A 72,089-nucleotide genomic window follows, 5' to 3' on the forward strand; every position below is an offset into this window, starting at 1 on the left:
GACTCTCAGGTGCTCCTGGAGGTCCTTAAGAAGCTGAAGAAGAGGAGCGACTCTAACTTGACTCATTAATCACTCATTATTATTATTATTATTATAAAAAGTATTATTATTATAAATATTATTTGTATTATTATTATTATCCATACCATCCATTTTCTGCCGCTTGTCCCGCTCGAGGTCGCGTGGGTGCTAGAGCCTATCTCAGCTGCATTCGGATTGAAGGCAGGGTACACCCTATTATTATTAATAATATCATTGTTATTATTAGTAATAATATTTGTATTGTTATTATTATTATTATTAATATTGTTATTATCCTGACCACTTTTTGTCCATTTTCACTTTGTAATAAAACCACGTTTATGTCACCGCAGCACGACTTTGATCTGATTCAGGACTTTTTGAAGGGAAAATGTTTTTTAAAACACTTTGATGTCAAGTCACGACCACAAATACTGAATGTAAATGTTCATATATCATGTATATAAATATTAGTACACTATAGTGTTTGATTTCATTTAATGTTCATACATCATGGATAGAAATATTAGTACACTAGTGTTTAATTTTATTTGACGCTCATATATCATGTATATAAATATTAATACACTCATGTTTTTTTTTGTTTTTTTGATGTTTGTATAAGTTTTAAAGCAACATTTGATTTATTTGTAGGGAATTATTTCCCAAGTAATTTGTATGTACTTCATGGTGCTCAACAACACATCTTTCAATAAAACTTATACAAAAACAACTTGTCTTTTATTTTAAGTTCATTTATGCTTGAAAAGGTTTAATCACAGACAAATATTAAAGTTTGCTTAAATATGCGTATTTTTCAACCAATAAATATGCATGTTTTTGACCAATAATATACATAAACTTGACCAATAACATGCATGTGCTCAACCAATAATAGGCCCAACAGAAAATAGTGAATAAATAACACCAAATATATTTTTTTAAAATGCAATAAAGAGAAGCTGCACAATTTGAAGCGCCAAGTGTCAAAGGAAGAATGTACTGTACATTTATTTTTTTTGTAAAGATTTGATTGAGGAAAATATTATGTCATTTCTTTTAAAGATGCATATTTTGGAATCAATAATATGCAGATGTTTGACCACTAATATGCAGGTTTTTTTTTTTTTTTACCAATAATATGCAGATTTTTAAAAGATTTTATACAAACAGATTAAACATTTAATTTGTTTGTAAAGATTTGATTAGAGGAAAATATGATGTAATTTCTTTTAAATATGCATATTTTGTAATCAATAATATGCAGATGTTTGACCAATAATATGCAGGTTTGTTTTTTTTTACCAATAATATGCAGATTTTTAAAAGATTTTATACAAACAGATTAAACATTTTATTTGTTTGTAAAGATTTGATTAGAGGAAAATATTATGTAATTTCTTTTAAATGTGCATTTTTGGAATCAATAATATGCAGATGTTTGACAAATAATATGCAAGTTTTTTTTTTTTACCAATAATATGCAGATTTTTAAAAGTTTTTATACAAACAAATTAAACATTTTTTCTAAATATTTGATTAGTGGAAAATATTATGTAATTTCTTTTAAAGATGCATATTTTGTAATCAATAATATGCAGGTTTTTTTTTTTTTACCAATAATATGCAGATTTTTAAAAGTTTTTATACAAACAAATTAAACATTTAATTTTTTTCTAAAGATTTGATTAGAGGAAAATATTATGTAATTTATTTTAAATATGCATATTTTGTAATCAATAATATGCAGATGTTTGACCAATAATATGCAGGTTTTTTTTTACCCATAATATGCAGATTTTTAAAAGATTTCATACAAACAAATTAAACATTTAATTTGTTTCTAAAGATTTGATTAGAGAAAAATAAATATTATGTAATTTCTTTTAAATATGCATATTTTGTAATCAATAATATGCAGATGTTTGACCAATAATATGCAGATTTTTTAAAACCAATAATATGCAGATTTAAACGGCGTGGCAAAGTTGGGAGAGTGGCCGTGCCAGCAATCTGAGGGTTACTGGTTCAATCCCCACCTTCTACCATCCTAGTCACGTCCGTTGTGTCCTTGGGCAAGACAGTTCACCCTTGCTCCTGATGGGTCCTGGTTAGCGCCTTGCATGGCAGCTCCCACCATCAGTGTGTGAATGTGTGTGTGAATGGGTGAAAGTGGAAATACTGTCAAAGAGCTTTGGGCTCCTTAAAAAGGGGGTAGAAAAGCGCTATACAAGTACAACCATTTACCCTTTTTTTTAACCATTTTTAAACATGCATAATTTTGACCAATAATATGTAGATATTTTTTAGCCAATTATATGCATGTTTTGACCAATTATATGCATATTTTTGACTAATAATGTGCATATATTTGACCAATAATAGGCCAAACAGAAAACAGCAAATAAATAATAAAAAATATATATTTTTAAATGCAATAAAGTGAAGCCGCAAAATTTGAAGCACCACATGTCGAAGGAATAATGTACTGTACTATAAATTTATGCTTGAAAAAGATTTAATTAGAGGCAAATATACATATATTTTTAAATATGCGTATTTTTTAAAAAACAATAATATGCATATTTTTGACCAATAATAGGCCCAACAGAAAACAGCAAATAAATAATAACAAATATACATTTTAAAATGCAACAAAGTAAAGCCGCAAAATTTGAAGGGTCCCGTGTCAAAGAATATTGTACTATACATCAAATTTATGCTTGAAAAGGTTTAATTAGATTCAAATATGTTTTTTTTAAATATGAATATTTTTTAAAACAATAATATGCATATTTTTGACCAATAATATGCAGACTTTTTAAACAGTTTTACTAATATTTAGATATGTATATGTTTTACCAATAAAGTGCAGATATTTTTCAAACCATTTATGTGCATACTTAAATATGCATATTTTTGACCAATAATATGCAGATATTTTTAAACCAATTATATGCATGCTTTTAACCAATAATATGAATATTTAAATATGCAAATACTTGAACATTAATATGCATGTTTCTGACCAATAATATAAATATGCACTTTTTTAATTAATAATATGCAACATTTATTTTTACATTTAAATATGCAGATTTTTGACCAATAATATACACATTTTTAACCAATTATATGCATATATAAATATGTGTATTTCTGACCAATAATATGCAGATTTTAACCACTAATATGCATACTTAAATATGCATTTTTAAACAATAATATGCATTATTTTCAACCATTTATATTTATGTTAAAATATGCGTTTTTTAACTACCAATATACAGATTTTTATGAATATTTATGAACATGAATATTTAAATATGAATATTCTTGAACAATAATATGCATGTTTCTGACCAATAATATAAGGTGTTTTAACCAATCATATGCATATATATATATATATATATATATATATATATATATATATATATATATATATATATATATATATATAAAAGCATTTAAGTCTCACCTTAAAACTAATTTGTATACTCTAGCCTTTAAATAGACTCCCTTTTTAGACCAGTTGATCTGCCGTTTCTTTTCTTTTTCTTCTATGTCCCACTCTCCCTTGTGGATGGGGTCCGGTCCGATCCGGTGGCCATGTACTGCTCGCCTGTGTATCGGCTGGGGACATCTCTGCGCTGCTGATCCGCCTCCGCTTGGGATGGTTTCCTGCTGGCTCCGCTGTGAACGGGACTCTCGCTGCTGTGTTGGATCCGCTTTGGACTGGACTCTCGCGACTGTGTTGGATCCATTGTGGATTGAACTTTCACAGTATCATGTTAGACCCGCTCGACATCCATTGCCTTCCTCCTCTCTAAGGTTCTCATAGTCATCATTGTCACCGACGTCCCACTGGGTGTGAGTTTTCCTTGCCCTTATGTGGGCCTACCGAGGATGTCGTGGTGGTCTGTGCAGCCCTTTGAGACACTAGTGATTTAGGGCTATATAAGTAAACATTGATTGATTGATTGATTGATATATATATATATATATATATATATATATATATATATATATATATATATATATATATATATATATATATTATACCAATAATAGGCCCAACAGAAAACAGCAAATAAATAACAAATATATATTTTTAAATTCAATAAAGTGAGGCTGCAAAATTTAAAGCGCCACATGTCGAAGGGATAATGTACTGTACATTAAATGTATGCTTGAAAAGGTTTAACTAGAGCCAAATATTATTAAAAAAAATAAAATATGCATTTTTACTAACAATATGCATATATTTTTAAACATTTAAATTTACATTTAAATATGCAGATTTTTGACCAATGGTATACACATTTTTAACCAATTATATGCGTATATAAATATGTGTATTTCTGACCAAAAATGTGCAGATTTTTTAACCACTAATATGCTAATTTTAATATGCAAATGTTTGACCAATAATATGCATTTTTTCAATCATTTATATTTATGTTGAAATATGCATATTTTTTGACTACTCATATAGAGATTTTTATGACCAATTATAAGAAACATTTAAATATGCATATTTTGGACCAAAAATATGCAGATATTTTTTAAACCAATTATATACATGTTTTTTTTAACCAATAATATGAATATTTAAATATGCATATTCTTGAACAATAATATGCATGTTTCTTACCAATAATATAAATATGCACTTTTTAATTAATTATATGCATATATTTTTAAACATTTATTTTTACATTTAAATATGCAGATTTTTGCCCAATAGTATACACATTTTTCAACCAATTATATGCATATATAAATATGTGTATTTCTGACCAATAATATGCAGATTTTAACCACTAATATGCATACTTAAATATGCATTTAACCAATAATATGCATTTTTCAACCATTCATATTTATGTTAAAATATGCCTATTTTTGACCACCAATATACAGATTTTTAACGAATATTTATGAACATGAATATTTAAATATGCATATTCTTGAACAATAATATGCATGTTTCTGACCAATAATATAAGGTGTTTTAACCAATCATATGTATGTATATATATATATATATATATATATATATATATATATATATATATATATATATATATATATATATTTTATACCAATAATAGGCCCAACAGAAAACAGCAAATAAATAACAAATATATATTTTTAAATTCAATAAAGTGAGGCTGCAAAATTTAATGCGCCACATGGCGAAGAGATAATGTACTGTACATTAAATTTATGCTTCAAAAGGTTTAACTAGAGCAAAATATTATTTAAAAAAATAAAATATGCATTTTTTTAATTAATAATATGCATACATTTTTAAACATTTATTTTTACATTTAAATATGCAGATTTTGACCAATGGTATACACATTTTTAACCAATTATATGCGTATATAAATATGTGTATTTCTGACCAAAAATGTGCAGATTTTTTTAACCACTAATATGCTAGTTTTAATATGCAAATGTTTGACCAATAATATGCATTTTTTTCAATCATTTATATTTATGTTAAAATATGCATATTTTTTGACTATTCATATAGAGATTTTTATGACCAATTATAAGAAACATTTAAATATGCATATTTTGGACCAATAATATGCAGATATTTTTAAAACCAATTATATACATGTTTTTTTAACCAATAATATGAATATTTAATATGCATATTCTTGAACAATAATATGCATGTTTCTTACCAATAATATAAATATGCAGTTTTTAATGAATAATATGCATATATTTTTAAACATTTAATTTTACATTTAAATATGCAGATTTTTGCCCAATAGTATACACATTTTTTAACCAATTATATGCATATATAAATATGTGTATTTCTGACCAATAATATGCAGATTTTAACCACTAATATGCATACTTAAATATGCATTTAACCAATAATATGCATTTTTCAACCATTCATATTTATGTTAAAATATGCATATTTTTGACCACCAATATACAGATTTTTTTTTACGAATATTTATGAACATGAATATTTAAATATGCATATTCTTGAACAATAATATGCATGTTTCTGACCAATAATATAAGGTGTTTTAACCAATCATATGTATATATATATATATATATATATATATATATATATATATATATATATATATATATATATATATATATATATATATATATTATACCAATAATAGGCCCAACAGAAAACAGCAAATAAATAACAAATATATATTTTTAAATTCAATAAAGTGAGGCTGCAAAATTTAAAGCGCCACATGTCGAAGGGATAATGTACTGTACATTAAATTTATGCTTCAAAAGGTTTAACTAGAGCAAAATATTATTTAAAAAAAATAAAATATGCATTTTTTAAATTAATAATATGCATACATTTTTAAACATTCATTTTTACATTTAAATATGCAGATTTTTGACCAATAGTATACACATTTTTAACCAATTATATGCATATATAAATATGTGTATTTCTGACCAAAAATATGCAGATTTTTTAAACCACTAATAGGCAAATTTTAACATGCAAATGTTTGACCAAAAATATCCATTTTTTTCAGCCATTTATATTTATGTTAAAATATGCATTTTTTTGACTACTAATATACAGATTTTTATGACCAATTATAAGAAATATTTAAATATGCATTTTTAGACCAATAATATGCATTTTTTAACCAATTATATGCATATCTAAACATGCCTTTTTTTAAACCAATAAATATGCAAATTTTCTTTGCAGCAATTATATTCATATTCAAATATCCATTTTTTTGACCAATAATATGCTTATTTAAATATGCATATTCTTGCCCAATAATATGCATCTTTAATGATGACGTCATCAAGCGATGACCCCCCCGCCTGCTTACATAATAACCCTTGACACACAAATAAAACGAAAACATGTGTTGACTTTTCTGCCACGAGATGGCGGCTTCGTCCACATGTGTGCCAAGAACTGTTCTTATATTATGCATTCATGCACATATTATGTTCATTTATGTACATTGTAGTATGCAGTGGTATACTTCTATGAAGGAAGATGTGCGTGTGGAAAAGTAGGGGTGGGCGATACAGCACATTTCGGAATCGACACCGATAATTGACCTTTCTTCCAAATGAGTACACTTAGTCAGGACGACGTAAAATATTCGTATTGATGCAGCAAAATAAGTTGAATGCAGCAAAATAAGGGACATAAGAAGCACAAACTACACAACTAGATTTAGTGACCCCGCCCTTGGTATTGACTGTGTCGATGTTTGTATCGCTCCTGGGCCACCGGAAACTCCCCGGATGGAAGAGTAAACACGACTGTGACGTCACATCGAGCTTCACCTGCAGCGGCTTGTCGGCGGCGGGAAGAGGAGGACGCTAAAAGACAGGAAAATAACACCGAAATGAGGATAAAAGACACAAAAAGAGGAGATTAAAAAAAAAGACAAGAGGACGAGCTTTGTTTCCGGCCAAGATATGTGTCTTCACATCAATGGAGTGGTGAGTTGGTTCATATCTGACAGCAAGTTATGTAAGATATGTATTATTTCATGTCACGCCATGTTGGGGAAGGAAGAACATACTTCAGTGACTTTCTTACATTTCTCATCTTTTATTCGCTCTTAATTCACACACGTTTTTTTTTCTGCGACAAAATTCATCTATTTATTCTTCAACTTCAACTTATTCTTATTCTTCTCCATATTTTGGCGTGCTCTACCTTCCACAGTTTTCACCCGATTCAAACCGTTCCAACTTCAAACTGTTCCGCCGATTCGGGAATCGATATTCCTACATTTCCCAGAATTCCAAGTTTTTTGGGGGACATTTTTCCCCATTCAAAATGAACTGGCCATTTTTCAACCTATCCACCTTCAACACATTCCACCATTCTGTAAAATTAAATTTTTTATAAATTAAATAATTATTCCAACTTCCAAAAAAAAATCCAGGATTTTCCAGAATTCCTGATTTTCCAAAGCCTTACTTCCACCCTTTTTTCTGGCGACTACTCCTTCCACATTTTTCAACGCATTTCAACCATCAAAACATTCCTCTTAATCAGGACAAAAACCAAAGTCGTTTTTTGAACTCGAAAAATTCCCGGTTTTCCCTTAATTCCCGGAATTTCGTAATACCGTTTCTCAATGTAACATGATAATTCTTCGACATTTTTCAACCAATTTGAATGAAATCAACACCAACCATTTAAACTCATTTAGGCCATTCAATTTTTTTTCTCCATTTTCCAAAAATTCCCGCTTTTCCCGAAATTCCCAATTTTCCTAAAATTCCCATTGAAATCAATGGAACATTCTTCCAAGTTCCATAATTCCCACATTTTTCATCAGTCCAACTTCAACTTATTCCTCTTCTTCTCCATATTTTGGCGCGCTCTACCTTCCACAGTTTTCACCCGATTCAAACCGTTCCAATTTCAAACTGTTCCGCCGAGTCGGGAATCGAAATTCCTACATTTCCCAGAATTCCAGGTTTTTTGGGGACATTTTTCCCCATTCAAAATGAATTGGCCCTTTTCAACCTATTCAAACCTTTCTACCTTCAACACATTTCACCACTCTGTAAAATTTAAATTTCTGTAAATTACATAATTTCTCCAAATTAAAAAAAAATTCCAGGATTTTCCAGAATTCCTGATTTTCCAAAGCCTTATTTCCACCCTTTTTTCTGGCGACTACTCCTTCCACATTTTCAACGCATTTCAACCATCAAAACATTCTTCTTATCCATCCATCCATCCATTTTCTACCGCTTATTCCCTTTCGGGGTTGCGGGGGGCGCTGGCGCCTCTTAATCAGTACAAAAAACTTTTTTGACCCGCAAAAGTTCCCGGTTTTCTCCGCAATTCCAGGAATTTCGTAATACCGTCCCTCAATCCAACATGATAATTCTTCGACATTTTTCGACCAATTTCAATGAAATCAACACCAACCATTTCAACTCATTTAGACCATTCAATTTTTTTTCTACATTTTCCCAAAATTCCCGCTTTTCCTGAAATTCCCAATTTTTCTAAAATTCCCATTGAAATCAATGGAACATTCTTCTAAATTCCATAATTCCCGCATTTTTCATCTGGTTCAAACCGTTCCAACTTCAAAATATTCAGCTTGTTCAGGAATTGTGTGCTGTATTTCAATAATTGTAAAAAAAAAATGTTTTCCTGGATTTCCCATAATTCCTTTTTTTTCTTTTCTTCTTTTTGCATATTCCCCATTTTAAATAAATTGGCCATTTTTGAAACTTCCACAATTCCCACATTTTTCAACTGATTCAAACCATTCCACCTTCTTTCAAACCATTTCACTTATCCCCACATTCAAAGTGCCATTTTTATACATTCAACAAATTTCCAGGAATTCTCGTTTTTTGGTAACTAGCTATTTCCACACATAAGTTCCACTATTTTTAAATTTTTCAAACCATTTTAACCATTTCCAATTCTGTAATACCATTGCTCAATTCAACGTGTTACTACTTCAACATTTTTCGACCGATTTGAAAAATTTCAACACCGACTGTTTGAACTCATTCAGACCATTCAAGTTTTTTTTTTTTTTTTTACCATTTTTAAGAAATTCCTACTTTTTCCGAAGTTCCGTTTTTTTTCCTGATATTCCCATTGATATCAATGGGACATTTTTAAAGTTCCACAATCCCCACATTTTTCATCCGATTCGAACCGGTCCCACTTCAATAAATTCAGCCTGTACTGGAATTGTGTGCTCTACTTCAACAATTCTAATCTTTACTAAAGCTTTAGGAGACCCGTCCTTACAATTGCGCTGATACCAGCATCTCGAAGTTGTCTGAAAGCCAAACGGAAAGAAACAACTTATGAAATACGAAAACAACCCCCACCCTGTCCAGAAAGGAATACAACCTCTTTGTTCAAATACAGATAAGGTAAAAAGGGAATACACCATACTCCCACATTCCAATGTCTTCAAGGTAAGGCACATAACTTACTTGCGGACATAGGATACAAGCACAAAGAGTACATGATCCACAGATAAATATATAAATATGAATCATAAATAAATGTATATGAAACACAAATAAATATATAAATATGGATCATAAATAAATATATGTGAACCACAAATACATGTATAAATATGAATCATAAATAAATATATATGAACCACAAATAAATTAAAAAATATGAATCACTAATAAATATATAAATATGAATAATTAATCAATATATATTAATCAAAAATAAATATATAAATATGAATCATAAATAAATATGTACGAACCACAAATAAATATAGAAATATGAATCATAAATAAATATATAACAATCACAAATAAATATATAAATAAGAATCATAAATAAATATATATAAATCACATATAAATGTATAAATATAAATCATAAATAAATATATATGAACCACAAATAAATGTCTAAATATGAATCACAAATAAATATATAAATATAAATCATAAATAAAAAAATATGAACCACAAATAAATATATAAATATGAATCATAAATAAATGTATATGAAACACAAATAAACATATAAATATGGATCATAAATAAATATATGTGAACCACAAATACATGTATAAATATGAATCATAAATAAATATATACGAACCACAAATAAATTAAAAAATATGAATCACTAATAAATATATAAATATGAATAATTAATCAATATATATTAATCAAAAATAAATATATAAATATGAATCATAAATAAATATGTATGAACCACAAATAAATATAGAAATATGAATCATAAATAAATATATAACAATCACAAATAAATATATAAATAAGAATCATAAATAAATATATATAAATCACATATAAATGTATAAATATAAATCATAAATAAATATATATGAACCACAAATAAATGTCTAAATATGAATCACAAATAAATATATAAATATAAATCATAAATAAAAAAATATGAACCACAAATAAATATATAAATATGAATCATAAATAAATATATATGAACCACAAATAAATGTAAAAATATGAATTACTAATAAATATATAAATATGAATAATTAATAAATGTATATTAATCAAAAATAAATATATAAATATGAATAATAAATAAATATGTACGAACCACAAATAAATATAGAAATATGAATCATAAATAAATATATAACAATCACAAATAAATATATAAATAAGAATCATAAATAAATATATATAAATCACATATAAATATATAAATATGAATCATAAATAAATATATATGAACCACAAATAAATGTCTAAATATGAATCACAAATAAATATATAAATATAAATCATAAATAAAAAAATATGAACCACGAATAAATATATAAATATGAATCATAAATAAATATATACGAACCACAAATAAATGTATAAATATGAATCACAAATAAATATATAAATATGAATCATAAATAAATATATATGAATCACAAATAAATACATACATATGAATCATAAATAAATATGTATGAACCACAAATAACTATATATAAATATGAATCATAAATATATATAAATCACAAATAAACATATAAATATGAATCATAAATGAATATATATGAACCACAAATAAATGTATAAATAGGAATAAAAAATAAATATATTAAAATGAACAATAACTAAATATATATGAACCAAGAATAAATATATAAATATGAATCATAAATAAATATATATGAACCACAAATAAATGTATAAATATGAATCATAAATAAATATATATAAACCACAAATAAATGTATAAATATGAATCACAAATAAATATATAAATATGAAACATAAATAAATATATATATATGATTCATAAATAGCACAAAGAAGTTCTTCAGTTTCCAGTAGGCATGAGAGAAGGAACAATCTTCATGCTTCAATGAGCTGCTTTACACTCAATTCTTGTGTGTGTGTGTGTGTGTGTGTGTGTGTGTGTGTGTGTGTGTGTGTGTGTGTGTGTGCGTGTGTGTGTGTGCGCCGAGACAAACATCACCGTCTGCTTTTGAAATGAATGCACTTTCATTTTTCTGACAGCCGGCCGAGATTTGAAGGGAGCGACACAGTGCCTTTGAGCAAGGCGTGGAAGACCAAAGTAATAGAAGACATGTCGGCGCTGTCAGGTGTTGACCTGCACTGACTCCGCCTCCTTTCCTCCACCGCAACCGACAACAACTCTATGAAAGAACAGCTGGCCCAGGTGACGCAGGTGATGTGGAACGATAAGGTCAGCCCACCTGATACTGGACAGGATGATATCGGCATTGATATCAGCAATGTCACAGGTACAATGCTTTTATTTAGTCGTTCTGATACTGAACAGGATGATATCGGCAATGATATCAGCAGTGTCACAGGCAATGTTCCCTCTAATTTATCATGTGTGTGACCAAACGCACAAACTCCCTGAGCATTCAGTGGAGCACATGTGAGTAACATCAGACTCGCACACTGTGGCCACACCAGCGTCACACCTGTCCCAAAGCTGACATCATAATAATTTAAATGTTTTATTGAAATAATTTTCTGAAATAAGTGATTTTGCCCTCTTACAATGACAATAACAAAAACACATGTTTTTCATGAACTATGTGCTAGTATTGTATGTCTGGCTGCAGGTCCTGCTTTTAAAAGAAATGTTATCCCTTTCAGAGATTACATTTAGTTCCTGTAACTTTCTGTCTGTAAAATACATCTTTTTATTAGCATTTATGAAATCTAGTGACAATATTTCATGAACAATATCCTTAGATTAACATTCTTAAAGGGGAACATCATCACAATTTCAAAAGGGTTAAAAACAATAAATATCAGTTCCCAGTAGTTTGTTGTATTTTTGGAAGTTTTTTTCAAAATTTTACTGGTCTCGGAATATCCCTAAATAAAGCTTTAAAGTGCCTTATTTTAGCTGTCTTCAAAACCACTATCCATTTTCCTGTGACGTCACACAGTGCTGCCAATGTAAACAAACAATGGGAATAGCCCAGCAAGATATAGCGACATTAGCTCGGATTCAGACTCGGATTTCAGCGGCTTAAGCGATTCAACAGATTACGCATGTATTGAAACAGATGGTTGGAGTATGAAAGTATTGAAGAAGAAACTGAAGCTATTGAGCGAATAGCTATTGACGCTATTCATAGCCATAGCATGGCCGAATAGCTGCGTTAGCATCGCCGGTAAAATGTGCGGACCAAACGATCAGGACTTTCGCATCTTGTGACACTGGAGCAACATAAATCCGTCGATTGGTAAGTGTTTTTTTCGCATTAAATGTGGGTGGAAGGAAACGTAATATAGTTGCAAATGCATCTGCAGGTTATCCATACATCTCTGTGCCATGTCTGCTTTAGCACCGCCGGTAAATAGCATGTTAGCATCGATTAGCGTAGCATGGATTAGCTGGCAGTCAACATCAATAAAACTCACTTTTGTGATTTCGTTGACTATCGTTGCAAATGCATCTGCAGGTTATCCATACGTCTCTGTGCCATGTCTGCTTTAGCACCGCCGGTAAATAGCATGTTAGCGTCGATTAGCGTAGCATGTTAGCATCGATTAGCTGGCAGTCACGCCGCAACCAAATATGTCTGATTAGCACATAAGTCAACATCAACAAAACTCACCTTTGTGATTTCGTTGACTTTATCATTGACAATGCATCTGCAGGTTATCCATACATCTCTGTGCCATTTCTGTCATCGCCGGTAAAATGTGGAGACACTCCTTTACATTCAATGGGGGTCTGGCGGCAGACACTTTCGCATCTTCGGGCCAGTGGTGCAGCTTGAATCCCTCCCTGTTAGTGTTGTTACACCCTCCGACAACACACCGACGAGGCATGATGTCTCTAAGGTTCCAAAAAATAGTTGAAAAAACTGAAAATAACAGATCTGAGACCCCAATGTTTACAATGTGTTGAAAATGAAAATGGCGGCTGTATTACCTCGGCGACGTCACGTTCTGACGTCATCGCCTCCAGAGCGATAAACAGAAAGGCGTTTAATACGCCAAAATTCACCCATTTAGAGTTCGGAAATCGGTTAAAAAAATATATGGTCTTTTTTGTACACCATCAAGGTATATATTGACGCTTACATAGGTCTGGTGATAATGTTCGCCTTTAATAAATGGCAGTAAAATAGGCACACATCCAATTGAGGAGTCAGAGTATTACAACCCGGCATTTACACATTGTGTGGCGTTGGGGTTGTCCGACTTTTTGTGTGGCCATAAACGCAACACTGGCAATGTCCCATGAGTGCTTGTGTTGGTGCTGGTGAGAGAGCGAGCGGCTAGTGTTGAAACAACGGATGACACAGTTGGTTTAAGCCTGGTTTGTATGGTAGAAAATTACTAGTTTTTATAGATAAAAGTTGTTTTTACTCCTATTTTTGGTTTGGTTACAAACAGTTTGCTCAATAAAGTGATTGATGGAATTCCTGTCCGTAAAGTGTCTCGACAGACGATAATTGAACTGTGTTGACAAAGATTGCTTTATTCATCGGGGCCACTCTTGTTGTCACTTGTCACTCATAGACTTGCATTGCAAAATCGTACAGAATAAATTGTAATGTGTTTATTTTGTTTAAAGTTCAGATGGGGTTTTTGATTTTCTGCGCGGCATTAATTTGCTGTGTGCAGAAGACGCGTGAGCAGTGCGCACCTTAGAGGTTACGTTGGTCACAGGTACAATACATCAATGTAGTAATCCTGATACTGGACAGGATGATATCGGCAACAATATCAGCAGTGTCACAGGTACAATGCTTCTATTTAGTCATTCTGATGCTGAACAAGATGATATCGACAATGACATCAGCAGAATCACAGGCACAACGCTTTTAATTAGTCATCCTGATACTGGACAGGATGAGACACGGGTCTCCCCATGTCTAGCATTAAAAGATTACAGTTGGTACAAAATGCGGCTGCTAGACTTTTGACAAGAACAAGAAAGTTTGATCACATTACGCCTGTACTGGCTCACCTGCACTGGCTTCCTGTGCACTTAAGATGTGACTTTAAGGTTTTACTACTTACGTATAAAATACTACACGGTCTAGCTCCATCCTATCTTGCCGATTGTATTGTACCATATGTCCCGGCAAGAAATCTGCGTTCAAAGGACTCCGGCTTATTAGTGATTCCCTAAGCCCAAAAAAAGTCTGCGGGCTATGGAGCGTTTTCCGTTCGGGCTCCAGTACTCTGGAATGCCCTCCCGGTAACAGTTTGAGATGTTACCTCAGTAGAAGCATTTAAGTCTCACCTTAAAACTCATTTGTATACTCTAGCCTTAAAATAGACCTCCTTTTTAGACCAGTTGATCTGCCGCTTCTATTCTTTTTCTCCTCTGTCTCCCCCTCCCTTGTGGAGGGGGTCCGGTCCGATGGCCATGGATGAAGTACTGGCTGTCCAGAGTCGGGACCCAGGATGGACCGCTCGCCTGTGTATCGGTTGTGGACATCTCTACGCTGCTGATCCGACTCCGCTTGGGATGGTTTCCTGTGGACGGGACTCTCGCTGCTGTCTTGGATCTGCTTTGAACTGAACTCTCGCGGCTGTGTTGGATCCACTATGGATTGAACTTTCACAGTATCATGTTAGACCCGCTCGAAATCCATTGCTTTCAGTCCCCTAGAGGGGGGCCCACATCTGAGGTCCTCTCCAAGGTTCTCATATCATCATTGTCACTGGTGTCCCACTGGGTGTGAGTTCTCCTTGCCCTTATGTGGGTTCTTCCGAGGATGTCGTAGTCGTAGTGGTTTGTACAGTCCTTTGAGACATTTGTGATTTAGGGCTATATAAATAAACATTGATTGATTGATTGATTGATTGATTGATATCGGCAATGATATCAGCAGCGTCTCAGGTACAATACATCTATTTAGTCATCCTGATACTGGACAGGATGATGTCGGCAATGATATCAGCCGCGTCACAGGTACAATACATCTATTTAGTCATCCTGATACTGGACAGGGTGATATCAGCAATGATATCAGCAGTTTTCACAGGTACGATGCTTCTATTGAATAATACTGACACTGGACAGGATTATATCAGCAATGATAGCAGCACTGTCTCAGGTACAATGCTGCTATTTAAGAGTCCTAATACTGGACAGGGTGATATCGGTAAATATAGCAGTAGTTTCACGGGTACAATATATCTATTTAGTAATCCTGATACTGGACAGGATGATATCGGCAGTGTCACAGGTACAATACATCTATTTAGTCAGCCTGATACTGGACAGGTTGATATCAGCGATGATATCCGCAGTGTCACAGGTACAATGCTTCTCTTTAGTCATCCTGATACTGGACAGGTTGATATCAGCAATGATATCAGCAGTTTTCACAGGTAAGATGCTTCTATTTAGTAATCCTGACACTGGACAGGATCATATCAGCACTGTCTCAGGTACAGTGCTGCTATTTAGTAATCCTGATGCTGGACAGGATGATATTGGCAATGATATCAGCAGTGTCACAGGTACAATACACATATGTATTTATTTCCTGATAATTAGCTGCCTTTAAAGACTGATACTGATAATCAATTATTTTTAATGTGGTTTGCGGACACGTTTCTTTGCAGCAGGTGTCTTGGTAGGCTTTCAGAACACCCTGGTAGTGATGCTAAGGTTCGATGTGTTGAAGTGTGATGATTTTTCTGAGAGTCAAATATGTTAATCCAGTTAGCACTTCTCTGTGGCACACTTTTGCTGCGACACACCTTCATCATCTTCATCAGCAGGTGGGTTCTCCTGACAGTCCAGCAGCAGCTGAGGCTCACCTTCTTTGTCTCCAGGAAGTGTGTCCGCCTGTGCAGCGTCCAGCCTCAGTCCCCAGCTGCTGGCCTCCCTGCAGGCCCTCGGAGACAACGCTGACCTCACACTGCTGCCACACTCGCTGCACCAGGTGTGTGGGTGTGGGTGGATTCTTGTATTTGTATCCTTGAGACATCAACAAGGAAAAGTACCTTCCATATGAGGAGGTGTGAACAAGTTACGACGAAAATCATGGTCCCAATACGGAAAACCATTGCATCTAATAGAGAATGTCTCATCTGCACCCCTGGTGGTGAAATCTATCAAAATAAGGGTGGTGCCAAAGATGAGGGATTTTAAAAGTGCTCCCCCGCTGGCCAACATATAAAATAACAAGTGTGTGTAAGAAAGTGAAATTCGCCCCCTTTGGCCAAAATTAATTAAAATATTTAAAAAAATATGTAGAGACATACTGTAATAACTAAATAATGAAGATTAAAGGCCTACTGAAATGAGATTTTCATATTTAAACGAGGATAGCAGGTCCATTCTATGTGTCATACTTGATCATTTCGCGATATTGCCATATTTTTGCTGAAAGGATTTAGTAGAAAACATCCACGATAAAGTTCGCAACTTTTGGTGCTGATAAAAAAGCCTTGCCTTTACCGGAAGTTGTACACGATGACGTCACAAGTGTTAGGGCTCCTCACATTGTTTTTAATGGGAGCCTCCAGCAGCAAGAGCTATTCGGACCGAGAAAATGACAATTTCCCCATTAATTTGAGCGTGGATGAAATATTTGTGTTTGAGGATATTGATAGCGAAGGACTAGAAAAAAACAAAAACAAAATCAAGTTTTAAAAAAAAAGGCGATTGCATTGGGACGGATTCAGATGTTTTTAGACACATTTACTAGGATAATAATGGGAAATCCCTTATCTTTCTATTGTGTTGCTAGTGTTTTAGTGAGTTTAATAGTACCTGATAGTCGGAGGGGTGTGTCCATGGGTGTCTTGAGGCCAGTGTCTCAGGGAAGTCGACGGCAGCTGTTTGGACGGCGCAAGCTCAGCTGATCTCCGGTAAGAGGCGACTTTAAACCACAATTTTCTCACCGAAAACTGCTGGTTGACATTTTGGTCGGGATCCATGTTCGCTTGACCGCTCTGATCCATAAACAAGGAATCACCGTGTGTTTGTGTGGCTAAAGGCTAAAGCTTCCCAACAACATCTTTCTACTTTGACTTCTCCATTATTAATTGAACAAATTGCAAAAGATTCAGCAACACAGAAGTCCAAAATACTGTGTAATTATGCGGTTAAAGCAGACGACTTTTAGCCGCGAGGGGGGCAGCGCTAATATTTCCTTACAGTCCGTCACGTCACGTGCACACGTCATCATTCCGCGACGTTTTCCACAATAAACTCCACGGGAAATTTAAAATTGCAATTTAGTAAACTAAACCGGCCGTATTGGCATGTGTTGCAATGTTAAAATTTTGTCATTGATATATAAACTATCAGACTTCGTGGTGGGTAGTAGTGGGTTTCAGTAGGCCTTTAAAAACCAATCACAAACAAAAAAATACAAAAACAAAAATTAAAAGCAGTCTTTTTCTCACAATGTGTAAACTTTTTTTCTTATAATATTGGGAACAAATTCTCATATTCTTTCTGTTTCTGTAATATTGCAATATTTTCTTGTAAAATTATTACTTTTTTATGTCAAATTATTACTTTTTAATGCAAAATGGTGACATTTGTCATATAAAATTCTGACTTTTTATCACAATATTGCCAATTTTTTGGTTGTTCTTGTAAAATAGTGACATTTTTGGAGTAAAATGATGACTTGTCATCAGATTCTGATTATTATATATTGCCAAAGTTTTAAAGTTTTCTTATAAAATTGTGACTTTTGTCGTTTAAAATTATGACTCTTTTCATAAAATTGCCAACATTTTAAGCTGTTCTTCTAAAACTGTGACTGTCTTTGAGGAACATTCCAACTTTTGTCATAATATTGCACAAATGTTCAGTTTTTCCTGTAAAATGTTGACTTGGGTTTAGTATAATTACGACTTTTATTATAGTAATGCCAAAATTATACGTTTTTCTAGTGAAATTGTGACCTTTTTCCTGTGAAATTCCAACTCCTTTTTTCACTACAACCTTGTTTTATAATTGCATAGTGTGTATATATTATTAATGTTGTAAATACACATCTTTATATATCTGGAAAGGGAGGTCCTAAGGAGGTAGGCATTATACGGAGGTCTCAAGAAGGTAACAAATACAAGAATGTGTGTGCGTGTGTGTGTGAGAGTGCATGAGTATGCGTATATGTGTGTGTGTGCAAAGAGGTCTTTTCTCACTCTAAATCCTTTGTGTGTGCGATTACTCACACACACACACACACGCACACACACACACACACACACACACACACACACACACACACACGCACACACACGCACACACACGCACACACACACACACACACACACTCACTAGTTAAAGTAGAAAAACGTCAACATCTTCTGCTCTCCATGGAAGACTCCCTGTCGGGGCGATACTGACAATTTTCATATCGATCTGCTCCCATGCAAATACATGACCTGTATCGCTGATGCTTTTTGTCTGAAATGTCAGGTTTAAATAACTTTGGGAATTTGCCTCTTGTCGGTACACTTTTATTATTATGATAAACCATAAGACAAATGTTTTATGCAAATAAAATGCATAAAGGGGGGGGTGTTGGCGAAGGGTGTAGATATTTTCAAGTATTTCTTATATATATATATATATATATATATATATATATATATATATATATATATATATATATATATATATATATACATATATATATATATATATATAAAATATATATATATGTGTGTGTGTATATATATATATATATATATATATATATAAAATCTGTTTTTGAATGAGTATATCCGTTCGGCCGCCGTGTTCAATGGAGTGTCATGATCTGTGGTTCAGATCATGTTTTGTTTAGTTATGTTCTGTTAGTTTTGGACTCTTTTAGTTCCTGTTTACGCTCCCTTATTTAGTTATAATGACGGATCATTAGTTTCACCTGCCTCATGTGTTCGGATCACGTAGCTATTCTAATCAGAGACTATTATTTAAGCCTGTTTTGCCAGTTAGTCGTCCTGGCGACATTACTCTGTATTTGCTCCTTTCATGGTTAGTTCACGCTGCTCCGTATTGATCGTTTCATGCCATAGTTCATGCTGCTCGTTTTCATGCCACAGTAAGACTTGTTTGTTCCATGCCATAGTCCATGTTAAGTGTTTAGCTTCTATGTTTCCTGCGTTAAGTTTTTTTTAGTTTGTTAGCTTCTCGTGTGAACGGCACGCTTTTCTTGAGAAAATAAATATGTTCCTACCGTCACGCCTAGTCCAGAATAGTCCGTTTGCATCCTGGGAGAACAAACCCCGCAGCAAGCTGCGACCCTCTCGTCATAAGAAGGAGAAGTCTGATCTACAAAATTTGCAGGCCCTTTCCCTTCGAGCTGTCCTGGCTGAACTGAAATTATTTTACCCAATCATTTTGGAACTTGCACGCGTACTTCTTCTTACTCGTCATCGCCATGTCTTTTCTTCGTTCTTCTGCTTTGTCTCTGTTATGTTTGTGGACATTGCTACTTGCTGTAGTTTTGAAGCATGGATGGGGAGGCAGGGGCGGCGGCGATGACCAAAAATAACGCTGAGTTGGAATATAATTACAACACTTTATGTACATATTCATATAATATTTACATATTTATATAATATGTAACTACAAACTCCATTCACAGACAGAGTCTCATTGCTTTTATGAGCGGTCGAGCTAGTCAAAAGCCGGAAAAAAAAAATATATATGTATTTTTTTTTTAATTTGTTGCGGCCGTAATTCTTTCGTGGCGGGCCGCCAAAAATAAATTAATGTGTGGGAAACCCTGTTATGGACCCACTACCTGCGAAAGCTAGCTCTCCAATCAGCTAAACAGACTCAATAAGTGTCATGATCTGTGGTCTGGATTATGTTTTCGTTCTTTTTTGTTAGTTTTGGACTATTTTAGTTCCTGTTTACACTCCCTTGTTTAGTTACCGTGGCGACCCATTAGTTTCACCTGCCGTTGGTGTTCGGACACGTACCTGCTCTAATTATGAGATCATTATTTAAGCCTGTCTTTGCCAGTGAGTTGTCCTGGCGTCATTGCTAGTTTTCATACGATACCGTAGTTCTTGTTGCTCGATTCATGCCGTGTCAACGTAAGTCGTGTTTATTTCCTGCCTCAGTTTCTTGCTTGTTCCAAACCATAGTTTATGCTGTTTGTTTCATGCCACAGATTTTGTATTTGTTTACCTCATGCCCTGCCCAGATTTATTGAGTTAATAAATATGTTCCTACCTGCAAGCCTTGTCCGGAATAGTCCGTTTACATCCCGGGAGAACAAACCTCGCAGTAAGCTGCGACCCCCCCGTCATGTCAATAAGAGGACTGTTCCAGTACCTTGTACCTCCCTACCGTACCTAAACAGAGTGAATAACTCCACAATGAAGTTTTGGTGAATTTACTGAGCAATTTGTGAAACCAAAACAACAGACACTCGTACCGTGTTAGCATATTAGCTAATGCTAATGAAGCTAGCCCGATTACATTACGATAGCACGTACAAATATGCACGAAAACACTCCTACAGACATCACACATGGGACGGTTTAGTACGTAAGAATTGTTTTAGTTACATTGTAAAACTTACAAACGTTGCTTGGAGTGATGAATGAAGAATCAATACGAGTAGAAACGCTATGGACGGCAGGAAGACAAGCACAGCACTCGGATTGAGGGAAAAAAAAAGAAAAGCTCAACCTGAACATTAGAGATGCGCGGTTTGCGGTCACAACTGCGGAGTCGGCGGATAAACTCGAACTCTCACTTCCTGTCGATAACGTCACTTCCCTATCTCTCCCGGAAGTCCCGCCCCCCCAGCCAAAGTCATTGGCTAACACCCCGTAGCCAGCTGCTACATTATACATAGTTAAATGTTATGTTGAAGAGGTTCATTTAGCCTACTGACGTGTATTTATAAGTGGTTGATTTATATAGGCTAGTAGGTAAAGTGTCGTACCTGACAACACTTGATGGTACAATCCATATAACACGTCACAGACAACGTCACGCTAACATCACGTGACACCTCTGATGAAGGCTGCAGAAGCGAGGTAGCCCAAACTTGTCAGGTACAACACTTTTCCTTACTAGCCTATAGAAATCAACCATTTATAAATAGTTAAATGTTGTTACCCACATACGAAAAACGAGCAGCACTCTTTGAAACAGTATGTGGGCATACTTTTATTTTGAAGTGTCTCGTTAGGTCTGTCGACGGATGTAAGGAAGCCAACGAGATATTTGTCATTTGTTGGTATTTTACTTGGTAAAATGTTTGATCCACATGCGGTGCATGTTATTATTTTTACATTTGTAACGTGCTTTATTTATTACAGTTTTCACGGTGTATTTGAAGGGAAAGTAAGCCTTCAAATAAATCAGTTCAAGAAAGCCATTGTGTCTGTGCTATTTGGAGGGAGTTACACTTTCTAACCTCACTAATGCCTTGCATCGTCTATATTAGATATATAACAACGGGCGGGTGGCGGGCGGGTGTGGCTTTGATGAAATGTTGGTTCGGGTGGATGGCGGGTGGATGACGACTTTAATGATGCGGTTGCGGATGATATAACTGCCTCTCCGCGCATCTCTACTGGACATGGAAAAACACCTGCAGAGGGCGAACTTGTCCATAAGATGGCGTCATAGCACAAACTTTTTAGGTGTACGTGCTTGTTTTATGGTTGTATGGCGACCTAACATTTTCTTTGGATCCCTTCCAGATTGCTGAAGCCTGTTCACTCCAAGAGGATTGTATCCTTTCATCAGACCTACTCCTGGAGAGGGACGACCACCCAATACGCTACTTTTGTGGCACCCACCAGATTCTGTCCATTCACCTCCAATCCAATGCTGCCAGATTTTGATACCTTTGTTGTCCGTGACGTTACGTTCGCTGGCATGTAAACAAAACAACAACCCGAGCAGCACTCAAGGTGGACTCAGTCCAACTCTTTCTAATAATGTCACAACTTTCAAATATGGAGTGTGAGTCTTAGGTCACCGAAAGATTCAATTGGATTCCGATTCCATTTAGAATCGATTCTACATTCAAAGTGAGTCTCGCAACATATTATTTGGTGTAATAATTATAACTATAATTTGCAATTTCGGTAAGAATTGCGTGTGAATGCCCGTATGCGAGCAAGATACCCGTGAGTGGAACTGCAATGCTTTAATGTCCAGGATGTGTGGAGTGTGTGGATGTTGGAATGCTTCCAATCGAATGACAAATGTGGGATGTGCAGAAGTTTGTTTATTGCCAATTCATTGTCAATGGGGAGAAAATTCCTGGAAATTCCGGGAAATCTGGAAAAGGGAAAACATGATTTGCCTTCAGTATCTCTGGTGAGTAGTGTGTGGATGGTTGAAAGATTCGAATCGGGTAAAAATGCAGCAAAAATGTGAGACATTTGGGCGTTTCATTTGAATGGTAATTTCCTGGAAATTTCGTGAAAACTGGGAATTTTTGAAAACATTGATATTAGCACAATTGTCCCAGATGATATAAATGGGTTGGTGTTGGAATTATTTGAATCGATTGAGAAATGTTGACGTAGTAACAGTTTGAAGTAAGAATTGGTATTTCAGAATTCCTGGACTTTAGGGAAAACTGGGAATTTTTACAACAAGAAATATGGTAGTTTTGTTGTCCTAACTAAGAGGAAAGTGTGTAATGGTCGAAAATGTTTGAAAAATGTGGAGTTTGGAAACTTTCCAGGAAGAGGTGAAAATAGGGCTTTGGAAAACCCAGAATTCTGGAATGTCCTGGAATTTTTTAAAATTCGAAAATTGCAGTTTGATTTTCGAAAGTGAGCTGAGTGTGTAGATGGTGGAACAGATGCAATCGGTTGAGAATTGTGGAAATTGTGCATGTTTGAAAAATGGCCCATTCATCTAAAATTGGAGAAATGTCCTTGAAACCCGGGAATTTTGGGTAATCTGAGATATTTCTGAATTTTTTTGGGCTGAACACATGATTAAAAAAATGTGAGAAATGTGGGCGTTTAATTTAATGGGAATTTCCTAGAAATGTGGGAACTTTGAACTGAACTCTCGCGGCTGTGTTGGAGCCACTATGGATTGAACTTTCACAGTATCATGTTAGACCCGCTCGACATCCATTGCTTTCGGGGGGGGGGTTGCCCACATCTGAGGTCCTCTCCAAGGTTTCTCATAGTCAGCATTGTCACTGGCGTCCCACTGGATGTGAATTCTCCCTGCCCACTGGGTGTGAGTTTTCCTTGCCCTTTTGTGGGTTCTTCCGAGGATGTTGTAGTCGTAATGATTTGTGCAGTCCTTTGAGACATTTGTGATTTGGGGCTATATAAATAAACATTGATTGATTGATTGATTTTGGGAAAACTGGGAATTTTTTAAAAATATTGATACTAGCACAATTGTCCGAGATGGTATGAATTGGTTGCCGTTGGAGTTCTTTGAATCGGTTGAGACATGTTGACGGAGTAACAGTTCGAAGTGAGAATTGGTATTTCGGAGTTCTTAGATTTTGGATAAAACCGGGAATTTGTACAAAAAAAACCTAAAAAGGAACATTTGATGTCCCAACTAAAAGGAATGTTTTGATGGTGGAATTGGCTGATAAATTTGGACTTTGAAAACTTTGGGACAAGGGGTCAAAGAAGGGAAACTGGGATCTCTGGGAATTCCTGGAATTTGGTATATTAATTGTCCAGGATGAGTGGAAGGTGTTAAAAGTGGAATGTTTCAAATCGGGTGACAAATGTGGGAATTTTTTGAAAAGTGTTCCGATTAATTTTCACCGGCCAAAATGTCCCATTAAACCGGGTATTCTGGGTAATTTGGGGTATTTAAAAGTAATGTATTTTCGTGAGCGCACGATTCCCGGTGCTGCCGAACGTTTTGATACTCCTAAAAACATTTTTTTTAATTGATTCTTAGAAAAAAACAATAATAAAACAAATACAAATGTATTTTTTTATTTTTTGAATAAAAATAAAAAAAAAGAATCCATTTTTAATCAGGATTATTAGGAATCGCAATTTGGATGTGAATCGATTTTTTGGTGCATTGCTACCAACAAAGCAAGAATGCTCTGTAAAAATACAAACACTCAAGCATTTAAAATAAGGCTCCATTCTTTCAGAATGCGCTAGCTTGATGCTAATTTACATTGGGTTTGCCACCGACAGGCTACTATTAGCATTAGTGATTTTACATGGCGATTTCAACACCTCCGAATTTGGTATAAAAAAAAAAAATTGCTGGTAATAATAATAATAGTAATAATAATAATAATTGATTTTATTTGTAAAAAGCACTTTACGTTAAGCAAACAACATCAAAGTGCCACAGTGTAAAAAAAAAAGTAATATTAAATGTAGCGGTAAAGTCCTATACTATTACTGCTACTGGTTGCCGAATATAAATGAAGCTAGTTCAGACGTGTGCAGCCGGCTAATAATTGATGTCCAAAATTGTGTCCATGTTTAACAAAAATATTTAATTTCATAAGGTCACATTTATATAACAGACTTTGTACAAAAACAGAAAATATACGGCAGCAAACAAATACCAGCCTGGCACAGTCAAAAACTGTTGCGCCTCTACTCAGCAACACCTGAGCAACATCCCGACTCCTCCCTAAATAGACAGGCACTTGGCCTTGGAGCCAACCCCTTTAGTGACGTCATCAATTTGACAGACAGAAAGTGTATTTGGCTCTAACAATAATAATAGATAATAAAAATAAATAAAATATTAAACTAGAAAACAGCCCAATAGCTAGAAACCAGCATGCATGTCTATAAAAAGGGTTTTTTTTAAAAGATGGGTTTTTAAGCCTTTTTTAAAAGCATTCACAGTCTGAGGTGCCCTTAGGTGGTCAGGGAGAGCATTCCACATACTGGGAGCAGCGGAACAGAAAGCCTGGTCTCCCATTGTTCGAAGCTTTATCCGTGGAGGTTGGAGGAGGTTAGCCTGTATGGAGCGGAGGTGTCATGTGGAGGATTTGGGGGTGAGCAGTTCCTTGAGGTAGAGGGGGGCATTTCCATGGAGGCACTGGTGAGTTAGTAGGGAGATTTTGAATTCAATCCTGAATGGAACAAGAAGCCAGTGAATGGATTTGAGAGTTGGTGTGATGTGGTCATGTTTCCGCACTCTCATCAGGATCCTCGCAGCACTATTTTGTATGTACTGCAGCTTCTGGATGTTCTTGCTGGGGATCCTGACAAGAAGTGCGTTGCAGTAGTCGAGCTTGGAGGAGACAAAGGCGTGGACGAGCCTCTCGGCTTCAGAGAGAGTGAGTGAGGGGCGGAGTTTTGCATTGTTCCTGAGGTGGTAGAAGGAGGTCTTGCACAGTTGTTTGATTTGAGCCTCAAAGGTCAGGTGAGGGTCCATTTTAACACCCAGATTAGTGACTGAGGATGAGAGGTGAATGTCGTGGCTGGAGAAGGTGATGCTGGTGATGGTGTACGACTGAGTCTGATGTGGGGTGCCGACTAGAATGGCTTCAATTTTGGAGCTGTTTAGTTGAAGAAAATTGTGTTTCATCCACTCCCTTATCTCCTCCAGGCAGTTGGTAAGTGTGGATGATAGCAGGGCTGCAGAGGGGGTTGTGTTTGTTTTCAGGTAGAGTTGAGTGTCATCGGTATAGCAGTGGAATGATATTCCGTGCTGGCTGATGACACGGCCAAGAAGGAGCATGTAGATTGTGAAAAGGGTGGGGTCGAGGACTGATCCTTGAGGGACACCACAGGTGACAAGAGAGTGTGTCTGACTTTGCCTCTCCTAGAGAGACGAACTCTGTTCTATCGGTGAGGTAGGATGTGAACCAGTTTAGGGCAGTGTCAGAGAGTCCGATGGTGGAGGATGCGGTGATCAACAGTGTCGAATGCTGCAGTGAGGTCAAGGAGGATCAATCAATCAATGTTTACTTATATAGCCCTAAATCACTAGTGTCTCAAAGGGCTGCACAAACCACTACGACATCCTCGGTAGGCCCACATAAGGGCAAGGAAAACTCACACCCAGTGGGACGTCGGTGACAATGATGACTATGAGAACCTTGGAGAGGAGGAAAGCAATGGATGTCGAGCGGGTTTAACATGATACTGTGAAAGTTCAATCCATAATGGATCCAACACAGTCGCAAGAGTCCAGTCCAAAGCGGATCCAACACAGCAGCGGGAGTCCCGTTCACAGCGGAGCCAGCAGGAAAACATCCCAAGCGGAGGCGGATCAGCAGCGCAGAGATGTCCCCAGCCGATACACAGGATGAGAAGAGATGGTGAGCCAGCATCAGCAGTCATCAGCAGGTCTTCGGTGACCCTGACCAGAGCTGTCTCCGTGCTGTGGCCAGTGCGGAAACCAGACTGGAATTTTCCATAAATGTTGTTGGTTTTAAGATGATCATGAAGTTGGGCAGCTACTACCTTTTCCAGCACCTTAGAGAGGAATGGAAGATTGGAGATCGGTCGATAGTTGGCCAGTACTTCTGGGTCTAGGCTGGGCTTTTTGAGGAGTGGTTTGATGACTGCAGTTTTCAGGCCAGTGGGGACCTGACCGGCCTGGAGGGATTGGTTAATGATTTTGGTGATCAAAGGACTTATGGCAGGGGTGTGCGTTTTTACCAGGGCTGAGGGAAAGGGGTCCAGGATACAGGTGGAGGGTTTCATCTTCCTCATGATGCCCTCAGCCTCTCTCTGCGTGATGTCTGTGAAGCAGCAAAGAGGCTGAGTGGTCCCAGGCTGAGGGTTGACACTCGGGACTGGGGGAGCAGGGGGGGTGGAGAGAGAGGAGCGGATGTTTTCTACTTTAGTCCTGAAGAAAGAGATGAAATTGTTGCATTGCTTCTGTGCACTGTAAAAAAAAAATCCTATTTTTATGGTCAACTAACTCTAAATTTCTACTGTAATTTTTCAATTTTTAAAAATAGGTTATAAAACTGTAGAATTATTGACATTATCTGCAAATAAACAAACCGCCTGTTATTTTAAGTAATATGCCAGTAATGACAAACTATGTATATTTCTATTTTTTTTACAGAAAAATACCAAATTAATTATACATATCATTTTGATGTCCCACTGGGTGTGAGTTTACCTTGCCCTTATGTGGGCCTACCGAGGATTTCGCAGTGGTTTGTGCAGCCCTTTGAGACACTAGTGATTTAGGGCTATATAAGTAAACATTGATTGATTGATTGATGGATTTTCTGTTTTCTCAAATTACTTTCAAATTCATGTAAAATTACAGTAATTAACTTTCATTAAATATGTAGCTTGTTGTATAAAAATCTATGTCAATACCAACAATCTAACAGTTTTTTATGTAATTTTAAGGTAAATCTTGTTTTTTTTAATATTTATGTGTATTTTTACATTCAAGTTGAAAAATGTATTTAGTCCCTTACATGAAGTGTTTTGTTCCTACCAACAATTTAATGTTTTTCTGTGTAACATGACACACATTGGTGACTGCAAGACATATTTGATCACAGCCAACAGCCACACAGGTCACACTGAGGGTGGCCGTACAAACAACTTTAACACTGTTACAAATATGCGCCACACTGTGGAGCCACATCAAACAAGAATGAAAAACACATTTCGGGAGAACATCTTCACCGTAACACAACATTAACATTCCATGTGTTACAATATACACCTCAACCACTAAACCCCGCCCACCTCAAACGCTGCACGGAGGGGGGCGGTGATGTGGGGGAGGGCAGGGTTGGGTGGTAACGGGGTGTAGCCCGGAAGAGTCAGCGCTGCATGGGATTTTGGGTATTTGTTATGTTGTGTTTATGTTGTGTTACAGTGAGGATGTTCGCCTGAAATGTGTTTGTCATTCTTGTTTGATGTGGCTCCACAATGTGGCGCATATTTAAAACAATGTTAAAGTTGTTTGTATGGCCACCATCAGTGTGACCTGTGCGACTGTTGATCAAGTATGTCTTGCAGTCAATATCATACGTCAGTCAATGCTGTACACATCACGCGCCCAAGTCGGCACGCTGGTGATTTGGTGAATGAGTAAACGCAGAGTGTGGCAAAGTGCTGTCGCAGCACGACTGCGATATAAGCTCGGGCAGAGATTGAGTCAATCCTACGAGAGTGTCACTGAAAGTCTTTCGGTAGGATCGGTAAGAATGTTCTTAGGGCGGGATAGCCATTCATGGACGGCGTGGCGCAGTGGGAGAGTGGCTGTGCGCAACCCGAGGGTCCCTGGTTCAAATCCCACCTAGTACCAACCTCGTCACGTCCGTTGTGTCCTGAGCAAGACACTTCACCCTTGCTCCTGATGGGTGCTGGTTGGCGCCTTGCATGGCAGCTCCCTCCATCAGTGTGTGAATGTGTGTGTGAATGGGTAAATGTGGAAGTAATGTCAAAGCGCTTTGAGTACCTTGAAGGTAGAAAAGCGCTATACAAGTACAACCCATTTATCATTTAACCCATCTTGCACCAAGTTCCTGCATCCAGTGGCCCCCGGGTAAAGTGAATGTGAGACTCATGATCCTAACAATTCAGAGAACATCTGTAAAATAATGGTAATTTTCTGTGGAACTGCCAGCATTGTCACTTCATTAAAAGTGGTTGATCGTAATAATTTGGAAAAACTCTGTACAATAAAGGTATTTTTCTGCAGAACTGTTTGCATCGTCACTTTATCAAAGGTGGTTAATCTTAATAATTCAGTAAAAATCTGTAAAATTACAATATTTCTCCGCAAAAGATTTCATGAAAATTTCTGTAAATATAATGTTTTTGATCATTATTTGGTTTACAATGTTTTACTTTAATTCAATGGTTTTCGTTTGGCAGCCGTAGCTGCCAGTAAATGACCGTTTTTTTTACAGATTTTTTTTTTTAACAGTCTGTGGTGTCCGAGTGTAGGTGAGTTTGGGGTTTGAGGAGATGATTTATGGTGGAGAAAAGTTGCTTGGAGTTTCCAGGGCTATTTTTGATGATATCACTGAGGGACTTTGAATAGGCCTTCTGGTGTTCTCGATACGCTATTTTTTGAACAGTGAGTCCTGACTCCATGAAACGCTGTTCAAGGACACGTCCCGCTCTCTTCATCTTCCGCAGCTCGTCGGTGTACCAGGGGGCTGAGCGCATGAAGGTGACTGTTTGGGTTTTGACAGGAGCATGGAGGTCTAGGAGGCTGGTCAGCGAAGTGCTGTAGAAGTCTACTGACTCAGTGACTGATGGGAAGTTGACCGAGGAGATATGCTGGAGGTCAACAGCCAGGGTGTCCGGGTTAATGTTTTTTATATTCCTGAAACTGATTTGGCGTTTGGGATTTTCAAGGGGGGCCCCATTGAAATGGCCTTGTGGTCAGACACACCCAGGTCATATACTAAGAGGTTGCTGATGGGTACAGAGTTGGTGATGACCAGGTCAAGAGTGTGGCCCCTGCGGTGTGTTGGAACATCAACATGTTGTGTGAAGTTGAGGCAATCTCAAAGGTGCAGGAACTCAGCAGCAGAGTGGCAGGAGGGGGTGTTGACATGAATGTTAATATCTCCAAGTATTATAATATTGGCTGAGGTTGTGCAGAGTGTGGTGAGAAGGTCATATATCTCAGGGGTGAAAGCAGAGTTTGTTTTGGGGGGTCTGTAGATCAGGAGCATGGTTATGGAAAAAGGGGGTTTGCATTTAAATGCAAGGCATTCAAATGAGGAGTACACAGGCAGGGGCATGGGGGACAAACGCCAGCGTCCTCCCCAACTTCACAGGTGTGTAATAATTACAATACTTACAGTACAAACACTTTGTAGGGTGCAACATAACCCTTTACCATGGAGTGTTTTATCACTTTTATGCAGATGACTGCCAAATTTATATGCCGATTTCAAAAGTCCACGGCCCCCTGACACCCCTTCTTAACTGTCTATGCGACGTCAAGGCTTGGTTAGCCCAGAATTTTATAATAATGAATGAGGGAAACACGGAAATTTTAGTTTTTGGTCCCGCACTCACTGACTTGGGACCATTGCAAAATGATGTGCGTCCCAAAGTCACCAGCCTTGGCGTCACTATAGACAGCCATTTTAAACTAGACAAACAAGTCAATGGCGTTTTAAAATCTTGTTTTTATCACCTTCGTCTTTTAGTAAAGGTTAAACCGTTTTTATCTTTTAACCTTTTCGAACAAGTCGTGCATGCTTTTATTTCAAGTCGCCTGGACTACTGCAATGCACTTTATGCTGGCATTAGCCAAAAAGCTCTCTCCCGGTTGCAGTTAGTCCAGAACGCGGCAGCACGACTTTTAACAGGGGCCAGGAAACGCCAGCATATAACGCCAATTCTTCAGAGTTTGCACTGGCTCCCTGTTCATTTTAGAATTGATTTTAAAACATTGCTGTTTGTTTTTAAATCTTTACATGGACTGGCACCTCAATATATCTCGGACCTCATCCAAATGTACATTCCTGCGCGCGCTCTGAGGTCCGAGAGCCAGTTCCAGCTCGTGGTGCCCAAGACCAGACTTAAGACCAGGGGAGACAGGGCCTTCTCTGTGTTCGGCCCTAAGCTCTGGAACACTCTGCCGCTCCATGTTCAAACTGCTTCCACAGTGGAGTGTTTTAAGTCTCGTCTTAAGACCCACTTTTATTCTTTGGCTTTTAACACTACGTGAGTTGTGTGGTCCTCTGTCCTCTGTTGTCCTCTGTGTTTTTATACACTTTGATTTCTATTTTACTGTTTTAATTGATTTTACCCTTTAAAATAGTTTTTAATCATATTTGATTTTATATTGTTTTTTTTTTATATTGGTTTTATATTTATTTATTTTTTGTTTTTATTCAGTCATTGGTGGAGCATAATATTGTTTTTTTAAAAATGTTTTTAACATGGCTGTGCAGCACTTTGGAAACGTTATTGTTGTTTAAATGTGCTATATAAATAAAGTGGATTTATATTGGATTGGATTTACGCTTCATGGACAAAGCTGGACAACATACATAGATATAACAACTGGCACATATTTCATAATCAACTTATTTTTTAAATGTTACATTTAAAAACACCCTTTTATTATTCAACAATTAACATTTACCAACAGACAAAAGCACCGAAAATTGGTACGTTTGAGTACCGGTATGGATTCCCAGGTTCCGGGATTCGGTAGCGTATGGGCTCAAATGTGATCGGCACCCGATGTGCTGTAAGATGGATGCATTTTTTGAGGTTGATTCTGATTTTATTTCAACAAGATGTCCTTAACTGCTGATGTCATCAGACCAGTTGGCCCTCCAGCTCCTCCAGTTGGAGAAGACCTACCATCAACGTGTGCTCCACAACCTCAGAGCCCTGGAGGACAAGTGGGGTAATGCACCTTCTTATTACAAACGTAATCAAACATGCAAGTAGTACTCACATCATAGCCCGAAAGTCCAGCACAAGACCGGGGGGTCCAAACCAGATATGTCCGATAATATCAGACTGCCGATATTAAGCATCACCGGGTCCTATCGCGCAGACACTACTTTAGCTCCTGCTCTTACGCTTTACTACCAAGTGGTGTCCCTCAAGGCTCAATTTCAGAGCCACCGTGTTTTTCACTTAATTTCCGTTCTCAGAAAACATTGTACATCAGACTTGTTGTGTTCCATGAAAGCAGTAGAATGGCTCTAGTATACAACCACTCCTTCTTTTCAAACTTTTACATCTACTTTAAAGTAGCAGTATAGTGTGTCAGATTCAAACACTGATGACATCTATCGAACAGGACTAGAAGCAAAGAATCAAACAGAGACAGAATTCAGACAGAAGGCTACCAAGCTCCAACGTTGCCATGACAACGTCACCAGAAGCGGTTTCCAAGACAACGCCATTGGAGATGCTTTAACGAGGTTGACTGTGTGTGTCCTCAGAGAGCCAGTGGAAAGAAAAGAACCCGGACTACAGTCTGCCCACTGAAACAGACGACAGCCAGGAACACATGACGACTTTAAGACACCTGTGCAGGACACACCTGAAGTGAGTGGCGGCCTTTACACACCTGTCATGCTACCTGTGCTCAGGAGCACTTGTAATCAAAGTACAATGCTGTCATCCATCCATCCATCCATTTCCTACCGCTTATTCCCTTTCGGGGTCGCGGGGGGCGCTGGCGCCTATCTCAGCTACAATCGGGCGGAAGGCGGGGTACACCCTGGACAAGTTGCCACCTCATCGCAGGGCTGTCATGCTAACGCTAATACAAGATGAGTGTCCTGGCCCGTCCACTCCTAAGATCATTGGCCGACCTACCATCCATCTATCCATTTGTCGTGTCTGCGGGCTGCACACAATTCTGAACAATAATGTTAGCATTGAAACTGATGCTAACACAAGTGGTCCGGACGGCCTGTTGATAATATAGAACACAAAAGGGTCAACATCTAGGTTATTCATTCAGCTAATATGTAATAATAATAATAGATTAATAAAGGACAAAAAGACTAACAAAGCACAAAAATACTCCTAAAAGACAAACAAAGGACCAAAAGACTGATAAAGGACAAAAAGAGAAACGACAAAATTATTTAAAAAGTACAAAAAGACAAATAAAAGACAAATAGACTAATAAAAGACAAACAGACTGATTCAAGACAAATAGACAAATTAAAAGACTAATAGATCGATAAAGGACAAAAGACTAACAGATAACAAAAACACTAACAAAGAACAAAAAGAGAAACTAAAAAAATATTTTAAAAAGGACAAAAAGATGAATAAAAGACAAATAGATTAATAAAAGACAAATAGACTGATAAAAAACAAATTGATGAATAAAAGACGAATAAAAGACAACTAGACTAATAAAAGACAAATAGATGAATAAAAGACAAATAGACTGATGGACAAAAAGACAAACAAAGGACAAAAAGACTGATAAAGGACAAAAAGAGAAACGACAAAATTATTTAAAATGTACTAAAAGACAAATAGACTAATAAAAGACAAATACACTGTTTGAAGACAAATAGACGAATTAAAAGACAAATAGACTAGTAAAGGACAAAAAGAACAACAAATAACAAAAACACTAACAAAGAACAAAAAGAGAAACTGAAAAAATATTTTAAAAAGGACAATAAGATGAATAAAAGACAAATAGATTAATAAAAGACAAATAAACTGATAAAACAAATGTATGAATAAAAGACAAATAAAAGACAAATAGACTGATAAAAGACAAATAGACGAATAAAAGACAAATAGTGTAATAAAGGACAAAAACACTAACAAAGGACAGGAAGACAAACAAAAAAAATATTTTAAAACAGACAAAAAGATCAATAAAGGACAAATAGACTGATTAAAAACAAATTGATGAATAAAAGACGAATAAAAGACAAATACACTAATAAGAGACAAATAGACTGATAAAAGACAAAAAGACTAACACGACAAAAAGAGAAACTAAAAAAATATTTTTTTAAAAGGAAAAATGACAAATAAACGACAAATAAAAGACTAAAAGACGAATAAAAGACAAATAAATAAAAGACAAATAGACTGATAAAGGACAAAAAGACTAACAAAGGACAAAAAGATGAATAAAAGACAAATAGATTAATAAAAGACAAACAGACTGATAAAAAACAAATTGATGAATAAAAGACTAATAAAAGACAAATAAAATACAACTAGACTAATAAAAGAGAAATAAGAGAAATAAAAGACGAATAGACTGATAAAAGACAAAATGACTAACAAAGGACAAAAATACTCATAAAAGACAAAAAGACAAACAAAGGACAAAAAGACTGATAGAGGACAAAAAGAGAAACAACAAAATTATTTAAAAAGAACAAAAAGACAAATAAAAGACAAATAGACTAATAAAAGACAAATAGACTGATTCAAGACGAATAGACAAATTAAAAGACAAATAGACTGATAAAGGACAAAAAGACTAACAAATAACAAAAACACTAACAAAGAACAAAAAGAGAAACTAAAAAAAATATTTTAAAAAGGACAAAAAGATGAATAAAAGACAAATAGATTGATAAAACAAATGTATGAATAAAAGACGAATAAAAGACAACTAGACTAATAAAAGCCAAATAGACGAATAAAAGACAAATAGTGTAATAAAGGACAAAAACACCAACAAAGGACAGAAAGAGAAACAAAAAAAATATTTAAAAAAAGACAAAAAGATCAATAAAAGACAAATAGACTGATTAAAAACAAATTGATGAATAAAAGACGAATAAAAGACAAATACACTAATAAGAGACAAATAGACTGATAAAAGACAAATAGACGAATACAAGAGAAAAAGACTGATAAAGGACAAAAAGACTAACAAAGGACAAAACGAGAAACTAAAAAAACATTTTTTTTAAAAGGAAAAAAAGACAAATAGACAAATAAAAGACTAAAAGATGGATAAAAGACAAATAGAAGAATAAAAGACAAATAGACTGATAAAGGACAAAATGACTAACAAAGGACAAAAATACTCATAAAAGACAAAAAGACAAACAAAGGACAAAAAGACTGATAAAGGACAAAAAGAGAAACAACAAAATTATTTAAAAAGTACAAAAAGACAAATAAAAGACAAACAGACTAATAAAAGACAAATAGACTGATTCAAGACAAATAGACGAATTAAAAGACAAATAAACTGATAAAGGACAAAAAGACAACCAAATAACAAAAACACTAATAAAGAACAAAAAGAGACACTAAAAAAATATTTTAAAAAGGACAAAAAGATGAATAAAAGACAAATAGATTAATAAAAGACAAATAGACTGATAAAACAAATGTATGAATAAAAGACGAATAAAAGACAACTAGACTAATAAAAGACAAATAGACGAATAAAAGACAAATAGTGTAATAAAGGACAAAAACACTAACAAAGGACAGAAAGAGAAACAAAAAAAATATTTTAAAAAAGACAAAAAGATCAATAAAAGACAAATAGACTGATTAAAAACAAATTGATGAATAAAAGACGAATAAAAGACAAATACACTAATAAGAGACAAATAGACTGATAAAAGACAAATAGACGAATAAAAGACAAAAAGACTGATAAAGGACAAAAAGACTAACAAAGGACAAAAAGAGAAACTAAACAATTTTTTTTTTTAAAGGAAAAATAGACAAATAAAAGACTAAAAGACGGATAAAAGACAAATAGACTGATAAAGTACAAAAAGACTAACAAAGGACAAAATGACTAACAAAGGACAAAAATACTCATAAAAGACAAAAAGACAAACAAAGGACAAAAAGACTGATAAAGGACAAAAAGAGAAACTAAAAAAATATTTTTTTTAAAAGGAAAAAAAGACAAATAGATAAATAAGACTAAAAGACGGATAAAAGACAAACAGAAGAATAAAAGACAAATATACTGATAAAGGACAAAAAGACTAACAAAGGACAAAATGACTAACAAAGGACAAAAATAATCATAAAAGACAAAAAGACAAACAAAGGACAAAAACACTGATAAAGGACAAAAAGAGAAACGACAAAATTATTTAAAAAGTACCAAAAGACAAATAAAAGACAAATAGACTAATAAAAGACAAATAAACTGATTCAAGACAAATAGACGAATTAAAAGACAAATAGACTGATAAAGGACAAAAAGACAAACAAATAACAAAAGCACTAACAAAGAACAAAAAGAGACACTAAAAAAATATTTTAAAAAGGACAAAAAGATGAATAAAAAACAAATAGATTAATAAAAGACAAAAAGACTGATAAAACAAATGTATGAATAAAAGACGAATAAAAGACAACTAGACTAATAAAAGACAAATAGACAAATACAAGACAAATAGTGTAATAAAGGACAAAAACACTAACAAAGGACAGAAAGAGAAACAAAAAAAATATTTTAAAAAAGACAAAAAGATCAATAAAAGACAAATAGACTGATTAAAAACAAATTGATGAATAAAATACGAATAAAAGACAAATACACTAATAAGAGACAAATAGACTGATAAAAGACAAATAGACAAATAAAAGACAAAAAGACTGATAAAGGACAAAAAGACTAACAAAGGACAAAAAGAGAAACTAAACAATTTTTTTTTTTAAAGGAAAAATAGACAAATAGATAAATAAGACTAAAAGACGGATAAAAGACAAACAGAAGAATAAAAGACAAATATATTGATAAAGGACAAAAAGACTAACAAAGGACAAAATGACTAACAAAGGACAAAAATAATCATAAAAGACAAAAAGACAAACAAAGGACAAAAACACTGATAAAGGACAAAAAGAGAAACAACAAAATTATTTAAAAAGTACCAAAAGACAAATAAAAGACAAATAGACTAATAAAAGACAAATAAACTGATTCAAGACAAATAGACGAATTAAAAGACAAATAGACTGATAAAGGACAAAAAGACAAACAAATAACAAAAGCACTAACAAAGAACAAAAAGAGACACTAAAAAAATATTTTAAAAAGGACAAAAAGATGAATAAAAAACAAATAGATTAATAAAAGACAAAAAGACTGATAAAACAAATGTATGAATAAAAGACGAATAAAAGACAACTAGACTAATAAAAGACAAATAGACAAATACAAGACAAATAGTGTAATAAAGGACAAAAACACTAACAAAGGACAGAAAGAGAAACAAAAAAAATATTTTAAAAAAGACAAAAAGATCAATAAAAGACAAATAGACTGATTAAAAACAAATTGATGAATAAAATACGAATAAAATACAAATACACTAATAAGAGACAAATAGACTGATAAAAGACAAATAGACAAATAAAAGACAAAAAGACTGATAAAGGACAAAAAGACTAACAAAGGACAAAAAGAGAAACTAAACAATTTTTTTTTTTAAAGGAAAAATAGACAAATAGATAAATAAGACTAAAAGACGGATAAAAGACAAACAGAAGAATAAAAGACAAATATACTGATAAAGGACAAAAAGACTAACAAAGGACAAAATGACTAACAAAGGACAAAAATAATCATAAAAGACAAAAAGACAAACAAAGGACAAAAACACTGATAAAGGACAAAAAGAGAAACGACAAAATTATTTAAAAAGTACCAAAAGACAAATAAAAGACAAATAGACTAATAAAAGACAAATAAACTGATTCAAGACAAATAGACGAATTAAAAGACAAATAGACTGATAAAGGACAAAAAGACAAACAAATAACAAAAGCACTAACAAAGAACAAAAAGAGACACTAAAAAAATATTTTAAAAAGGACAAAAAGATGAATAAAAAACAAATAGATTAATAAAAGACAAAAAGACTGATAAAACAAATGTATGAATAAAAGACGAATAAAAGACAACTAGACTAATAAAAGACAAATAGACAAATACAAGACAAATAGTGTAATAAAGGACAAAAACACTAACAAAGGACAGAAAGAGAAACAAAAAAAATATTTTAAAAAAGACAAAAAGATCAATAAAAGACAAATAGACTGATTAAAAACAAATTGATGAATAAAAGACAAATAAAAGACAAATACACTAATAAGAGACAAATAGACTGATAAAAGACAAATAGACAAATAAAAGACAAAAAGACTGATAAAGGACAAAAAGACTAACAAAAGACAAAAAGAGAAACTAAAAAATATTTTTTTAAAAGGAAAAAAAGACAAATAGACAAATAAAAGACTAAAAGACGAATAAAAGACAAATAGACTGATGAAGGACAAAAGACAAACAAAGGACAAAAAGACTAACAAAGGGAGAAACTAAAAAAATATTTAGAAAAGGACAAACATATGAATAGAAGACAAATAGACTGATTAAAAACAAATAGACGAATAAAAGACAAAAAGACAAAAAAAGAAAAATACACTAATGAAAGATAAATAGACGAATAAAAGACAAATAGATGAATAAAAGACGAATAAAGGACAAACTAATGAAAGACTAGTAGAATAAGAAGACTAAAAGACGAATAAACAAATAAAAGACGAATAAAAGACAAATACAATAACAAAAGAAAAATAGACTAATAAAAGAAGAATAAAAAACAAAGAGACAAATAAAAGACAACTAGACGAATAAAAAACAAATAAAAGACAAAGACCCTTAATGTCCGAACACCTGCCCTATGGTAATAAAAGTGTTTCTGCTTTGCTTTCAGCAGTGATGCCAAATTCTTTGAAGGATCACAAAAGATTCCATATTTGATGAACTTTTTATTTCCTTGTCTCCATGTTTTCTTCTTCCTCTGCACTCAGACCATCCCTCAGTGGGGCAAAGGTGAGATGCACCTTCTTTAATATTGCCCATACACCACGTGACATTGTGGTCTCTGTTTCCATAGAAACCACTGAATATTACACTGGCAGACCTGTGCAACAAGGCGTCCCAGCAGGGAGCAGGTAAACATCATCCCTCTGATAATTATACAGCAGTACCTCAAATAAACACTCATATAATCAATAATACCTCAAATAAACACACAATTAGGTCTGCACACAAGCATGTTGGCATTTCTATCAATATGATAAGATACTTAATTAGGCTAAAGCTTACAAAGCATGTGAATGTCCTTTTTTGCTGGTCCTTTTTTTATAACAATATACATACAATATACAATATACATACAACAATTGCATCATAACACAAATATTGTTAACAACACTATGATTGTTATTGAGGCTAACACTAACATAACACAAAATTGTTCTGGCTGGTCCAGTATTATTATAAAACACAAAAGTGACTAATATTACGCCTATATCTATACACTTTATCTTCTTACAACTAATGTAACACAACACAATTATTGCCTACAATACTGTTAGCATTAAGGCTATTGCTAACATAACATAGGATTGTCCTGACAGGTTGATTAATATTGTAAAACACAAAAGTAGGTAGTATAACGCCTATATCTATCTTATGTCTTTTTACAACTATTGTAACACAACACAATTATTGCTAACAATACTGTCAGCATCAAAGCTAATGCTAACATAGCATAAACATTAGCATTAAGTTTAACGCTTACATGTCCTGAGAGTGTCCTAGTTGGTCCTTTAATATTATAAAACAAAAGCAGATCATATAACGCCTATATCTATTGTATTGGGTCTTTTTACAACAATTGTAACACAACACAATTATTGCTAACAATACTGTTAGCATCAAGGCTAAGGCTTACATGACCTGAGAGTGTCCAGGCTAGTCCAAAAATATTATAAAACACAAAAGTAGGTAATATAACGCCTATATCTATACACTTGATCTTCTTACAACTAATGTAACACAACACAATTATTGCCTACAATACTGTTAGCATTAAGGCTAATGCTAACATAACATAGGATTGTCCTGACAGGTTTATTAATATTGTAAAACACAAAAGTAGGTAGTATAACGCCTATATCTATCTTATTATGTCTTTTTACAAATATTGTAACACAACACAATTATTGCTAACAAAACTGTTAGCATCAAAGCTAATGCTAACATAGCATAAAAATTAGCATTAAGGTTAATGCTTACATGACCTGAGATTGTCCTAGTTGGTCCTTTAATATTATAAAACAAAAGCAGATCATATAACGCCTATATCTATTGTATTGGGTCTTTTTACAACAATTGTAACACAACACAATTATTGCTAACAATACTGTTAGGATCAAGGCTAAGGTTTACATTAGGCTAAAGCTTACAAAGCATGTGAATGTCCTTTTTTGCTGGTCCTTTTTTATAACAATATACACAAGTAGGCGTCATCAATCCGCACAACAATTGCATCATAACACAAATATTGTTAACAACACTATGATTGTTATTGAGGCTAACACTAACATAACACAAAATTGTTCTGGCTGGTCCAGTATTATTATAAAACACAAAAGTGGGTAATATAACGCCTATATCTATACACTTGATCTTCTTACAACTAATGTAACACAACACAATTATTGCCTACAATACTGTTAGCATTAAGGCTAATGCTAACATAACATAGGATTGTCCTGACAGGTTTATTAATATTGTAAAACACAAAAGTAGGTAGTATAACGCCTATATCTATCTTATTATGTCTTTTTACAAATATTGTAACACAACACAATTATTGCTAACAAAACTGTTAGCATCAAAGCTAATGCTAACATAGCATAAAAATTAGCATTAAGGTTAATGCTTACATGACCTGAGATTGTCCTAGTTGGTCCTTTAATATTATAAAACAAAAGCAGATCATATAACGCCTATATCTATTGTATTGGGTCTTTTTACAACAATTGTAACACAACACAATTATTGCTAACAATACTGTTAGCATCAAGGCTAAGGTTTACATTAGGCTAAAGCTTACAAAGCATGTGAATGTCCTTTTTTGCTGGTCCTTTTTTATAACAATATACACAAGTAGGCGTCATCAATCCGCACAACAATTGCATCATAACACAAATATTGTTAACAACACTATGATTGTTATTGAGGCTAACACTAACATAACACAAAATTGTTCTGGCTGGTCCAGTATTATTATAAAACACAAAAGTGAGTAATATTACGCCTATATCTATTCACTTTATCTTCTTACAACTAATGTAACACAACACAATTATTGCCTACAATACTGTTAGCATTAAGGCTATTGCTAACATAACATAGGATTGTCCTGACAGGTTGATTAATATTGTAAAACACAAAAGTAGGTAGTATAACGCCTATATCTAGCTTATTATGTCTTTTTACAAATATTGTAACACAACACAATTATTGCTAACAATACTGTCAGCATCAAAGCTAATGCTAACATAGCATAAACATTAGCATTAAGGTTAACGCTTACATGTCCTGAGAGTGTCCTAGTTGGTCCTTTAATATTATAAAACAAAAGCAGATCATATAACGCCTATATCTATTGTATTGGATCTTTTTACAACAATTGTAACACAACACAATTATTGCTAACAATACTGTTAGCATCAAGGCTAAGGCTTACATGACCTGAGAGTGTCCAGGCTAGTCCAAAAATATTATAAAACACAAAAGTAGGTAATATAACGCCTATATCTATACACTTGATCTTCTTACAACTAATGTAACACAACACAATTATTGCCTACAATACTGTTAGCATTAAGGCTAATGCTAACATAACATAGGATTGTCCTGACAGGTTTATTAATATTGTAAAACACAAAAGTAGGTAGTATAACGCCTATATCTAGCTTATGTCTTTTTACAAATATTGTAACACAACACAATTATTGCTAACAATACTGTTAGCATCAAAGCTAATGCTAACATAGCATAAACATTAGCATTAAGGTTAACGCTTACATGTCCTGAGAGTGTCCTAGTTGGTCCTTTAATATTATAAAACAAAAGCAGATCATATAACGCTTATATCTATTGTATTGTGTCTTTTTACAACAATTGTAACACAACACAATTATTGCTAACAATACTGTTAGCATTAAGGCTAATGCTAACATAACATAGGATTGTCCTGACAGGTTGATTACTATTGTAAAACACAAAAGTAGGTAGTATAACGCCTATATCTAGCTTATTATGTCTTTTTACAACTATTGTAACACAACACAATTATTGCTAACAATACTGTTAGCATCAAAGCTAATGCTAACATAGCATAAACATTAGCATTAAGGTTAACGCTTACATGACCTGAGAGTGTCCTAGTTGGTCCTTTTAATATTATAAAACAAAAGCAGATCATATAACGCCTATATCTATTGTATTGTGTCTTTTTACAACAATTGTAACACAACACAATTATTGCTAACAATACTGTTAGCATTAAGGCTAATGCTAACATAACATAGGATTGTCCTGACAGGTTGATTACTATTGTAAAACACAAAAGTAGGTAGTATAACGCCTATATCTAGCTTATTATGTCTTTTTACAACTATTGTAACACAACACAATTATTGCTAACAATACTGTTAGCATCAAAGCTAATGCTAACATAGCATAAACATTAGCATTAAGGTTAACGCTTACATGACCTGAGAGTGTCCTAGTTGGTCCTTTTAATATTATAAAACAAAAGCAGATCATATAACGCCTATATCTATTGTATTGGGTCTTTTTACAACAATTGTAACACAACACAATTAATGCTAACAATACTGTTAGCATCAAGGCTAAGGTTTACATGACCTGAGAGTGTCCAGGCTAGTCCAAAAATATTATAAAACACAAAAGTAGGTAATATAACGCCTACATCTATACACTTGATCTTCTTACAACTAATGTAACACAACACAATTATTGCCTACAATACTGTTAGCATTAAGGCTAATGCTAACATAACATAAGATTGTCCTGACAGGTTTATTAATATTGTAAAACACAAAAGTAGGTAGTATAAAGGCCTATATCTAGCTTATCATGTCTTTTTACAAATATTGTAACACAACACAATTATTGCTAACAATACTGTTAGCATCAAAGCTAATGCTAACATAGCATAAAAATGAGCATTAAGGTTAACGCTTACATGACCTGAGAGTGTCCTAGTTGGTCCTTTAATATTACAAAACAAAAGCAGATCATATAACGCCTATATCTATTGTATTGTGTCTTTTTACAACAATTGTAACACAACACAATTATTGCTAACAATACTGTTAGCATCAAGACTAAGGTTTACATTAGGCTAAAGCTTACAAAGCATGTGAATGTCCTTTTTTGCTGGTCCTTTTTTATAACAATACACACAAGTAGGCGTCATCAATCCATACAACAATTGCATCATAACACAAATATTGTTAACAACACTATGATTGTTATTGAGGCTAACACTAACAGAACACAAAATTGTTCTGGCTGGTCCAGTATTATTATAAAACACAAAAGTGGGTAATATAACGCCTATATCTATACACTTTATCTTCTTACAACTAATGTAACAACACAATTATTGCCTACAATACTGTTAGCATTAAGGCTAATGCTAACATGATATAGGATTGTCCTGACAGGTTTATTAATATTGTAAAACACAAAAGTAGGTAGTATAACGCCTATATCTATCTTATTATGTCTTTTTACAACTATTGTAACACAACACAATTATTGCTAACAATACTGTTGGCATCAAAGCTAATGCTAACATAGCATAAACATTAGCATTAAGGTTAACGCTTACATGACCTGAGAGTGTCCTAGTTGGTCCTTTAATATTATAAAACAAAAGCAGATCATATAACGCCTATATCTATTGTATTGGTTTTTTTTACAACAATTGTAACACAACACAATTATTGCTAACAATACTGTTAGCATCAAGGCTAAGGCTTACATGACCTGAGAGTGTCCTGGCTAGTCCAAAAATATTATAAAACACAAAAGTGGGTAATATAACGCCTATATCTATCTTATTATGTCTTTTTACAACTATTGTAACACAACGCAATTATTTCTAACAATGCTATTAGCATCAAAGCTAATGCTAACATAACATGAAAATTTGCATTAAGGCTAATGTTTACATGACCTGAGAGGATCTTAGTTGGTCCTTTGATATTATAAATCATATAATGCCTATATCTATTGTAGTATGTCTTTTTACAACAATTGTAACCCAACACAATTATTGCTAACAGTACTGTTAGCATAAAGGCTAAGGCTTACATGACCTGAGAGTGTACTGGCTAGGCCAAAAATATTATAAAACACAAAAGTGGGTAATATAACGCCTATATCTATCTTATTATGTCTTTTTACAACTATTGTAACACAACACAATTATTGCTAACAATGCTATTACCATCAAAGCTAATGCTAATATAACATGAAAATTTGCATTAAGGCTAATGTTTACATGACCTGAGAGGATCTTAGTTGGTCCTTTAATATTATAAAACAAAAGTAGATCATATAACGCCTATATCTATTGTAGTATGTCTTTTTACAACAATTGTAACCCAACACAATTATTGCTAACAATACTGTTAGCATAAAGGCTAAGGCTTACATGACCTGAGAGTGTACTGGCTAGGCCAAAAATATTATAAAAAAACCAAAGTAGGTAATACAAACCCTATTTCTATCTTATGTCTTTTTACGACTATTGTAACACAACACAATTATTGCTAACAATACTGTTAGCATCAAAGCTAACATAACATGAAAATTAGCATTAAGGCTAATTTTTACATGACCTGAGAATGTCCTGGTTGGTCCATTAATATTATAAAAAACTAGTAGATCATATAACGCCTATATCTATATTATTTGTCTTTTTACAACAATTGTAACACAACACAATTATTGCTTTATTATTATTATTATATATACTTTCCTGCAGCTGCCTCTTTGACAGCTGCAGGAAGAACGACGCAAACTCCGCTCATGTCTACGGTAAGAGCCGACTTATTACCACAGTTTTCTCACCGAAACCTGCCGGTTGACATTTGGTCGGGAACCAAGTTTGCTTGACCGCTCTGTTCCATAGTAAAGTTTCACCTTCGGGAATGTAAACAAGGAAACACCGGCTGGGTTTGTGTTGCTAAAGGCAGCTGCAATACACCGCTTCCCAACTACATCTTTCTTCTTTGACGTCTCCATTATTAATTGAACAAATTGCAAAAGATTCAGCAACACAGATGTCCAGAATACTGTGTAATTATGCGATTAAAGCAGACTACTTTTAGCCGTGACCGGTGCTGGAGGAACATGTCCGCTACCACCGGTGACATCACGCGCACGCGTCAACATACGCGTCGTCATACAGACGTTTTCAACAGGATACCTCCCGCGAAATTGAAAATTGCAATTTAGTCAACTAAAAAGGCCGTATGGCATGTGTTGCAATGTTAAGATTTCATCATTGATACATAAACTATCAGACTGCGTGGTCGTTAATAGTGGGTTTCAAAATCACTAATCAATTTAACTGCAGGTGCAACAAAATGAGCAATCAACTACTGTGCCCTCAAAACACATCAGTTTAGAAATCAAAGGGACACCCTTTCTTAGAAAAAAGCAGAATAAAACAGAATTGTTAAACATAGAGCTTAGGGAATTTTTAATACTAATAATGACAACATTTAGTTCTAACCTTATTATCAATGCAGTGAAGTGAAACATTTCAAATTGATAGAAAAAGATTTCAATAATACTTACGTAGCTGACATTAAAATCACTATACTGTGTCCACCCATGTTCAACAAAGAAAAGGGGATGCAAATGCATCCAGCATGTTTGGTGCTAATGTTAAACTCATAATGTCCTCACATTGAAATGCCAATCAACTACAGCAACCATCACTAAACACTGACTTGGCCCATTCATCATGTCAAACATTAAAGAATAAACTATTATCTTTTTTATTTATTTTTTTACATATACCCTGCATGGTATGTGTGAGTAGGGGGTATTGTCGGTATGAACGATGACCTGGGAAAGGAGGTGTGACCATTTTTCCACCACGGAGTGGTCTTGGTGAAAAATTAATACTTGCAATGAACTCAGAATATAGAAGAACCCCTAGTTTGACCCCACACAAGTTACTTAAAGCCAAATTAAGCATTTTGGAATTTTCGAAAATTGGTTAATGGTACCCGACTTTGTGCAGTTTTTTACAAACTTTCCCCCAGGAGTTGAATTTCAACTTTTTAGGACATGTTACTAGACACCTTTATAAACACATTGGTGAAGAGATTTCTTGGTAACGATTTAGTTTACAGATTGGCCAAATATCCCATAAGATGACCTTACTATAGACCTTTAAATGCTTCTACTGAGGTAGCATCTCTAACTGTTACCAGGAGGGCATTCCATAGTACTGGAGCTCGAATAGAAAAACGCTCTATAGCCCGCAGACTTTTTTTGGGCTCTGGCAATCACTAATAAGCCGGAGTTCTTTGAACGCAGATTTCTGGCCGGGACATATGGTCCTTCGAGAGCAAATGGCTTCAATGAAAAGAAGAAATTCAACTGAATTTGTATTAAATCAGGTTGTTTTAGATAATGATCATGCTGCAAGATCTAGCATGTTGCATTCAATGTCTATTCCCTTTAATTCCCGTTAATTCTCATGGAAAGTTTCCAACTTTGAATATTCCCGTAATTTTGCAACCTTAGTCGTAATACAATTTTCCACCACTTGTGGCAGTAATGACACTTTCAAACAAACATAAAAAGTGTCATGTCTTGTGATCATGTTTTGTTTAGTTATGTTCGGTTTTGTTTTACACTCCATTGCTTCCTGTTTTTCCCTCCCTTGTTTTGTTGCCATAGTTACTTATTGTGTTCACCTGTCTCTGATTAGTGCTCGCCCGCTCACCTGGTTCCCGAGCACTAATCAGAAAAACATGATTTATTTTAACTAAAAACATGATTTATTTTAACTAAAAAAAAGGTGCAAACAAAAAGCGCTCACAGCGGAGGCACAACTTGGCTAAGGACCATGAACAGACCATGAACATAAATCAAACAACACTTACTATGGCTTGACAGGAGCAGCATAGACTTTGGCATGAAAAAACTGTCATGGACAGAGCATGAAAAGAACACAATGACGCCAGAAGGACTGACTGGAAATGACAAGCTTAAATACTGCCTCTGATTAGGCAGTATTCAAGCTTAATGACAATATTAAATACTGCCTCCGATTAGGCAGTATTTAAGCTTGTCATTTCCAGTCAGTCCTGCTGGCATCATTCTGTCATAATGGGGGGTTCGCAGCTTGCTGCGGGGTCGTTCTCCCAGGAAGGCAGACGGACTCGTGACATGGTGTTTAGGTAAAAACATGATTTAATTTTAACAAAAAAAAAGGTACAAACAAAAAGCGCTCACAACTTGGCTAAGGAACAAAACTAACATATAAACAGACTATGAACATAAATCAAACAACACTTACTATGGCTTGACAAGAGCAGCATAGACTTTGGCATGAAAAAACTGTCATGGACGGAGCATGAAAAGAACACAATGACGCCAGAAGGACTGACTGGAAATGACAAGCTTAAATACTGCCTCTGATTAGTGCTCGGGAAGCAGGTGAGCGGGCGAGCACTAATCAGAGACAGGTGAACACAATAAGTAACTCTGGCAACAAAACAAGGGAGTGAAAAACAGGAAGCAATGGGGTGTTAAACAAAACCGAACTTAACTAAACAAAACATGATCACAAGAAATGACAAGAGGTCTGGAGAAGTTTCGTAAGCGCAAAACTTATGACTAAAGTGGTGAAGCGGTATTTTTAATTGTATTGACAGTTTTTCTCTTTAAAAATGGATATTGAGAAAAATACGTCTTGGGAAAGTGGGCGGGGTCTCGCATTGTTTAACACAGTGGTCCCCAACCTTTTTGTATCCGCGGACCGGTCAACGCTTAATAATTTGTCCCGCGGCCCGGGGTGGTGTCCTTTTTTTTTCTTTTCTTTTTTTTTCTTCTTTGTCATGAAAAAGGGATTTTTTTGTCGTTGGTGCACTATTTGTAAGTGTATTTTGTGTTTTATATGTTGATTTAATTAAAAAAAAATATATATATATATATATTTTTATTTTATTTTATTTATTTTTTTATTTTTATTTTTTTTATTGTTTTAATAAAAAATTCTTCTGCGGCCCGGTACCAATCGGGCCACGGCCCGGTACTGGGCTGCGGCCCGGTGGTTGGGGACCAGTGGTTTAACAAATCAAATCAAATACAGAAATATCCACTGTGCTGTGTGAAGGAGACGAGGAGGGAAGGATGGAGTCCAAGTCCGCTGGTCCAAAGGGAGGAGACGTAAAGCAGGAAGACAAGGCCGTGGAGGAGGAGGAGGAGGAGGATGAAGAGGAGGAGGTGAAGGTGGAATGGCCAACAGGAGTCCCTCAGGCGTCAGACAAGGACCTGGCCAAGCTCTGCATTGGAGACACGGTAAGAAATACTTTTTTTTTCATGTTCGCTTCCAGTCTTCTTCTTCTTATTATTTTTATATCTTCCATTTGTATTATTGTCTTTTATCATCATGTGGTAGCCTAGAACGTGGAGTAGATTACAGGGCTGGGCGATTATATTTAATTTGAGTTGGATCGCGGTGATCAGCTATTAGCGTATTTCCCTCGATCAAACGTAGGTGTGTTAGAAGTTAGTGCAGTAGTGAACAGTAGGAAAGCAATGATGCTCGGTATAATACTCCACGGGACTACTATTGTCCCGATACCAATATTTTGGTACCGGAACCAAATAAAGGGAACCAGAAAAGATTGCATTATTGGCTTTATTTTAACAAAAAAATCTTAGGGTACATTAAACATATGTTTCTTATTGCAAGTTTGTCCTCAAATAAAATAGTGAACATACAAGACAACTTGTTTTTTATTAGTAAGTAAGTAAACATAGGCTGCTAATTTAGCTGCTGACATATGCAGTAACATATTGTGTCATTTTTCATTCTATTATTTTGTCAACATTATTAAGGACAACTGGAAAGTGAATTATTAATCTACTTGTTCATTTACAGTTAAAATCTGTTTAATTTGTCTTTTAACATGTTCTATCTACACTTCTGTGAAAATGTAATATCACTTTGATACTTTACATTAGTTTTGGATGATACCACAAATTTGGGTATCAATCCGATACCAAGTAGTTACAGGATCATACATTGGTCATATTCAAAGTCCTCATGAGTCCAGGGACATATTTCCTATATTTCCAGAGTTTATAAACACACTATAAATAAAAGAAAAAACTAAAAAAAGATGTGATGCCAAAAAATATCGACCCAATCATAGTAGTATCTATTACAGCGGTCGGTAACCTTTTTGGCTGAGAGAGCCGTACAAGCCAAATATTTTAAAAAGTATTTCCGTGAGAGCCATATAATATATTTTTAAGACAGAATAAAACGAAATGCGTGCATATTTAAGTAAGACCTACATTTTTAGAGTATAATAAGTATCTTATTCTTTTTAATAACATTGTTATTCTGAAGCTAACCAACAATAAATAAAATTCTTCTTACCTCTAATGTGACTTCTTGGACAGGTGCGGTAGTAACCGGATGGATGGATTAAAATGCATGAGAATGTTTTATATTTTGAAAGTTATTTTTGACACTGTGATTACCAGCGGAATTATTCATTACTTACATGGTTAAGCAATGTCAGCTAAGATTTATCTGAGAGCCAGGTGCAGTCATCAAAAGAGCCACATGTGGCTCTAGAGCCATAGGTTCCCTACTCCTGATCTGTTACATACGCTACTGTACTTGGTTTCATTACAGTGGATGTTAGGTGTAGATCCACCCGTGGCGTTTGTTTACATTTTGACGCCGGTGAGCTACGGTGTGTAGTGAAACATATTTAGCTATTCCTCGTCCTGCAGGGAGGATACCTGTAAGAAACTTACTTTATTTGTCGCCATGGAGATCAGGATTAGTGATTTAGAAGTACCGTATTTTTCGGACTATAAGTCGCAGTTTTTTTCATAGTTTGGCCGGCGACTTATACTCAGGAGCGACTTATGTGTGAAATGATTAACACATTACCATAAAATATCAAATAATATTATTTCGCTCGTTCACGTAAGAGACTAGACGTATAAGATTTCTTCGGATTTAGCCATTAGGAGTGACAGATTGTTTGGTAAACTTATAGCATTTTCTATATGTTATAGTTATTTGAATGACTCTTATCATAATATGTTACGTTAACTTACCGCAGTTGGTTATTTATGCGTCATAACATACACTTATTCAGCCTGTTGTTCACTATTCTTTATTTATTTTAAATTGCCATTCAAATGTCTATTCTTGGTGTTGGGTTTTATCAAATAAAATTCCCCCAAAAATGTGACTTGTACTCCAGTGCGACTTATTTACAGTGGGGCAAAAAAGTATTTAGTCAGCCACCGATTGTGCAAGTTCTCCCACTTAAAATGATGACAGAGGTCTGTAATTTTCATCATAGGTACACTTCCACTGTGAGAGACAGAATGTGAAAAAAAAATCCAGGAATTCCCATTGTTGGAATTTTAAAGAATTTATTTGTAAATTATGGTGGAAAATAAGTATTTGGTCAACCATTCAAAGCTCTCATTGATGGAAGGAGGTTTTGCCTCAAAATCTCACGATCCTTAACGGATCAATCGTCCTGTCCCCTTCGCAGAAAAACAGCCCCAAAGCATGATGTTTCCACCCCCATGCTTCACAGTAGGTGTGGTGTTCTTGGGATGCAACTCAGTTTTCTTCTTCCTCCAAACACGACGAATTGAGTTTATACCAAAATGGATACATGGATGATACAGCAGAGGATTGGGAGAATGTCATGTGGTCAGATGAAACCAAAATAGAACTTTTTGGTATAAACTCAATTCGTCGTGTTTGTAGGAAGAAGAATACTGAGTTGCATCCCAAGAACACCATACCTACTGTGAAGCATGGGGGTGGAAACATCATGCTTTGGAGCTGTTTTTCTGCTAAGGGGACATAACGATTGATTCTATACTAGGGTGTTGCTGGCATCAAATTCTAAAGTTAATGATCATTTGCAAAAAAAAAATGTTTATCAGTTTGAACATCAAATATGTTGTCTTTGTAGCATATTCAACTGAAAATGGGTTGAAAAGGATTTGCAAATCATTGTGTTCCGTTTATATTTACATCCAACACAATTTCCCAACTCATATGGAAACGGGGTTTGTATTTGTATTACTTATTACAGACCTGGGCAGATTAAGGCCCGGGGGCCACATGTGGCCCGTTAAGCTTTTCAATCTGGCCCGCCGGACATTCTCAAATAGTTTTTTTAGATCTCTAAGATGTAAAGTATAGCCGCCATTATGATGTGCAGTGATGTTTTTTAATGACCGTAAGTCTTGAACTGTACAAATTATTTCAATGGTTGGAATCTGCACTTATGGATGATATACCACTTACTATGGTCATTTAATTAGTTACTATGGTCATCTCATTAGTTACTATGGTCATCTAATCAGTTACTGTGGTAATCTACATCACAGCAGCTCAGACGAGGCACCAAGCAGTGTGGGCGGGTAGCGTTTCCACAGATGCGTAAGGTGCTTTTCACAACAAAGTTCTAAAGCTTAATGATATATCACATATGTCAGATTGTAGTGGGGTTTATTTTGTACCCTTTGCGTTCATATTTCTCTGTTTGTTGCTTTTTTGTTGCATTTCGCTTGATTGTAAAATATGTTGATCAAAAGGGGGCGTGGCGTTCTTATTTTGTCAATATTCCGTGTTTTATCGTTTGTAGAAAAATGTAAAATTCCATTATGTTTTTTTAAGGCTGTCTGTCATAACGTTTTTAGCATTCAATCAGACATTATTGTGAAGTTTTGTACTAGTGTCCCAAAAAATAGATATACCGGCCCCCCCAGACACATTTTTTTTCTCTAAATGTGCCCCCCCCCACCACCACTACCCCCCGAGTCAAAATAATTGCCCAGGCCTGACTTATTAGATACAAAATTTGAGATTTCAAAACCCTACGATGTGGGTCAACGCAAGCACTGATGTATACAAGTCATAAAATAATACAAATAATACATAAATCACTGATGTATGAACTGTATCACAAATGAAGTGAAGTGAAGTGAATTATATTTATGTAGCGCTTTTTCTTTAGTGACTCAAAGCGCTTTACAAAGTGAAACCCAATATCTAATTTTTACATTTAAACCAGTGTGGGTGGCACTGGGAGCAGGTGGGTAAAGTGTCTTCTCCAAGGACACAACGGCAGTGACTAGGATGGCGAAAGGGTGGTTCGAACCTGCAACCCTCAAGTTGCTGGCCCGGCCGCTCTACCAACCGAGCTATACCACCCCATAGTATTCTTCTGTTTGGTTGATGTTGAATTTTTGAAAATGATCAATGTTATTATTATTGTGTTTTTAGTTTGTTGTGATGTGACACGACATGACTGTTATTGATACACTGCATGTAATTCATGTGAAGTTGTTATTATTATTGTTATTATTATCATCATTTAGAGTCTGTCCCCCGATGGTCTGGTTTCTATCCTGAAGAGGAGGAGAGCGTCCCTGGATGGTCTGCCCCCGCCTGGAGACACGGACACCAGCATCAACCCCAAACGCAAAGTTCGCTTCTCCGAGCCTGAGGACGCAAGTGAACAAGGTTTGAACTACTGTGCATATTTATTATTTATACTGTGTATATTTATTACTTTTACTGTACATATTGATTACTTATACTGTACATATTTATTACTTATACTGTACACATGTATTACAAAACCCAAAATCAGTGAAGTTGGCACGTAAATGGTAAATAAAAACAGAATCCATCCATCCGTCTTCTTCCGCTTAGCCACGGTCGGGTCGCGGGGGCAGCAGCCTAAGCAGGAAAGCCCAGACTTTCCTCTCCCCAGCCACTTGGTACAGCTCTTCCTGGGGGATCCCAAGGCATTCCCAGGCCAGCCGGGAGACATAGTCTTCCCAACGTGTCCTGGGTCTTCCCCGTGGCCTCCTACCGGTTGGACGTGCCTTAAACACCTCCCTAGGGAGGCGTTCGGGTGGCATCCTGACCAGATGCCCGAACCACCTCATCTGGCTCCTTTCCATGTGGATAACCAGTGATTTGCAAATCCTTTTCAACTTATGTTCAATTGAATAGACTGTTCTAGAACTGAGAATTTAATGGCAGGAACACATTGCAAAAAAGTTGGCACAGGGGCATTTTCACCACTGTGTTACATGGCTGTAGAGGTTGCCCTCTAGTGGGTTCCTCAAACCACTACACACTGCCACGAGAGCCCGGATTTCAGGGTACAACAGTTTTATTTTCTTAAATATTGCTCAGTTTTTGCTTTCCATCAAAATGTTTTTCTTCTTTGTCCGTGTCTCTCTCTCTCTCTCTCTGGCTTCCACTCCAAATCCAACAATTTGTCTCGTTCCAGCTGCTGCTAATAAAGGCGACAGGTGATTAGATAACAAGGCCCACCTGGGCCATCTACTCACCTGTCGCTGTCTTCGAAGCCTGTCCTTGCACACCCTGTTCCGCAGCAGGCCCGCAGGCCACACTCCCCCAACAATGGCATTTCCTTTTAACAACACTCAGTAAATTTTTGGGAACTGAGGAGACCAATTTTTGCATCTTTTCAGGTGGATTATTTCCCATTCTTGCTTGATGTGCAGCTTAAGTTGTTCAACAGTCTCCGTTGTGGTATTTGCACCACGCATTTCTAATGGGAGACAGGTCTGGATGTTACAATACCATAGAAACTGGGAATCCACCACTAGTACCCGCACTCTTTTACTACAAAACCACGCTGTTGTAACAAAGCAGAATATGCCTGGGCATTGTCTTGCTGAAATAAGCAGGGGCGTCCATGAAAAACACCTTGCTTGGACGGCAACATATGTTGCTGCAAAACCTGTATGTACCCTTCAGCATTAATGGTGCCTTCACAGATGTGTAAGTTACCCTTGCCTTTGGCACTGATACACCCCCATACCAACACAGATGCTGGCTTTTGAACTTTGCGCCTATAACAATCCGGATGGTTATTTTCCTCTTTGGTCGACGACGTCCACAGTTTCCAAGAACATTTTGAAATGTGGACTCGTCAGACCACAGAACACTTTTCCATTTTGCATCAGTCCATCTTAGATTAGCTCGGGCCCAGCGAAGCGTTTCTGGGTGTTGTTGATAAATGGCTTACGCTTTGCATAGTAGAGTTTTAACTTGCACTTACAGATGTCGCGACATATTGTAGTTACTGACAGTGATTTTCTGAAGTGTTCCTGAGCCCATGTGGTGAAATCCTTTCCACACTGATGACGGTTTTTGATGCAGCCTGAGGGATCGAAGGTCACGGGCATTTAATGTTGGTTTTCGGCCTTGCCCCTTATGTGCAGTGATTCCTCCAGAGTCTCTGAACCTTTTGATGATCTTACGGAGAACCCTAGATGGCAAAATCCCTAAATTCCTTGAAATAGCTTGTTGAGGAATGTTAAGCTTAAACTGTTAGACAATTTGCTCACGCATTTGTTCTCAAAGTACATTACATATGTGTACATATGTACTACTTATAGTCAAGGAACATAACTACTGTACATATTTATTACTTATACCGTACATATTTATTACTTTTACTGTACTTATGTATTATTTATGGTCAAGGAACATAACTACTTTGCATATGTATTACTTATAGTCAAGGAACATAACTACATTACTTACAGTATTACTTACAATTTAGTGTATGAACGATTCGGTATGATTCGTTTAATGTACAATTAATTTGGTATGACTCAATTTAATGTATAAACAATTCGATGCAATTCGATTGAGTTAATGAACAACTCGATACGATTATATTTAATGTATGAACAATTTGTTACGATTCGATTTACCCTATGAACGATTCGATGCAATCCGATTTAGTTAATGAACCATTCGATACATTTCGATTTAATGTGTGATTTATTCGGTATGTTTCGACTTAACGTATGAATGATTTTGGTATTTATTAGGGCTGTGCATCTTTGGGTGTCCCACGATTTGATTCAATATCGATTCTTGGGGTCGCGATTCGATAATATATCGATTTTTTTTTTATTCGATTCAAAAACGATATTTTTCCGATTCAAAAGGATTCTGTATTCATTCAATACATAGGATTTCAGCAGGATCTACCCCAGTCTGCTGACATGCTAGCAGAGTAGTAGATTTAAAAAAAAAAAAAAAACTTTTATAATTGTAAAGGACAATGTTTTATCAACTGATTGCAATAATGTAAATTTGTTTTAACTATTAAACGAACCAAAAATTTGACTTATTTTATCTTTGTGAAAACATTGGACACAGTGTGTTGTCAAGCTTATGAGATGTAAGCCACTGTGACACTATTGTTCTTTTTTTATATTTTTATAAATGTTTAATGATAATGTCAATGAGGGCTTTTTAATCACTTCTATGCTGAAATTATCATTTATATTGATACTTTTGTTGATAACATTCATTTTTGTTTCATTACTTTTGGTTTGTTCTGTGTCGTGTTTGTCTCCTCTCAATTGCTCTGTTTATTGCAGTTCTGAGTGTTTCTGGGTCAGGTTTGGTTTTGGAATTGGATTGCATTGTTATGGTATTGCTGTGTTTGTTGGATTGATTAAAAAAAAAAAAAAAAAGAGAATCAATTCTGAATCCCACAACGTAAAGGATTCGATTCATATTCGAATGTATTTTTCCCCACGCCCCTAGTATTTATTGTATGAATGATTCGGTATGATTTGATTCAATGTATAAACGATTTGGTGGTGTTGACGTTACGCATCTCCTGGTTCATTATTTGGCTGGACGCTGTGAGTCTGGCCCTGTCTTAAAGATAAATAGTAGTCTGATGCGACACCCGATCCATGTGTCTACGTCTATTCTCCTTTTCAGTCACGTCGTAACCGAACAAGCGACCCTTTTCACTGACAACCTCGCCTCTCGTGTCTTTTCAAAGAAAAAACCCGCCAAACTGACTTCTACTTTGGCGTGACAAGTGCTTCGTGTCTCTATAGATCAGGGGTCGAGAACCTTTTTGGCTGAGAGAGCCAAGAAGCCAAATATTTTAAAATGTATTTCCCTAAGAGCCATATAATATTTTTTTTTAACACTGAACACAACTAAACGCGTGCATTTTTAAGTAAGACCAACATTTCCAGAGTATAACAGGTCTCTTATTCTTTGTAATAACATTGTTGTTCTGAAGCAAACTGTGGAAGGGGCGTGGCCTGCAGGCCTGCAGCAAAGCGGGATGTTGCCAGGACCGGGCTTGAAATCAGCGACAAGTGCATAGAGGGCCCACCTGGGCCTTTTTATCTAATCACCTGTCGCTCTGTTATAAGCAGCAGCCAGGAGGAGAGACAGGGTTGGGGCTGGAGCCAGAGCGCGAGTGAGGACGAAAGAGAAAAAGACAATTGCTGGAAAGCAACTGAGTCTAATTGAAAAAAAAAAAACGACAATATTTTACCCTAAAACAGGCTCTCATGTCGGTGTTTGGTGGTCTGAAGAACCCCCAGGAGGGCAAGCCCAACACTAACCAATAATAAATAAATTACTTCTTACCATTAACGCAACTTCTCGAACATAAAAGTGCATGAGAATGTTTTATATTTTAAATGTTATTTTTAACACTATGACTACAAGTGGAATTATTCATTACTTATCCTGTTAAGCAATGTCAGCTCTGATTTATCCGAGAGCCAGATGCAGTCATCAAAAGAGCCACATCCGGCTCTAGAGCCATAGGTTCCCTACCCCTGCTATAGATTCTCAACTGAACCTTACAGATTGAGGAGCTGTAGCCACTCCCCCAGCCGGACATCCGGTCTCATCGGTTTGTGGTTAACTTTGTGAGATTCCAATCCATAGTGAGGTCGGCAGGTCTGAGACCGAGCAGTCCACCCAGGTGCCGACTTGGAACAGCTAGTGTCATTGGAGCCGATGTGTGCAACTATGTTGGCGTAACTTGAGGTGCAATTAGCCTGCCGTACGTGTTTGCTAGGCCTGTTGGTAGTCAGCTCCCTTAGACTAGCTTCAATATCGGCAAGGACTAGGGTGTGGTGTGCGCTAGACCAGGTGCAGGACTACTTAAAGGGCAAAATCTGTAATGCGTCTCACCTTCACAAGCAGGCCGCTTAGGGCTGATTCAAACTGGGTTAGTTAGCTACATCTTTATTATTATATATTCTGATAGAAAGTCCACTTTCATTCCTGTACTCAAAGAATACTTCTTGTAGACGAGATGGCCGGAGACTCCTGCCTGACCCTGATGCTGCTCTGTCTGGTTACCATGGTGATCTCCGTGGGCGGCACCGCCCTCTACTGCTTCCTGGTGGACGAGCACGCCAACATCTGCTCGGACCTGGCGCTCAACGTGGACTTCCTGGTAGGCCACGTGCGCGTCTTCTTTGAACAACTGCCACACTGGCGGCCTCACGCCACATAAAACATCTTCAAGTGCTTCTTGGAGGACTTGGACACCATGGACTACTTTTATTGGCCATCCCACTTTCAGACATGAGTGGAGAGAACTTTTCCTTATTTCTCGCAAGGTGCTTACTGCTTTCACTGATTATGTGAATGTCCAAACATTCACACAATATACAGTTCTACACTAAAGAAAGTATCTATTATTATTATTATTATTATTTATTGTAATTGTATGAATGTCCAAACATTCACACAGTATACAATTCTACCCCAAAAATTCTTCTTCTTCTTCCTTTTTTTTCTTCTTCATCTTCTTCTTCTTCTTCTTCTTCTTCTTCTTCTTCTTCTTCTTCTTCTTCTTCTTCTTCTTCTTCTTCTCATTATTATTATTATTATTATTATTATTATATGTGTGACTGTCCAAACATTCACACATATAAGATTTCACACAAAAAAAATATCTATTATTATTATTATTATTATTATACCAAACATAATCTATTTATTATTATTAGTAGTAGTATTGTGATTATTATCATTATTTTTGTTGTGTGAATGTTCAAACATTCACACAATATACGATTCTACGCAAAAAAACATCTCTTTATTATTATTATTATTATTATTGTTTGAATGTCCAGTTATTCTCACTTATGAGATTCTACACCAAAATTCATCTATTTATTATTATTGTCATTATTGGTATTGTATGAATGTCCACTCACACAATTATGATTCTACACAAAAAATCATAATTTATTATTATTATTATTTTTATTATTTTATGAATGTCCAAACATTCACACAATTTATGATTCTACACAAAAAGTCACATATTATTATCAGTATTTTTTTATGAACGTCCAAACATTCACACATATAAGATTCTACACCAACAAAATCATTTATTTAATAATAATATTATTATTATTATAATAGCGTGAATGTCAAAACATTCACACAATTTATGATTCTACATTAAAAAAGTAATTTATTGTTTTTATTATTATTATAATAATAATTATTATCCATCCATTCATTTTCTACCGCTTATTCCTCTATTATTATTATTTTTGTTGTGTGACTGTCCAAACATTCACACATATAAGATTTCACACTACAAAAATATCTATTGTTATTATTATTATTATTATACCAAACATCATCTATTTATTATTATTATTATTATAATTGTGATTATTATCATTATTATTGTTGTGTGAATGTCCAAACATTCACACAATATACAATTCTACACAAAAAAACATCTCTTTATTTATTATTATTAGTATTATTATTATTGTTTGAATGTCCAGTTATTCACACATATGAGCTTCTACACCAACAAAATCATCTATTTAATATCTATATTATTATTATTATTATTACTATTATTATTATAATAGTGTGAATGTCAAAACATTATGGTTCTACACTAAAAAAGTAATTTATTGTTTTTATTATTATTATAATAATAATGATTATTATTATTGTTGTGTGAATGTTTGGACATTCACACAATATACGATTCTACGCAAAAAAACATCTCTTTATTATTATTATTATTATTATTGTTTGAATGTCCAATTATTCACACATATGAAATTCTACACCAAAAATCATCTATTTATTATTAGTGTTATTATTATTGTTATCGTATGAATGTCCAAACATTCACACAATTTAAGATTCTACACAAAAAGTAATATATTATTTTTATTATTATTATTATTTTTTGAATGTCCAAACATTCACACATATAAAATTCTACACCAACAAAACCATTTATATAATATTATTATTATTATTATAATTATTATAATAGTGGGAATGTCAAAACATTCACACAATTTATGATACTACACTAAAAAAATAATATATTGTTTTTATTATTATTATTATAATAATTATTTTCATTATTATTATTGTTGTTGTGTGAATGTACAAACATTCACACATTAAAGATTGTACACCATAAATCATCTATTTATTATTATTATTATTGTGTGAATGACCAAGCATTCACATATATAAGATTCTACACCAAAAAAATAATGTATTATTATTATTATTATTATTATTGTTGTTGTTGTGTGAATGTCCAAAAATTCACACATAAAAGATTGTACACCATACATCATCTATTTATTATTATTATTTGTGAATGTCCAAGCATTCACACATATAAGATTCTACACCAAAAAAAACAATTTATTTATAATTATTATTATTATTATTGTGTGAATGTCCAAGCATTCACACATATAAGATTCTACACCAAAAAAAACAATTTATTTATAATTATTATTATTATTATTGTGTGAATGTCCAAGCATTCACACATATAAGATTTTACACCCCAAAAAATCATCCATTTATTATTATTAATATTGTTATTATTACTGTGTGAGTGTCCAATTATTCACACATATGAGCTTCTACGCTAATAATAATAATCTATTTATTATTAATAATGTGTGAATGTCCAAACATTCACACATATAAGATTCTACACCAAAAAAATAATATATTCATTATTATTATTACGGCGCAAAGCTTTGGTGTGCGCCACAGTCCACAGTTTTCATCCGATCGGATCCGTTCATGTATTCAAACGTTCGGCTCGACCGGGAATTGTGAGCTCCCCCCAAAAATGTTCAAAAAATATCGCAGATCAGCCAGAATTCCTGGAATGAATGGGCCATTTTTCAAACATGCCCAGTTCCCACATTTCTCACCCGATTGCAATCGTTCCACCATCCGCACACACTCATCTCACCTTGGACATTCAAACTACCATTTTCCAAGTTAAAACATTCCAGGAATTTCCAGAATTCACGGTTTTCAAATGCCCAATTTTCAACCTCTTCCTGGAAAGTTTTAAAAGTCCACAATTTTCAACCGTTTTGACCATTCCACCTCCAAAACATTCCTCTTAGTTGGGACAGCATTATTTCCATTTTTATTTTTTGTACAAATTCCTTTTTTTTCCCCGAAATTCCAGGACTTTTGAAATATCCATTCTGTATTCAAACTGTTACTACGTCAACATTTTTCAACCGATTCCAAAAAATCTAACACCAACCCATTCATATCATGTCTGACAATCATGCTAGTAGCAATATTAAAAAAAAAAAAAATCAAGATTTTCCCAAATTTCCGTAATGTCCAGGGAACTCCCATTCAAATGAATGGGAACATTTTTCAATTTTCAAAACCCTAATCTTAGACTTAGACTTAGAAAATCTTTATTGTCCCCGAGGGGCAATTTGGTTTGCAGCAGTAGTCATTAAAAACAAGGTTTAACAGTAAAAACGAGGTACAACAATAAAAACAACAGTAAAAAACGAGGTACAACAGTAACAAAACAGGGTACAACAGTAAAAACAAGGTACAAATACATCAAATACATACAAAATACAAACCATCGTAAAGCTAAAAACTAAATACATTTGTAGTACAATAAAAACTAATCACACGTCACATCCCACTAAAGTGACTACATAGCAGCTAAGCTTGTTTAAGGAGCTCATTTATAAAAACAACAGCTGAGGGAACAAAGGATCTTATGTATCGGTTGTTTTTGGCCTTTCTATTACTAGGGGCGTACCTACATCCTGAGGGCAAGAGTCTAAACTCTAAGAAGAGAGGTTGTTGAGGGTTTGCCAGAACGGCCTTTGCCTTCTGGATGACTCTGACCTGATAAATCTGGCTCAGGGGTTTCAAGGTAGTGCCTATGGTCTTTTGGCACACCTTGATTATACCACCTAATCTGTTTTTATTGGCCACACTGAGGTTACCAAACCAGGAAGTGATAGAATATGTTCAAATAGACTCGATACAACATGACAGGGTATCCGCGGATCCTTAAAAAGTCTTAAATTCATGTATCTAAAATTAAGGCCTTAAAACAGGGGTCGGGAACCTTTTCGGCTGAGAGAGCCATGAAAGGCAAATATTTTAAAACGCATTTCCGTGACAGCCGTATAATATTTTGAACACTGAACACAACCGTCAGGTTCAAACCCTGATGACTGTCAAGCTTGGACTTGGACTTCGATTGTTTCTTCTTTGCAAAGGATAGTTGGGACGAGCCAGACGTGAATATGTTGATTTATTACTAAACAAACAAAGTACAACAAAAGGCAGACAAAGGGCGCGCACGAGGGCGAAAAAAAACTTGGCTAATGACAAAACAAATGACTAGCACAAAGGCTGCAAACTATAAACGTGAAACACAAAAACTTGCACTGTGGCATAAATTACTAAACTTACGTGGCGTGGAAAAAGCGAACAACATCGGTATGGCATGAAGGAGTTGAGGGATAGGTAGGTGGGTGGTAATGTGGGAGGTTGTCAGACTGACTATCTGGTAACTGTGGCTTAAATAATAACTGTGATCATTACTAACAGGTGTGAGGGCTGAGGACAGGTGACTTGAGGGCAAGGTGAAAATCAATGAGTTGGCATGGAGACGAAAACAAACCAGGTCCAAAACAACAAAACATAACATGACCAATATAAAACATGCTCCTTAGGCGTGACAATGACATCTATTAAACAGACAAGAAGCAAGGAATTAAACAGAGACAGGATTCAATTTAGCTCAATGAGGAGAACCGCTTAGCCCTGTACACTTGTACAGTGTCGTCCCACGCTCTGACAAGATAATTCTACGCCTCCTCTTTTATTTGGACTTTCCCTGATTACAAAAACTAAATGCGTGCATCTCTTATTTTTTTTTAACAACATTGTTATTCTGAAGGTAACCAATAATAAATAAAAGACTTTTGACCATTGATGCGACTTCTTGAACGATAGAAACGGATGGATGGATTAAAATGCATGAGAATGTTTTATATTTGGAACGTTATTTTTAACACTGTGATTACAAGCGGAATTATGTATTACTTATCGTGTTAAGCAACGTCAGCTAAGATTTATCCGAGAGCCAGATGCGGTCATCAAAAGAGCCACAGGTTTCCTACCCCTGCCTTAAAAAGTATTATATTTATTAGAAATTCCTAAAATGGTCTTAAATTCAGTACTCAATGGTCTTAAATTGTCGGGCCAGTTTTTGTTTGTTTTTTCGGGGCACGTCTTTGAGTAAAAGTGAGTGATTTCAGCTCACTCATTTTTTCTTTGTATCTCTTCAGGAGATACAAAGAAAAAATGAGTGAGCTGAAAAAAAATAGAGGCAGAACTCGTGAATGAGAACAGCCAGCTGAAGCTCAACCGAGGCTCATTTGAGTGTATGTTCAGTGTTTTGTTGTTGATTAGATTAGATTATATTAGATTATATTAGATAGTACTTTATTTATTCCGTCAGGAGTGTTCCTTCAGGAAAATGACAATTTTCAGCACAATCCCATTCAAGATCAAACAAACATTACAGGGAGACAGAACAGGATCGCTGACGGGTCTGCCGGCTTCCAGCGCCCCTTACAAAAAAGATTAGATAGAGGTAGAACAAGGGGGGGACTGGGAGAAAAAAATAGAAAATTAAAATAAAATTAAAAAAAGCGGTCTTAGCCTGGGCCCTGGAGAGGGGGTGCAGACTTAGGCCAAGGGTAAAAAAACAACTGATGTTATAATACTGTTTTGCACTATTATTGACCAAATGTAATTTATTTTTTACCCTCACCTCGGTTATTATGTTTTTACTGGTGTTAGTGTTGGTTTGTTTGTTTTGGATGTCAAAGTTTTTGGATCCCTCAAGATTTTTGATAAGCTGTTTGGCAGAGTGGTGCTTATCAGTTTGTTTATTAATAAACATACAAAAAGTAAACTTGACTGATTGTCATTGAGGTTGTAGTACAGTGGGATCCCCAACCATCGCTTATATTTATAGATTTTTTATTATTTTTTTCGGTCTTAAATTTCATTCAAGGTGTTAAAAAGTCTTAAATTTGACTTGCTGAAACCTGCAGATACCCTGCATGAATAGAACATCCTCATTAGTGTCCTATCAACCTGAAAACCCCTCAGTTTCCTCAAGAAAAACAGCCTCTGATTGGCCTTCTTACAAATACGATCAGTGTTGGCATCAAAGGTCAATTTAATGTCTATAATTGTGCCTAGATACCTGTATTCACTGACTATCTCAACAGCAGAGCCATTAATGAGAATGGGTGCGACCTTTCAACCATACACACACTACTCTTCACATATATCAAACGCAAAACATTTTTTTCCCTTTTCCAAAATTCCCGGTTTTCCAGGAATTTTCCGTAACATTCCCCCTATTGACAATGAATGGGTATCATACAAACCTCTCAATATCCCACATTTCTCATCCGATTGGAAGCGTTCCAACAGCCACACACTCCACTCACCCTGGACATTCAAACGTTCCACTTCCACTCAGCGTAGCTACATTTCAAAAGCACTTCTCTCATGTCTTCTTATTCATGTGAACTGTCATTAGTGTATGTTGTTCTTGAATATCTGCTGCAGGCGTTAAACACGACTGAGTTTGTTCTGGAAAATGTTTTTTATTGATTCACGCAGGTTTTACTTCACTACATCTTTTGAAACGACTTTTATAACTCTGTATCATCTTTCATGAGGCAAATATTGTACTCGTTGACCAATATTATACTGTATGTGTACCACTGCCACATGTTATTATTCATACAACATCAATAAACATGTCTAAAGGTCCACTGTGGGCAGAACATAACTGCAAATATTACGCCATATTTACCAAGTAGCACCTCAGAAAACACCACCGGAATCAGCAACATTCAAAATGTGTAGCGTAGTAGGCCTAAGTGTTCATTCAAAACAAGCCAAAGGTTTTTATTGAAAGAGTATATTTGAACAGTCACATTCTGTTTGAATATAAGAAAATAAAACACTGTACTAAATAATAAACCAAATAAAATGAACTGCACATTACACCTACCACCGTTTGAGTATCTCTTTTAGAGTATTTTTCTTGAAAATGTTTATTATAAATGTGATTTTTTTTTTTTTATGTTTGATGTTAAGTTTTTTTTATGTAGTGTGTTGCATCATCATTGTGTACATTTCCACAAAGGAGTTATTAAAGGAAAATTTTGCAAACAACTATTTTGTGCATTGATTCCAACAATCACAGTGGATATTAATACATGTAATATTACTTCCAAATTAGGAATACATCCATCCATCCATTTTCTACCGCTTATTCCCTTTTGGGGTCGCGGGGGGCGCTGGCGCCTATCTCAGCTACAATCGGGCGGAAGGCGGGGTACACCCTGGACAAGTCGCCACCTCATCGCAGGGCCAACACAGATAGACAGACAACTTTCACACTCACAATCACACACTAGGGCCAATTTTAATGTTGCCAATACATACATACAAAAAAAAATATATATATATATATATATACATATATATATATATTAGAGATGCGTGGATAGGAAATTATATCATCCGCAACCGCATCACCAAAGTCGTCATCCACCCACCGCCCACCCAAAACAACATTTTATCAGAACCGTAACCGCCCGCTACCCGCCCGTTGAATTACATCAGAGGTTGGCCACCTTTATCTCTCAAAGAGCTATTTAAAACCGTCTCATAATGTAAAGAAGAGAATAGGAACTGCTAACGTTCTCGCGAATATCCAATGGTGTTCATCCTCATGACAAGAATAAGGGTGCGCTGTGAAGCTATTGCCTTTGACACCTTCAACAACATGTACAAACTGAATGTTGGTCCAGCAACATGTTGTATGCAGCTTCCGCAATCACACGTACAAGATTGAAAGGCATACTGGGTGATACAGAGTACACTGATGGTTGTGATATAAATAATGTTAACACTCTTACTAATATGCGCCACGCTGTGAAGCCACACCAAACAAGAATGACAAACACATTTCGGGAGAACATCCTCCCAGTAACACAACATAAACGCAATACAACAAATACCTAGAATCCTTTGCATCCGTGACAATTCCTGAATATATTTTACACCCCCGCCCATCTTACTGACGCACGGGGGGGTGGCGGGGTTTGCTGCTAGCTGGGTGTATAAAATAGTCTTGTTTTTCATGGATGCAAAGGATTCTGGGTATTTGTTGTGTTGCGTTTATGTTGTGTTACTGGGAGGATGTTCTCCCGAAATGTGTTTGTCATTCTGGTTTGGTGTGGCTTCAAAGCGTGGCGCATATTAGTAAGAGTGTTAAAATTGTTTATATCACAACCATTAGTGTACTCTGTGTCACCCAGTGTGCCTTGCAGTCGTGTGTGTGCGTTTGCGGAAGCCACACACTGCATGTTGCTGGACTGCCAAGCAGATCGTACATGCCTGTAGAAGGCGGCAAAATTAATGGCTTCATAGCAAGTCCTAAAACTTAGTAACTGGGTGAATGCCGGCAGTCATTCTAGAGAATGTTTGTGTCTTCTTTGCTTTGGGATACGGGTCCCAAATGGCTCTTTGAATGGTAAAGGATACCGATCCCAATGTTAGTACCCAGTATTAAAAATATTGATTTTTAAAAAATTAAAACAAACTGCTAAAATACTTATATTTGACTTAATATGTTTAAGGCGCTAGGGGTCGCATCATAATTGCTATAAATGTCCTAAAACATGGCATACCCATGTTGGCCACAAGATGTCAGTGTACGTAACGAATACATTTCATGTCACTCTGGATTTATGCTATTTTTTAATGCTCATTCACCTTTTAAGTTGACCTACTTAGCAATAATTTGGTTAGATAATTTTCATAAAGTAGAACTTACTGTCACACGATTGTTAAACGATGAAGTTAACATAAACCTATAAATCGCCTACAATCAAGCAATAATTATCATTGGGCTGTATTGTTTTTTATTTAGAATAATTAGATTTAAATATATATATATATATATATATATATATATATATATATATATATATATATATATATATATATATATATATGTGTGTGTGTATAAGTGATTGTGTATCAAACTATCTAATATTGTTTTCTATTACAGAAACCTTTATTAAACAATTTAATGTGTTTTGTTTTAAATAAATCTTCTCGAAATATTTATATATTTTTAAAAATAAAAAACCTTCAAACAATGTTCAATGTTTTTGTATTAAAGTAACATTCCAACAATTTCATTTGTTTTTAATAAAGGAACCTACATCAAGCAATTATAGAAAATGTAATATAATCAATTTTTATTATAAATTTTGCAACAAACCTTTATAAAACAACAATTTCATGTTTTTGTTCTAAAGAAACCTTCATCAACATATTTATATTTGTTGTATTAAAGAAACTTTAAAGGTTTTTTTTGTATTAAAGAGACTTTCAAAAATTTTAATCGTGTTTGTATTTAAGAAACTTTCAATCATTTGTAATTTTTTTGCATTAAAGAAACATTCATCAAACAATTTAATATTCTTTTGTACGAAAATAAATACATTTTGTATTAAAGAAATCTTCAAACAATTTAAAGAAACCATCATCAAGCAATTTTATATTTATTGCATTATTTATACCTGCTTAAAATTGTTTTTTTGTATTAAAGAAACCGTCAAACATTTTTATATTTTTGCATCAAAAAACTTCATCAAACAATATTGTGTGTAGTTTAGAAAAATTCAGCAAACAATTCAATATTTTTTTGCCTTAAAAAACTGAAAATAAATATTTATTGTATTTAAGAAACCTTCCTCAAATCATTTATTTGTGTGCACAAAAGAAACCCTTGTCAAGCAATTTAACATTTTTAATTAAAAAAAAAATCAATAAATGTAATGTATTATGTATTAAATAAATCTTCAAACAATTTAATTGTGTTTCGTATTCAAGAAACAATCAAACATTTACTATTTTTTGTTTTAAAGAAACCTAAAAATTTTAATATTTTCATTTCAAAGAAACCTTATACAATGTTTAATGTATTTTTGTATTAAAGAAACTTTTGCATTACAGAACCTTCATCGAACACATTTTTTTTGGGTATAGAAAACTCCAGCGAAAAATTTTATATTGTTTTTCATAAAATTACTTTAACATTCTATTTTTTGTATTAAAGATCATCAACCAATCTCATATTAAATATATTTTAAAAACCTTCATCAAACAAAATATTTTTGCATTAAATAAAATCTCAAAAAAAATTTAATATATTGTTTTTTTAATCAAACAGCTATTTATTTATGCCTTCTTTGAGCTTTTTAAAATATTTTTTTCTTGATAATTTCCCGTTTTATGCTCCAGTCCTATAGGTGGCGGTAAGGCGCCTCATTTGTCCACACCAACGAAAAGAAAACAGAATAAGAAACATCACCTTTATAAATGTAGTAAATGACGGATATTACTTCTCATGTAAAGTTATTTCATATATATATATTTCACATAAATAGTCGTACAGTATTCATATTTGCTAAATCCGACGTATTAGTTTACGTTCATGCAAACTAATACATAGATACATGTCAAGCGAGGGCATGATGACGTAAGCGGAAGTAAGGACTTCAAAGTGTAACAACAAACAATGGAGGCGGTGACGTTCAGCCGAAAATATCATATAATTATATTCGGGGCTTCGGGCTTCACTGGCAAGTTTGTGGCGGAAGAAGTGGCCCGGTACGCCGCCGACACGACCGGAGACCAGCGTCTGAAATGGGCAGTCGCCGGGAGAAGCCGAGCCCGCCTGGAAGTCACGTTGAAGCACGTGGCCGACAAGCTCGGTATGGAACCTAATACACATTTTTGTGTGTACTATCTACACTTGTGTGTACTAAGTATGTTCAGGAGGGAAGGCACTTAAGTGCACTCATATACTAAGTTGAAGTGCGGCATTCGGAGTTGACATTGAAGTGCAAAGGGCAGCGAGTACCCGGATGTTGCACTCAACACGCCCCAAATGGTGAGTAAGTGCACTTAGGAATCAAGTACACACTTTGCGTACCTTTCTAGCAGTGCGTTTCCCACCTAGGCCTTCAGTGATGTCCGACTTCAATAATTACCTCTTAAAATACCATTATTTATGACCTTTGCTGGAAAAATACTATACAGAAACACATTTACGCACTACTGGGCATTTAAAGGCCTACTGAAATGAGATTTTCTTATTTAAAGGCCTACTGAAACCCACTACTACCCACTACGCAATCTGATAGGTAGGTAGGTAGGTCTTTATTGTCATTGCAACAAGTACAACAAAACTATGTTTTCAGCACAAAGATTAGACGAGCAAACAAGTGTACAGCAGGGGTGTCAAACTCAAATACAGAGTGGGCCAAAATTTAAAACTGAACAAAGCCGCGGGCCAAGGTTGAACAAATTAACCTTTTAATAGGGATCCAAACAAGTTTTGCAGTGAATATTGAACAAGCAAGGCTTAAATAGGGCAGCACGGTGGTACAGGGGTTAGTGCATCTGCCTCACAATACGAAGGTCCTGAATAATCCTGGGTTCAATCCCGGGCTCGGGATCTTTCTGTGTGGAGTTTGCGTGTTCTCCCCGTGACTGCGTGGGTTCCCTCCGGGTACTCGGGCTTCCTCCCATGGAACAGGCAGAGCTTATATAACGTAATAGTGCAAAATTAACTTTCAAAAAACAAACGAAAAAACATCAGTGGTATATTAAATAACATTTTATTTAAAACATTAACAACCTATTTTCTATTTGCAGCCTTCTAAAGTAAATATCAACATTAACTTTTAACACAGGCTAATAAATTCGAAAAAAAAAAAAAAAAGAGGTGGGCGGGGTTTGGTGGTAGCGGGAGGGTGTATATTGTAGCGTTCCGGAAGAGTTAGTGCTGCAAGGGATCCTTGGTATTTGTTCTGTTGTGTTACGGTGCGGGTGTTCTCCCGAAATGTGTTTTGTCATTCTTGTTTGGTGTAGGTTCACCGTGTGGCGCATATTTGTAACAATGTTAAAGTTGTTTATAGGCCCACCCTCAGTGTGACCTGTATGGCGTATGCGTGAAAGCCGCATATATTATGTGACTTGGCCAGCACACTGTTTATATGGAGGAAAAGAGGATGTGACAACATGTTGTAGAGGACGCTAAAGGCAGTGCCTTTAAGGCACGCTCCCAATATTGTTGTCTGGGTGGAATTCGGGAGAGAATGGTTGCCCAGGGAGATTTTCGGGAAGGGCACTAAACTTCGGGAGTCTACCGGGAAAATCGGGAGAGTTGGCAAGTATGAGTATTAGTGGTGAATGTGGTGTTACCGGCTGGCCAGCTCTAATGTTAATTTGATATTGCCTCAAGGGCCAAATTAAATTAAACGGCGAGCCAAACTCTGGCCCGCGGGCCAGAGTTTGACACCCATGGTGTACAGGGTTACAGAACAAGAACGCTGATGGGTCGCCATAAGGCGCCCCGTGAAAGATGGGTAAAAGGTAAACGCTGGAGAAGGATGAGTAAAGAAATACAATCCAGACTGGGCTCCTAAGGGGGCCCAGTTCGGAGTGAGAAAAAAACCTCCATAGCAAAGCACATATACATATTACAACATACATCTTGGAGATATCTAGCAACAGAGGGAAGGTAGTTCAAGGTCATGGTGGTGGATCGCAGCTCTCAGGCGCTGACCATCCATTCATCACCCCTACGGGATTGCGTCGAGGGCGTTGGATTGGGGGACAGGAGGGTGTATATGTGGCGTAAAAAATTTTTGGGGATGTGTGTATATAAGCCCATAGTGTGTGTCTGTTCCGCGGCATTGATGTATTTGCCGTCGCTAGTCCAAAGTTCACAACAACATGTGTGTGTCCATGAGAGACAAAAAAGGGAGTTTGTTGTGTGTTCCTGCAGTGATCTTCGGGAGAGTCTCGAAGCTAGGGAAAAAATCCAAGTTAAAATGATTTGTATGAGTGAAAATAAATTATGAAATATTAACTTTGTAACACATGCCCATACAGCCTTTTTAGTTTACTAATTTGCAATTTTAAATTTCCTGGGACTTTTTTCTTGATAACGTTGCGTAATGATGACGTGTACGCATGACATCACAGGCTGTTATGAATATAAGCGCTGCACACACACACAGCTAAAAGTCGTCTGCTTTAACAGCATAATTACACAGTATTTTGGAGATCTGTGTTGCCGAATCTTTTGCAATTTTTTCAATTAATTTTGGAGAAATCAAAGTAGAAAGACGGAGTTGGGAAGCTTTAGGCTTTAGCCACACAAACACACGGTGATTCCTTGTTTAAAATTCCTGGAGGTGAAACTTTCCTATGGATCAGAGCACGGTCAAGCAAACATGAATCAGGACGGAATGTCACCCAGCAGGTTTCGGTGAGAAAATTGTGGTTAAAAACTCAGTTCTTACTGGAGAAAAGCTGAGCTTGTGCCGTCCATAGCTGCCGTCGACTCCCCTGAGACACTGCGCGTCAACACACCCGTGGACACACCCTTCCGACTATCAGGTACTGTTAAACTCACTAAAACACTAGCAACACAATAGAAAGATAAGGGATTTCCCAGAATTAACCTAGTAAATATGTCTAAAAACATCGGAATCCGTCCCAATGCAATCGCGTTTTTTTATTTTTTCCTATTTTTTTTTTTAAAACATTTTTTCTTTTTTTTTTCTACTCCGTCACTATCAATATCCTCAAACACGAATCTTTCATCCTCGCTCAAATTAATGGGGAAATTGTCGTGTTCTCGATCTGAATAGCACTTTTTGTTGGAGGCTCCCATTAAAAACAATGTGAATATGTGAGCAGCCATCAGACATGTGACGTCATTGTCTGCGACTACCGGTAGAGGCAGGGCTTTTCTCTTAGCACCTAAAGTTGCAAACTTTATCGTGGATGTTCTCTACTAAATCCTTTCAGCAAAAATATGGCAATATCGCGAAATGATCAAGTGTGACACATAGAATGGACCTGCTATCCCCGTTTAAATAAGAAAATCTCATTTCAGTAGGCCTTTAAATACCAGCATTTAGACCATTGCTGGAAAAATACTATACAGAAACACATTTACGCACTACTGGGCATTTAAAGGCCTACTGAAATGAGATTTTCTTATTTAAACGGGGATAGCAGTTCCATTCTATGTGTCATACTTGATCATTTCGCGATATTGCCATATATTTGCGGAAAGGATTTAGTAGAGAACATCGACAATAAAGTTCGCAACTTTTGGTCGCTAATAAAAAAACATTGCCTGTTCCGGAAGTAGCAGACGATGTGCGTGTGACATCACGGGTTTTGGAGTTCCTCACATCCTCACATTGTTTGTAATCATAACCACCAGCA

The 72,089-nt window shown here is 35.3% G+C and overlaps 3 protein-coding genes across 9 annotated transcripts in view; all 3 read left to right on the plus strand.

Moving 5' to 3' along the window:
• The window catches only part of LOC133542153 (kinesin-like protein KIF26B), an 82,213-nt gene extending 81,411 nt beyond the window's left edge, over positions 1-802 (plus strand). For all 3 annotated transcript variants that reach the window (XM_061886030.1, XM_061886032.1, XM_061886031.1), the window contains exon 15: positions 1-802. This exon is cut by the window's left edge and continues 26 nt beyond it. In XM_061886030.1, coding sequence (XP_061742014.1) covers positions 1-29 — 29 coding nt within the window. In that variant the 3' untranslated portion in view covers positions 30-802.
• Positions 803-7,335: 6,533 nt separating this feature from the next.
• cnstb (consortin, connexin sorting protein b) lies at positions 7,336-58,153 on the plus strand. 4 transcript variants are annotated; one of them, XM_061885958.1, is made up of 11 exons: positions 7,336-7,515; positions 12,058-12,305; positions 16,837-16,946; positions 22,705-22,735; positions 32,213-32,299; positions 32,847-32,952; positions 39,199-39,220; positions 39,285-39,342; positions 48,645-48,829; positions 52,910-53,054; positions 57,668-58,151. In XM_061885958.1, the coding sequence occupies exons 2-11, from the start codon at positions 12,200-12,202 to the stop codon at positions 57,874-57,876; spliced, it is 1,059 nt and encodes a 352-aa protein (XP_061741942.1). In that variant the 5' UTR covers positions 7,336-7,515; positions 12,058-12,199; the 3' UTR covers positions 57,877-58,151. The 4 variants fall into 4 exon arrangements, 3 of the variants coding, with proteins under 3 accessions (XP_061741942.1, XP_061741943.1, XP_061741941.1); XM_061885957.1 differs by lacking the exons at positions 7,336-7,515; positions 12,058-12,305 and adding an exon at positions 15,996-16,518 and having other exon boundaries at positions 57,668-58,153; XM_061885959.1 differs by lacking the exons at positions 7,336-7,515; positions 16,837-16,946 and having other exon boundaries at positions 12,209-12,305.
• A 10,034-nt stretch (positions 58,154-68,187) lies between these two features.
• Positions 68,188-72,089, plus strand: part of LOC133541991 (saccharopine dehydrogenase-like oxidoreductase) — a 47,115-nt gene continuing 43,213 nt past the window's right edge. The window contains exon 1 of one of the 2 annotated variants that reach the window (XM_061885748.1): positions 68,188-68,551. In XM_061885748.1, coding sequence (XP_061741732.1) covers positions 68,356-68,551 — 196 coding nt within the window. In that variant the 5' untranslated portion in view covers positions 68,188-68,355. The remainder of the gene's footprint in view (positions 68,552-72,089) is intronic. The other variant, XM_061885747.1, reaches the window with a different exon arrangement.

The sequence above is a fragment of the Nerophis ophidion genome, linkage group LG24 (assembly GCF_033978795.1).
Source record: "Nerophis ophidion isolate RoL-2023_Sa linkage group LG24, RoL_Noph_v1.0, whole genome shotgun sequence".
NCBI lineage: Eukaryota > Metazoa > Chordata > Actinopteri > Syngnathiformes > Syngnathidae > Nerophis > Nerophis ophidion.

What these genes read in the sequence shown, in the direction of transcription:
- cnstb (XM_061885957.1), top strand. Translation starts at nt 16,089, where the DNA reads ATGATAGCAGCACTGTCTCAGGTACAATGCTGCTATTTAAGAGTCCTA. An exon ending in CTGTTCACTCCAAGAGGATT is followed by an intron (nt 22,736 to 32,212) that starts GTATCCTTTCAT and finishes TGATGTCATCAG; the next exon opens with ACCAGTTGGCCCTCCAGCTC. An exon ending in CTGTGCAGGACACACCTGAA is followed by an intron (nt 32,953 to 39,198) that starts GTGAGTGGCGGC and finishes CTCTGCACTCAG; the next exon opens with ACCATCCCTCAGTGGGGCAA.